This window comes from Dipodomys merriami, unplaced genomic scaffold, assembly GCF_024711535.1.
Source record: "Dipodomys merriami isolate MVZ:Mamm:240054 unplaced genomic scaffold, mDipMer1.0.p SCAF_384, whole genome shotgun sequence".
Lineage (NCBI taxonomy): Eukaryota > Metazoa > Chordata > Mammalia > Rodentia > Heteromyidae > Dipodomys > Dipodomys merriami.
In genome coordinates this window covers 7,503-78,632 of record NW_027205426.1, presented here as the reverse complement: position 1 = coordinate 78,632, position 71,130 = coordinate 7,503, and the positions used below count along the sequence as shown (strand labels likewise).

The 71,130-nt window shown below is 43.2% G+C and overlaps 4 protein-coding genes and 1 non-coding gene across 6 annotated transcripts; 4 read left to right on the top strand and 1 right to left on the bottom strand.

Annotated features, from left to right (window-relative positions):
- The first annotated feature begins 11,251 nt into the window (after positions 1-11,251).
- LOC138805090 (taste receptor type 2 member 8-like) lies at positions 11,252-12,148 on the top strand. The gene has a single exon (XM_069989673.1). The coding sequence runs from the start codon at positions 11,252-11,254 to the stop codon at positions 12,146-12,148; it is 897 nt and encodes a 298-aa protein (XP_069845774.1).
- A 2,050-nt stretch (positions 12,149-14,198) lies between these two features.
- LOC138805084 (taste receptor type 2 member 7-like) lies at positions 14,199-15,140 on the top strand. Its single transcript, XM_069989668.1, has one exon. It carries the CDS (start codon positions 14,199-14,201, stop codon positions 15,138-15,140), a length of 942 nt encoding a protein of 313 aa, XP_069845769.1.
- Positions 15,141-25,924: 10,784 nt separating this feature from the next.
- LOC138805058 (Y-box-binding protein 3-like) lies at positions 25,925-47,594 on the top strand. 2 transcript variants are annotated; one of them, XM_069989608.1, is made up of 10 exons: positions 25,925-26,430; positions 30,408-30,471; positions 31,358-31,391; positions 33,362-33,451; positions 35,790-35,912; positions 39,413-39,619; positions 43,867-43,964; positions 46,009-46,180; positions 46,696-46,794; positions 47,039-47,594. In XM_069989608.1, exons 1-9 carry the CDS (start codon positions 26,208-26,210, stop codon positions 46,759-46,761), a joined length of 1,077 nt encoding a protein of 358 aa, XP_069845709.1. In that variant the 5' UTR covers positions 25,925-26,207; the 3' UTR covers positions 46,762-46,794; positions 47,039-47,594. The 2 variants fall into 2 exon arrangements, with proteins under 2 accessions (XP_069845709.1, XP_069845711.1); XM_069989610.1 differs by lacking the exon at positions 39,413-39,619 and having other exon boundaries at positions 25,926-26,430.
- On the top strand, positions 34,194-34,329 carry LOC138805097 (small nucleolar RNA SNORA70). The gene has a single exon (XR_011365439.1). It is a non-coding gene; the product is annotated as a small nucleolar RNA SNORA70 (small nucleolar RNA).
- Positions 47,595-59,723: 12,129 nt separating the features above from the next.
- LOC138805083 (vomeronasal type-2 receptor 116-like) lies at positions 59,724-68,428 on the bottom strand (the record flags this gene model as incomplete). The annotated part of the gene is made up of 5 exons (XM_069989667.1): positions 59,724-60,646; positions 61,557-61,680; positions 65,117-65,344; positions 66,007-66,807; positions 68,146-68,428. Coding segments are annotated over 5 exons (2,359 nt in total), but the record flags the coding sequence as incomplete, so codon positions are not given.
- Positions 68,429-71,130: the final 2,702 nt, after the last annotated feature.

The window sequence follows — 71,130 nt, the reverse complement described above, 5'->3', positions numbered from 1 at the left end:
TTTCTTTCTTTCTTTCTTTCTTTCTTTCTTTCTTTCTTTCTTTCTTTCTTTCTTTCTTTCTTTCTTTCTTTCTTTCTTTCTGTCATGGGGCTTGAACTCAGGGCCTGGGCACTGTCCCTGAGCTCTTCAGCTCAAGCCTAGTACTCTACCACATGAGCCACAGTGCCACTTCCGGTTTTCTGGTGGTTTATTGGAGGTAAGAGTCTCACAGACTTTCCAGGATGGCTTTGAACTGTGATCCTCAAATCTCAGCCTCCTGAGTAGCTGGGATGCCAGGCGTGAGCCTCCGACTCCTGTCATTTCTTTGTGACCTGTTTTGCTTGTGTTTGCAAACACCTAGGTGGTATTTTTCTTTCATCATACATTATTCTCTTTCACACTTTGCTGACATTGGAGAAGGTCAGAGAAAGGCCCATGCTGTGATATTTGGCACAAGTGACTGCTCTAGTCAAGACTAAAGGGGGAGGCTGACTTCTCCTTTCTAAGCGCAGATTCAGCCTCACCCATGTTACATGGTCCAGGGAACCTGGGTGCCCCTCTGTCCCTCCCCTCTGTCCACCTTGCTGTCCACCCAACCACTGTGAGGCCCATTCTCCTCCAGGTCTTGACCACAGCCTCTCATAACCCTCTGGTTATGACAAGGCAGGAAGTGCCGGGACTTGCCAGGACCAAGCACCTGCTCTCTGCCTCCTGTAAATCCCACATGTCCAGAGAAGAGCCGGACAGCTTCTCACAGAACTGTCTGTTGATCTATGCCCCTCAGGGAGAAAACACACCAATCTGCTTACCCGACAATCCTCACACTATCCACAGCAAAGCCTGTTGCTTAGGCGGCCTTCCTGCAATAGTTTCTGCACCACTTCTGAAAGGAATGTCAGCTCCCTGCCCTGCACACGGTGCACACGGTTCACATGGAGATGTCATGCCTGGCGGAACTGAGTACAGTCGGCTGCACACCACCAGAATGTCAGCACCCCGTCCTGCACACCACACACATGGAGCACACAGCATCCTTGGTGGAGACCTCATAGGATCGTTGTGCGGCTCCACCCGGGGCAGCCCACAGTCAGACAGAAGCAGCCTTGCCAGTTAACTGCAGTTCAGATCCTGAGAGAATGTCCACCCCAGGATCTCCTGAGGCCTCGGGCAGCGGTCTTTCACTTAAAATAGTCTTTTAGAAATGACACATGGACCACTCCCTCCCCGCCTCATCCTGACAGGCTAAAATCTCAAGGAGGAACTAGGGACATAAGACATCGAGTGTGGCAGGTGTGAGGTCACCAGGTGAGCTCAAAGCTCCATTGTTCCGTCCTCCTCATAAAGCGAGCCACCTTGTTCCCCAGCACCGACTCCAGAGCCTGTCCAGAGTCTCCACAATGCTGCTGGTCCTGCTCACCGCGGCCCTGCTGGCCCTCAGCTCCGCTCAAAGCTCAAACAAAGGTACAAGAGAACAAGGTGGAGATGGGAAGGTGGCTCGGTGGTAGAGTGCTCGCCTAGCATGCATGAAGCCGTGAGTTCAATTCCTCAGTACCACGCACACAGAAAAAGCTGGAAGTGGTGCTGTAGCTCAAGTTGTAGAGTGCTAGCCTTGAGCAAAAGTAGCTGAGGGATAGCACCTAGGCCCTGAGTTCAAGCCCCAGGATTGGAGAGAGGGGGGGAGAAGAAGATGGGGTTTTCTAGCACCTGCAGAAAAGTAGGGGCAAGGAGGGAAAGGGGTGAGTAAAGAAGGCTTCAGAGTGCTTTTGACAAGGGCCAGGTAAATCTTCATTCCGCCACAAGGCCTTAATGACTTTTTAAGGCACATGGAAGTCCTTGGGATCCCACCATAGCAAGGTCAGGGAAGAGCAGTGTCAAAGATCTTTCTGTGCGGTGGAGGTGGCAAAGGATGTGGGAAAGCTGGTAGGGGGTGTCTGGTTAGGGAAACACTTCTGATGTTGAAGAAGAAGGCAGGTGCTGCAAGCCTTGATGTATAGTGACTGCAGCGTGATATACAGATACAGACACACAGACAGTGACCACAGTGTGATATACAGACACATAGGGAACGCAGTGATGTACAGACACACAGACAGTGACCGCAGTGTGATGTACAGACACACAGGGAATGCAGTGATGTACAGACACACAGACAGTGACCACAGAGTGATGTACAGACACACAAGGAATGCAGTGATGTACAGACACACAGACAGGGAATACAGAGCTGGTAAGGAAGAGAAGCATGATAGGACTGGATACATGAAATGGAAATATCGAGGCCCAAATTCTCATTTTCCTTTAACCCACATGTAGTGTTCAGTGTGCTATAATGTGTGTAACATTGTATCCAATGTGTGTAACATTGTATCTACATGAGGAAGCATGTTCATATTAGCGAGGAAATCCATGGAAGTAGGGGTAAAAGAACACCAAAAGCCAATACTGAGATACAAGATGACTTTAAAAGGTGTGAGGAATTCCACCAAAGACAAAAGGTGGGTGGTTGCTGTTTGTTGTTGTTAGTTGAGTAGATAGTAGAGACTCAGTATAGCACTCACAGAACTAGAAGAGACTCAGCATAGCATCCATCCACACCATGCTAGAAACCTCTCTTTCCAGAAACATAAATCCCAGGATGTGATGGACATCTCTTAGTGGGATCGAGCTTGGAAGAGCCTTTCCCTGTGTGACCCTGGAAGATGAAGCATGAACCTCAGACTTCATCCCAAGTGTTGTTTCCTAGAGACAATCAATGAAGATCTGTAAATTCAGTTCCTCTTCTACCAACCTTCCCTTCCTCTTTTCCTCAGAAAATTTTAGGGCAAAGGCTCATGTTCATCACTGTAATTTTAAGGACTTAATGAATGGTTGTTCTATAAAGATATAAATGGATCATTGCTAGCTGTGGCGCTTGAGGCCATGCGAGACCACTAATGTGAAACTCAGCGTGGCCTGGTTTTTCTAACAACCAGGCAGGAGTGCGTGCTGATTAGGACTCATGCATCTTGATTGTGAGGGTTGCAAGGTGCTCACGTTTGTGCCGGTGTTCCTCCTTTCTTGAGTTGTATGTCAGCAAGCTGAGACACAAATGGCATCCGGGTCCCTTTTCTTTGCCCAGCTCTCCTGTCATTTGACGAATATTCACTTTATCACTCTCTGCCTCTCTCTGCCTCTGTCTCTCATATATCTATATCTATATCTTTCCATACATATGAGAAACATTTTTCTCATCTCAATATGAGATATGAGGCCCTAACGTAGCACACACTTTACTTGGCTTCTTTATGATGTGGGAGACTTCTGGAGTTATGAAGTACCCATGACTTCCTGTGTGGGCAAAGTTCAACTTGAACCAGTATTTGCACTAACATCTATATGATCAGTGTAGAGAGGAGAAAATCTCCATCTTCTGGAAGAATCAATGGGCACAGAGCAGTGAACCGTGGAGAGGCGGAGTCTGAGAAAAAAGACTCGACTGCATCCCTTCTTGGCTGTCCCTATAGAGGCTGAGGACCAGAGCTCTGAGGAGGATCGTGGGGACAGCCAGAGCTCCGAGGAGGAGTCTCGGGGACCTGCTACCGATGAGGACAAGGACAAGGACACATTGGAGAGGCCACCACCAGAGGACCTTCCACCACACACTCGCTGGGCCTGTGCCGCTAATCAGCAAGGACCCCCACCACAGCGAAGCCGGCAGCGGCCGCCACGCCCACCTCCTCCAGAAAACCAAGAGCAGCAGCCACAGGGGGAAGGTGAGACCCAGGCGTGACTCCCAGGCCACCCGGGAAGTGTCCAGGAGCCCACCCCAGGGGTAGCTGTGGCCTGAACCCGGCCAGGGCCTGGATCACACACCCTGCAAACAGAGCCCGAGACATACCACGTTCAGGCAGACTGCTGCTGAGTATCCCATGCAGATGTTCTGAGAAAAGGCAGCAAGGAAAATTTCATGAAGCTCTCGAAGAGAGTTTGATTTTGAAGAGAACTTCCCTTCCCCAAACTTCCCTTTCCCGGGGATTGCCTTGTTCCTCCTTTCCCTGGATTGCCTCCTTTCCCTTTCCCGGGATTGCCTTGTTCTGCCATTCGCAGGCGAGTACCTCAGTGTCTTCTGCGCTCTTTCTCTGACTCAATGACTTCCAAGTTCACCCTCCTAAATTCTGTCCGTGCCCTGCTAAAAAGACGCTCATTTATGTTCCGAATCATCATCTAGCATTTCAAATGCTCACTTGCTAATTAATTCATGCTCAAGCTACAAGGGAATCTTTGTGAGGAGAAGGAAGTGGAGCCTAAATTGCAAAGTGTGCACTGCCGCCGTCTCTCCACAGCACCCCCTAAAACCTTAGCTATCCAATTATCCGGGGTACCCATGTAAGCCAGTCACTGTGTTTTCTGCAATGATACCACACATGCTATGCTTATTGGAAAACTTCTAAATCTGTTCACAGAGGTGCACAGTTGTTTTTCTTCTTTTCTTTCTTCCCTCTTTTCCTCCTTTTCTCCCTTCTTTCTTCCTTCTTTTCTCTTTCCTTCAACTATCCTTTCTTCTAGATTTGTTTCTCAATTGAATTGCCTAAATTCTAAATTTCTCATCTCTGTTGTGGTTTAATTGCACAATATACCATTGCTATTGCGCAACAATTTTTTAATCAAGCACCTGTTGATCTGGCTTCAATTTTGCCAGTCCATAGCAGTAATGGCTTTTGTAGGGACACTCGTGTTCACGAAGTTCCATGACTCCGGAAAGGGCTTAGAAACCTCCTCACAGCACTCTGCCCCAAACCTGCCTTGTCTGTTTCTTTCAGAAAATTATTAAGAAGATGATGCCCATCAGAAAGTCATGTCATTGAATAAAGTGGCCATAACTGTTTCTTCAGTGTCTCAATAAAATAATCAGCATGCAATCTCTGATGATCTTTCTTTTTGGGGGTGGGGGAGTCTGGAATTTGAGGACACCTTCTCATAGTTCCTCCCCACAAGCCTCTCTTCCTGTGCTCCACAAGCTTGCTCGTACATGAATCTCTGTTCTTCCAGTGGTCCCTGGGTGGTACAAGATGAATGCAATTGTTAAAACCATTCAAAATATTTAATAATATTAATATGATCTGGAGAAAATGAAACTGACACATTTCAGGAAGTTTAACAGGATGAAGATTCTTTAAAATTTTCAAAGCAATTGATCCCCGATCCTTAGGATATAAGTATGGTTGCAGGTTGCTTTTTCCTGAATCTTGTTGCTCTCTTTCCACTGATTTAATTTTGCTTCATTCTTTCTTTCACTCTATCCTCCATTATCCTTTATTTGCTAGAGGATACATTTCTGAGTGGCTTCTGTGGCTGAATTTTTATAGAAGAGGTGGAATAATGAATCTGGAGTCTTTAAACAAAACTAAAAGGTCTAGAAGCCAGATATAAGACTCATAGCATTATTCCAGGGAATACAGATTCATTACAAATTTCATGTAAAAATGTATTTACTATAGCTGCAGGGACAGTGAAAATGTCACAAAGGACTTAATGTTCTTTTATCGATTATCTAACTATCAGAGAAATAGTCTACTGAAAAGACATAGACCAACAACTTCCAAAGGTAGCAAAAAGATACAAATTTACAGACTCTAACGTTTTACAAACCCCTATTTCCTTAGTGAGTTTGAGTTTCTGTAAGAAAATGCCATGGAAAAGGTGGCTTGAAAACAATAGAGATGTGATTCTAAAGTTCTGGATGTACATCCCCTGGGCTGTCAGCAAGCCTGGGCTGTCCTCACGTACTCATGAAGGGGAAATTTGGTGAGAAACCCATGCCCTGCTTCCTCAGTGCAGAAATAATGTTGCAACCACACATCCTCATGATGTAATCTAAGCCCGAGGACCACCAAGGATTGCACCTCATGAGTTTTGGAAGGATGTATACAGTGTGTAAGATACACACTGTGAATTGATTCCCAGACCAGCCACAGTCCAACATCTGACAATGCATGCTGAGGAAAGATGTCATGGGAGTGCAGGGAGAATCAGCTTAACTGCAGGGAAGACAGGACGAAGGAAAGCAGAAAACACCAGCACTCACGCAAGGCACATGCATCAAGTGCTGAGATAAAGAAGTGTCTGTTGGGATTGTATTTGTCATATCTAGAAAAGTACTGCCAGTGACAAGCACCCTGCAGACTCAGTGCTGATGTGTAACAGTCATACAGAATAGATGGTAGTGCTGAAGGCAGGAAACATCTTAGACTTCAAGGGGAGAGGTTGTTATTAAGGAATTAAAATAAAAAACCAATGACTCACTCATGATATTGATAGTATTCTTAGTGGGAAAAATATTAGGAAGAAATATAGCCGAGGTGTGTTGTAAGCCAAAGTGTTTTTTTTTTTTTCTGGTTCCTGAGGTCTGGTTACCACGGAGGTTTTATGTATTTTCCATCACATTCTGGTTCCTGGTAAAATGGAAATTCTCTAGAGGCTAGCACACGACATTTGCATGTTAGTTTGGGTGGTAACACTACACCTGTGGGTTAGTTAGAATACACTGTCCTGGGGCTCATGGTAAATGTGTGGAAATGTATTAAGGAATCCCCTCTGCATAACTAAAGTAAACTCACGTAAAGCCCCTGGTACTAGAAAAATAATGAGGAATTTAAGTTAGAGAAATGTACGTTATTAAATCTGTTCAATTTGAGTCTTTTCCTGATTTCTTACATTGGAAAGCTCATGAGAAGTTAAGATTTAATGATTATTGCCAAATGATTAGAAGAGAATATTTTTTTTATCTTTACTAGCCTTATACACCAACATTTCTACAAATAATGATAATCACTTCGTTTACCTCTGATATTCACATGGTGACTTGAATTGTGATGTATTACAATGGAATTTTACACAGCCATAGAAAGAATAAGATGATGTCATTTACAGGAACATGGATGGACCTAGAACAAATCATGTCATGTGAGGTCAGCCAAACTCAGAGACACAACGGTGCATCTTTTCTCTCATAGGTGGAATCTAGATCTAAAGTACACTGGGACGTGATAATTGATACAGGACTCTAGGCATTTACACACAGTGAGACCAAAGAAGGCCATTCTTAGGGGAGGAACACAGGTGTAAGGCTTCTGTGGCTCTGATCATACAAAATAATATTTATCAGAATGAACTCCAGGAAATGAAAACAAGAAGTTTTTTTTTCTTGCTTGCTGTTTTTCTTTCCTTTTTGTTCTGTTTGTATATTTATCTATCTTTGGGAGAGCAAGGGGGGCACAGAAATGGAGGGACAAAGGGTGAACAAATGTAGCCATGATCCTCACTGGAAACTATGTAGAAAATGAACTACACAAGTTGTGGGCGGGGATGGGAGGGAAAAACAGAGAGAGCAAGGGAAGAGGAGACAATGTGCAAAAAGAAATGTACTTTTAACTTGACATATGTAACTGTGACCCCTCTGTACATCACCTTTATAATAAAAATTAGAGATTAAAAAAATTCAAACAGCAATGTGATGTATTGTGTGAAGCATTAACCTTTCCCTGCAAATTTATATCATTGGAGTGAAGGAGGAAGATTTTGACTGCAAACATAAGAAAGTATTGTCTGAAGCTGGTACAGACACTAAGGAAGATAGCATGAGTGGTGTCTCGGGGCAGAGCGCCACACCCACACACGGGGTATTTACATCTTGGCTAAATTCAGAATGGATATGACTTATTGAATTCAAAATAAAACGGATGGTACAAATACAAGAAATCAGATCCATTCTTATTTGCATCTCAGAACCTTTCAATCATCGCTACTTGAAAAGGAAGTTACTGGACTCATTCAGTAAATCCTGAGCAGAACTGGCAGTCTCCTTGGCTTGGGTCAGAGTTCACACACACACACACACACACACACACACACATGAAGGTAAAGGGTATTCTCTCGCTGCTCAGGTGAATTAATTCTTCATAGTGATAGTGATTTGACTGCGGTAAACGGACTGTGTCCAGAGGGCCTTGGGGAATGTACTCACTGTTTTGGCTAACCGCTCAAGGGCAGAGACACCGCCTTGGTGGGCACACTGATCCGCGTGGCCTTCTCCAGACCCCTGGGGCAGAGGTAAGCTAGCGAGCCTCCCGGACACGGTCTGCACACTTACCAGTAATCAGCCCATCTGACTTCCTTTTTCTTCAGCACTGGCTGTTCACTGAAGATAACTAACGCATCTGACCCCCCCAATCCTCAGCTCACACTAAGGATCAGCAGGATCTGCCTTGAGATTCTTCTGGGGTCCTTCTTCGTGATGAAATGCACCCTCACATCTTCATGGCCAATCCTGAAAATCACACCTCGTGAATTCAAAGTGAGTGAGACTTCAAATTCTGTCAAACAAATTAGTCTGCACCCAGGGTGGTCATTCTGGTAATTGTTTGACCAGTCTTTTGTTTCATTACTTTCTCTCTGTGTAGTCACACCAAGCAAAACAAGTGCATGTCACAGAGCTCAGAGACCCCACACTGAAGGACCCGTGAAGGGGAGGGAAGGGGCACTGAGGGGTCTCCCTGTGTCTCTTCCATCTTTTCTGTAATACCCTGCAGCTCTGGGGCTCCTCGAGGAAAGCTGGCCACGGTGGGTAGGGTGTGGTAATGGCCGTTTTCTCAGCCAGCACCATTCTTCTCAATAATGAGAAGTAAGTTGGGATGTCTTTCAAAGGATGAATAGAGGGTTTCTACAAAGGAAAAGGAGCTTTATGATCAGTAGAAAGTCCTAGAAAATAGTTTAGCTACAAGGAGGAGTTAACAGACTTTCATGTAAATATTTGCATGCAATTTTTTCTTAATATCTAACGTAGTTCCAGAGATTCCTTATGATGCTTCATAATTCTATCTTTTATTTTTTCTCAATTTTGTATTTAATGCTTTAATTTAATAGGAAATGTTTTGCTGGGGACTGGTGGCTCACACCTGTAATCCTAGCTATTTAAGAGGCTGAGATCTGAGGACGGGGAAAGTCCATAAGACTCCAATTAAGCACCAAAAAACAAAAACAAAAACCCGGCCAGCAGTGGAACTGTGGCTCAAGTGGTGGAGTGCTAGCCTGAGCAAAAAAACCAAGATGCTAAGCCGATGTCTTGAGTTTAAGCCCAGGACCAGTACATGGAAACAACAAAACAAGTGTTTTCTTTGTTTTCACAGGAACAATCAAACTAAAACCCCTGCTAATGTTTCAAGCAGTCCTTTCCCTGCTTGGACTGGTGCAGACTGAACTCGGTAAGTGGAAGAAGTTCAAGCAAACATGCTTTGAGGGAGAGACTGTAGGCCTCATCATCCCTTCCTATGAAGTCAGTTACATAAAAAACTATAAATGGAAAGACAGTCCTGGTCTTTTATTATTTTTGGTCGGTCGTGGGGCTTGAATTCTGGGCCTGGGTGCTGTCCCTGCGCTCTTCAGCTCAAGGTGAGTGCCCTACTGCTTGAGCCACAGTGCCACTTCTGGTTTTCTAGTGGTTTATTGGAGATAATAGTCTCACGGACTTTCTTGCATGGGCTGGCTTTGAACTGTGATCTTCAGATCTCAGCCTCCTGAGTAGCTAGGATTACAGGTATGAGCCACCAGCACCTGGCCAGTCCTGGTCTTTCTTGTCCTGACTTCCATATCTGGAAGGATTTTTCCTGATTAATGGTGGCAGGGGAGGCAAGGAATAATAGACTTTGATGGGATTTTTGCCTAGAATAATTCTTTCATGCTCAAGAGGTTAAGCTTTGGGGAAGGGGAGAAAGAGTTAAATCTTGCCCAGAAGAAAATGGTTAACTACAATTACAAATCTGTCAGAATCTTTTATAATTAGTTCTAGCTGACCATGACCATGTTAAGAGTCAGGTCCCAAAGATTGTTTAGGATATTCTCTTTAGCTTTCTAACTCAAGAATCTTTTATGTGTTTTCCCCTTAGCATCATTTTGCTTCTGTAGTCTTTTACAGGTAACTGAATTTCTTTTCTTCTTTCCTGTGGATTGAACCTCAGGGCCTTGGGCTTGAAGGACAGGCACACTACTATTTATCTATATCCCAGCCCCTAGGGTTGCTTCATGCTTTTAATACCAGAACAAAAACTATTTAAATGCAAGAACAAGAACCCTAGTTTATTGCACTATGGATTGTCTAGACTCCTATGTAGTGTGCATTAAGTCATACTTCCCAAGATAAAGTGATTAGTGAAATTAGTGGAATTAGTTCTATTCCTTGGAAATAATGTTGGGATTTTTATTAACTTGCTTTTTATAAGATTACCTATCTAGAGAGATAATTATAATCTGAGATCACAACCCTTATAAAAAGAAATTTACTGGAACTAGAATAACATGAAGAATAAACTTCCTTGACTTTAGTGGAAAATATTTATTATCCAAGAGAGAATGTTTCAAGATGTGAAAAACCTGTTTCTCATTTTAAATAAAATGACTAACAAGAATCTTTACTTGTAATAACCAGTTACACAGAGAACAAGTTTTTAGTACTTATTGCCTGTCCCTGCCAGCCTAGTCACAATGTCACTTCTAATTAGACTGTAACAAACTCTCCCTTAATAACATTTATATGAACACAAAACTACTTTTTCTCTGATTTAATTTTCTGTAATCTAATTGTGCTCCTTTTCTCTAAAATTAAGTTCTGCTTCCATCTAGGAGGCCTGCCTTACAGGTATTTTTATAACTTACAGAGATAAAAAATAAAGTTTGTGTCACTTAGCTATTTTGATTTTTACTAAGTACTCATATTTCATTTTCTTTGCATGGCTCCTTATTCAAAGCTAAATTTGACAGATCCAAATAAGCAGAACTTACACCAAGAAGTCTATTGCAAATTCATGAAATAAAATCCTTTGAATTTGCATGATGGCATTTTCAACCAAGCACGCCAGTTGTCACTCACCAAAGGTAAAATTGTAATTTCCCCGGTCTACAAAACAAACAAACAAAAAACAAACCATCAACCAAGCACACAAGCCATTTGGAGCAATTGTGGATAGTCTTTGTGGATGTAGAAATATTCCAAAGGGGGGCTGAACACCTTGCAGTTGCCACCAAAGTCAAAATGACAACAGACAAAAATGTGATAGAAAGATGTGAAGACCTCATTATGTGCCCACTGGTCTCTGTGCCCACTGATCTCCGTGCACACTGATCTCCATGCACACTGGTCTCCATGCCTGCTGGTCTTGTGCACGAGCCTGTCTGCAGTGACCTTTGAGACCAGGGAGCTCTGTCTACAAACATGGTCAGCACTGAAGATGTCTTTCTCATCATGATAACTGGAGAGCTCATAGCAGGCATACTGGGGAATGGATACATTGGCCTGGTCAACTGCATTGACTGGATGAAGAAGAGAAGGATCTCCTCACTTGATTACATTCTCACCACGTTAGCTATTTCCAGAATATTTTTAATTGGTTCAATGGCACTAAATGGCATTCTACTGGTTCTGAACCCAGATATTTATGCAAATCTCAAAGTCCAGATAGTTCTTTTTAGCTCCTGGACGCTCTTCAATTACTTCAGCATGTATTTGGCTACCTGCCTCAATGTCTTTTACTTCCTCAAGGTGGCCAGTTTCTCCCATCCCTTTTTCCTCTGGCTGAAGTGGAGAATTGACAGAATGATTCACCGGATTGTCTTGGGGTGCTTTGCCATTAGTTTGCTGGTTGGCTTTACAGTGGTGATAGTCCTGAGTTACAATGATAGGGCTTATGATGTGTCAAGTCAGAAACTGAGCAACCCTGAAATGTTCAATGTAAGTAAAAGTCAACGCTTTGAGCCAATAACTTTATTTAACCTGCTTGCAATGATTCCATTTACTGTGTCATTAATCTCAGTTTTCTGTTTTATAATATCCCTGTGGAGACATATTAAGCAAATGAAATGCAATGCTACAGGTTATAGAGATCCAGGCACAGAGGCTCATGTCAGAGCCATGAAAACGCTGACTTTATTTCTCTTTTTCTTTTTTATCTACTGCGTGTTTTCTCTTTTCATTACTTTCAGCTACCTTATACAAGAACAAAAATTAGCTATGTTGTTTGGTGAGATTGTAACAATTCTGTATCCTTTGGGTCACTCACTGATGTTAATTGTTGGAAATAATAAACTGAGACAGGCTCTTATCAGGATGCTGATGTGTAGAAAAATAGTGCGTGTGATGTAAAATGTGAGTTTTATGATTGGACTTAAATCTGACTTTCTAGTAACATAAAATGTTTTCTTTCAAGGAGGATCACTTGAGCCATGTTTATAGCCAGCTAGGGTAATATAGCAAGAGACAATCTCAAAGACACAACGCATGGACATGCACACACGCATGCATTGCACATACACATTTCTAGTAGCTTGGTTCTTAGTTTTCCACTTGATTAATTTATTTTAGATCTATATCTTTAAGCGTTACCAGGTCCTATTACCAAACTAGTAAACATGTGAATTCTCATTGCACTCAACATTTTTATTTGTATATTCCTTCTATTCTACTTTCAGAGAGCACATGTCTCTTCTTGTTTTCTTGGTACAAATATTAATCATGCACTGCTCATTAAATTCTTTTACAATTTCACTTTGCCATGAGGTACTGCACCTGTGCTACATTTAATGGTTTCCCATGTCTTCCTACATTTAATGGGTTCCCATATTTTCTTATGTTTAATGGGTTTCCATGTTTTCCTATCATGCACTCTGATTGCTGGCCCTTAACTGTATGGAGTCATCCCACAGGGGAATTATTTTTAAAGACTTAAAGATTTTTCTATAATAAAGTATGGTTTTGCTGTAAAAATATGTTTTTCAGTATTAGAATATTATGGAAACATTGCTTCTGTCATATCTGAGGTTGTGTCTGTTCTAATCTGGCTGTACTCCTACCATTTTCAAAGTCTAATTCTGGACTATTTCAACTACTGATTTCCTTGTATTATACCAAAATGTTTACAGTCTCAATATTTTTGCTTATTGTAGTGTAAAGTTCACTATAACCTCTTAGGAATGAAGGTTCTCCTTTAAGATGGGACGGGAAAATTGAGCATGGTGTTACACCACTTTTATCTCTGTGACTTGAGAGACTGAGGCAGGAGAAGCACAAGTTCAAAGCCAGCCTGGGGAAAGTTAGCAAGACCCTATCTCAAAACAAAATAAGAATGAAAGGTGTTATGGCTTAATTAGCAGAGCAAGCTCAAGTCCATGGGTTCAGACCCCAACATTGTCCTTTGAGAACATTTGTAATGAAAATGAAAAATATAAATGTAATCTTTTTTTTATCATGAATCCTTTATCTTATACCTAGCATCACAAGCTTAGTGATCCTAAATGTTACTTGGCCAATTAGATGACACATTATTTTAAGTGACATTTTTCATCTGAGCCAGCTAAACATTTTTAGGAGCAAAGAATGCATATTTAGGGTACTCTTTTAATACATCCCACAAGGTGGTTCAGAACCTTGTTTTTACTCGTAACTTGGCCATACAACACAATGAAGATTCTTCCACAAGTTTCCTTTTTGCCTTCCTAATTTCTAGTAAATTCTTGAGATTTACAGTTGTCTCATAAAATGCAGGATAATCAATTAAATTTAAATTCAAGACTTCATGAAAATTCTGTTCTTGTACAACTTAGAACATATGTTAGATAATTACTCATTACTTATCTAAAATTCTGGTTGTATGTTAGGAAACAATAGCTCAGACTAAATTAATGATATATGGGAAAGTACAATCTACTGAGAAGGCAAATGAACCTCTGGCACCCTGTCTGAGGATCGCCAAACATGTTGTTGAAATGAATTCAGGTTCTAGGAGATGCAGGCGGCTCACGCCTGCCATCCTAGCTACTCAGAAGGCTGAGCTCCAAGGGTCACAGTTCAAAACCAGCCCAGGCAGGAAAGTCTATGAGACATTTATCCACAATTAACCACTAAAAAGCTGAAAATGGAGCTGCAATTCAAGCGGTAGAGCATTAGCCTTCAATGAAAGTAATAGCTCAGGGACAGTACCCAGGCTCTGAGTTCAAGCCCCAGGACCAATACCAAAAAAAAAAAAAAAAGATTTAATGAAAATAGCTACAATCTTCATTTATTATTCCAGTTCTCATCACAAGACAGACTGCAGTTAAAGAGGCAAAGAAAATTACAGCAAAGTCTATGAAGGGGGTGTAGATGCCGAAGGACATCAGGCCAGCTAGAAGCCGGTTGGATATCTCTCTGCTCCGATATGCCGTACAAATTGGACGCTGCCTTAATGCTCTTAGCAGCTGGGGAGTTTTCAGTAGGCGTCTTGGGGAATGCGTTCATTGGACTGGTAAATATTGTGGACTGGATAAAGACTAGGAAGATGGCCCCCATTGACCTGATCCTCACAAGTCTGGCCATTTCCAGACTCTGTCTTCTATGCGCCATCCTGCTTGACTGTTGTCTTCTGATTGTACGCCCCGATCTCTACGAGCATGGCACTCGCCTCATGAAGATGAACAATTTCCTCTGGACCCTGACCAACCATTCCAGCGTCTGGCTGGCCGGCTGCCTCAGTGTCTTCTATTTTCTCAAGATAGCCAACTTCTCCCACCCCCTGTTCCTCTGGCTGAAGTGGAGAGTTGACCGGGCAGTGCTGGGGACTCTCCTGGGGTGTGTGCTGCTTTCGGTGTGTCTCACTCTCCCAGCCACTGAGAACTTGAATACGGATTTCAGACAATGTCTCAAGGCCAAGCGGAACACAAACATAACTCTGAAGTGCAGGGCAAATAAAATCGGGTACATTTCTTTGCACATTTATCTCAATCTGATAATGCTCTTCCCCTTTTCTGTGTCCCTGGTCTCCTTCCTCCTCCTGATCCTCTCCTTGTGGAGACACAAGAGAACCATGCAGCTCCATACCTCCGGGCATGGGGACCCCAGGACCCAGGCCCACGTGGGAGCCATGAAGGCCGTCATCTCCTTCCTCCTCCTCTTCCTTGCTTACTGCCTGTCCTTCCTCATAGCCACTTCTAGCTACTTTATGCCTGAGACTGAATTGGCTGTGATTTGGGGTGAGTTAATAGCTCTAATCTACCCTTCTAGCCATTCATATATCCTAATATTGGGGAATGGTAAATTAAGACAAACATCTAAAAGGGTGCTTTGGAAGGTAAATTATTGTCTCAAAAGAAGAATACCTTAGCCCAAGAAGACTTAGAAAGAAGCAATCATTTCTTAGGAGACATCAATGTCCCCAGTTTTTCCACTGATATTTGTGTCCTATGGTTAATTACTGTTAGAAACTATTCAGTAGATTCACTACTGTAACTCAGGAAATGCCTTGTACAGTAATTTTGCTTATCTCTGTCTCTTTCTTCCTCTCCTCAGAGTTGGTGTCTTAAAACACATTTCAGAACAAACTAGTTGACATCTTCACATTAATCATGAGAGAGGCAGGCATCTTCATAGTCAGTTCTAAATTGCTTCTCCAAATTCAAGCTGTGTGAAGAATTTGAAGCAATAGAAATAGCCTCTTGTGCCGGGTGCTGGTGGCTCACACCTGTCATCCTACTCAGGAGGCTAAGATCCAAGGATCATGGTTCAAAGTCTGCCCGGGCAGGAAAGTCCATGATACTCTTATCTCCAATAAACCACCAGAAAACTGGAAGTGGTGGGAGTGGCACTGTGGCTCCAGTGGTAGAGCGCTCCCCTTGAGCTGAAGAGCTCAGGGACAGTGCCCAGGCCTTGATTCAAGCCCCATGACCCACAAAAAAGAAACAAAGAAAAAGAAAAAAGAAAGAGCCTTTTGTTACATTTGTACCTCTCGGAGACCAACCAGTTCTTCCTCATGGTCTTTCTTCTCAATCATCCAGTGAAACTTCACGTTTGGAGCAGAGTTGATTGTAACAATTCCTCATAAGCACTACAGAATTATAGGTATATGACATAAATTGGTACTGATTACAAGCACTGTAAAGATACAAATTAAATATTGTATTTTAAAATTGTCTTTCAATGAATGAAATATATTCAAACAGTGAAGGAAGCAAAAATGAGGTAGAAACTTTTTGTAAAATAAAGAGCATACTGATGGCTCACTGAAATGAATGTCTCCATGAAAGAAATAGGTAATTTGATTGTAGTGAACTTGGATTGTACAAAGCAGTAATTATCAAGACAACATGTTGAGATGAGCTGTCAATCAAGAGCATCAACATGGAGATATTAAACAGTCAAAGAGCACTGGTTTGATAGCAGTGTTTGTGTTCTATTACCCTGTGGACACCTGCCAGGCATGGGGCTGAGAGGAACCTGGCATCAGCACTGGTGGGTGCTGAGGAGGACATAGCATCAGTACTGGTGGGTGCTGAGGACACAGCATCAGCACTGTTGGGTGCTGTGGGGGACACAGCATCAGCACTGTTGGGTGCTGTGGGGGACACGGCATCAGCACTGTTGGGTGCTGTGGGGGACATGGCATCAGCACTGTTGGGTGCTGTGGGGGACATGGCATCAGCACTGGTGGGTGCTGAGGGGGACATAGCATAAGCACTGGTGGGTGCTGAGGGGGACATAGCATCAGCACTGGTGGGTGCTGAGGAGGACATAGCATCAGCACTGGTGGGTGCTGAGGAGGACATAGCATCAGCACTGGTGGATACTGAGGAGGACATAGCATCAGCTCTGGTGGGTACTGTGGGGGACACGGCATCAGTGCTGGTGGGTACTGAGGGGGACACGGCATCAGTGCTGGTGGGTACTGAGGGGGACATAGCATCAGCACTGGTGGGTACTGAGGGGGACATAGCATCAGCACTGGTGGGTGCTGAGGTGGAACTAGCACCCTTCTTTCTCTTATCCGACAGCAGAGTCTACACAGAGAGAAAATGGCTGCCCTTGATGGGGTAAAGCACAAAAAGAGACAGGTGGCAGCAGTGGATACACTAGCCACACAGGAAAAAGAGCCCAAAAGAGAGGGTTCCGAGAGGGCCTCATCTACATCATCTGTTTTGGGCAATATGGACACAACACAGAGCACAGGAAGGACATGAGGTGTCATGGGATGGACACGAGGCAGGAGGCACCCACGCCTTACTTGTACCAGCTCACACAGCATTAGTGGAACTTCAAGGATGGATTGATGAGATATTCTCTGAACTACTGGGCGTAAGACTGACAGGGAGGCAATATTGTAAAGCAGGACTGAAAAAGAACCCACAGTAAACTGAACAGGAACAATCCAGCAGGCGAGAACAGATTTGGTGAGGAAAGTTACCAAACCCTAACAGGAAGGACTTTCCCAAATAGGAGGTTGACCAGCATTTTCAATGCAAGCTCATTTTGATGCTCACAGATTTCAGTGAATACGTGGGAAGTTGGCTTTAATAAAAATTGGCTGGAGCCGGGCACCAGTGGTTCACACTTGTAATTGCAGCTACTCAGGACTGGGCGCTGGGGACTCACGCCTGTCATCCCAGCTACTCAGGAGGCAGAGATCTGAGGGTCTCCGTTCAAAGCCAGCCTGGAAAGGAAAGTCTGTGAGACTCTGATCTCCAATGAACCACCAGAAAACAGGAAGTGGAGCTATGGTTCAAGTGGTTCAAGTGCTAAGCTCAGGGACAGCTCCCAGGACCTGAGTTCAAGCTCCAGCACCGGCACCAAAACAAAAGGGGTGGGAGTGGAGACCAAAGTACTGTTGGTTGAAGAGAAGTCACAAGCTATGTTCTACAAATGATGAACACTTTTCCAAGAACTTAAGTTGTGGGTTGATATATTGCTGGCTTGAGGACTAATTAGAAATCGTTGTTATAGAAGTAAGTTTATGGAGAAAAGAGATGGCAAGGAAGAGGTAAAAGTCGTTAGGAAAAATAAAACATATATGTGAGTAAGCATACTTACTACTTACACTTGGCTTTCTAGTTATCATTTGCTTTCAAGGAAGAGCTGTATTATTAGTTTTCATTAGATGATGCATTTAGATATAGTTTTATTTTCATGCATAATTCTAGGGTGCCACCTGGTGATAACTGCAAGTATAACTTTGAAATAACAGCATAGTATTTCTAGGTATCATAGCAACATGTTCATGATTTTTCAAGTGTATTCTTAATGTAGTTTTAAATTTTAACTATTTTTTGTCTGCCCTTGGGCTTGAATTCAGGGCCTGGATGCTTCCTTTGAGCTTTTTTGCTCAAAGTTAGCACTCTACTACTTGAGACACAGCTCCACTTCCTGCTTTTTGGTAGTTAATTAGAAATATATCTCACAGACTTTCCTGCCCATGCTGGCTTTGAACTGCAGTCTTCAGATCTTAGCCTCTCGAGTAGCTAGGACGACAGGCGTGAGCCACCGGCGCCCAGCTTTGAAGTTGTTTTGAGTGATATCTAATTGTAAGAAAAAAAAATTTTTTTGGTCGGTCATGAACTCTGGGCCTGGGCGCTGTCCCTGAGCTCTTCAGCTCAAAGCTAGTGCTCTACCACTTGAGCCACAGTGCCACTTCTGGGTTTTTCTGCTTATGTGGTGCTGAGGACTCGAAGCCAGGGCCTCATGCATGTGAGGCAAGCGCTCTACCACTGAGCCACCTGCCCAGTCCTGTAAATAAAATTCTGAGAGAAAACTACATAATACAAAATAAAGATAAAATTTTTGCAAGATAAAATTTTTGTAATTTTACAGACCAGGTGAAACCCAGAAATATTACATATTAGGTTTGTAAAAGAAACAACTGACCTCAACCCAGCCCTCTAGATAAGAGGACAAAAGAGAAATAACAGCCACCCCAACTCCAGTCGGCTATAAGCAAAAGGGAAAAAGTCTCCATGAGCTCGAGGAGTGCCTGGCATGCTGAAAAAATATAGCTTAGGACAGAAGATCTGAGGTTTGTGAAGCAAGAGGCTGCTAGAGAAGGTGGCCCTGGACTGGTGCTAAAGTGGGGAATCATCTCAGGAAAGCCTTCCATTCAATCTTTCCAGTCAGGGAGAGCAGTAGATCCAGCATTTACAGATCTGCTCCCCACCCTCCATTGCCTGAGAGAACGAAGGGCCCTGAGGCAGAGTAGACTCGGGATGTGTTAGATGAGCATGGATCTTGGAATCTATGCTTGGAACCAGATTTCTCAACACGTGGTTCCTTCAGTAGGAAGTTCAGAACATACGGCAGAATGAAGCAGAGGGTCATGGAGCTTGGGAGCTGCAGCCTAAGCTCTGGGAGGAGGAGAGAGAATAGCTGCGTGTGTTCCTTCCTTTCTTCTTTCTTCTCCTTTCTTTTCAGGATCTTGCCATCCGCCCCTGAGCTGGCCTCCATCTCAGTGACCCTTGCTCAGCTTCCTGGTACTGGGACAGCAGCTGTGTAAGCTGGTCTGGTCACTTTCCACACCTCTCCCCATCTCACAGATGCCCCTGGGAACGTCCCATACCATGCCTGCCCAGGCTGGGCACCTGTTGCTGTGAGGATAGATTCAACCAGGGGAGGTTCTTGGGCTCGGCCACTATATGTAGCTTGAGGAAGATTCCCAAGTTATGCATTTTAATGGGCTTGCTTGTGGGAAAATCACTAGCAAGAATTCATCTAGGAGCAGGGAGTACAGTGGAGACATCCAGGCAGAAAAGTCAGGGTGGGGGGGCCTTCAAACAGAACTTTCTGGACTGACCTGTTGGGGCATCAGAGAGAGCATAGCCAAGCACCTTGACACACACACACACACACACACACACACACACACACACACACACACACACACCTCAAACAAAATACACTAAGGCATGACGGGTCTCAGGGAAAAAAAGGAAGTGGTGCTGTGGCTCAAAGCAGTAGCATGCCAGTCTTGAGCAAAAGGGCTCAAGGACAGTGCCCAGGCCCTGAGTTCCAGCTCCATAGGGGGCAGTAATATAGAAGTAAAAATTCTAAGACAGTCCTTCAGCAGTGGGTGTTTATCAGTGTATATTTCTTGGTGAACAAGTTGCAGTGCCATTGGCCTAGCCAGTCAATCAAGGTCAGTGGTTGGACAAGGCCACAGGCGTGAGAGTGCAGGCAACAATCTGGGGGATGCCCACCACCGTCCCCTTGGCACCCTAGAGGGAGGGTTACCGTGTGCATCTCCATTCTACACCAGGAATCTGGGGCAGAATCATCGGCTCGTGACCTGAGGTGAGCAGTGTCAGTACCTGGACAGAACCACAGCCTGGGCCCCATTCCACAGCTCCTCACCACAGCAGGTGGAGATCTCTGAAAACTTGCTTGGCCTTCCTGAAGAGATCTGCCTTCCTGATCATCTTCATTAGTACAGAAGTAAGATTTTTCTAATCATTTTCTTCATAAGTCGAAGGAAACTTAGTTTTTCATATTTTTTTTTTTAGCACAAGGCGGTATGGATAATTTTCTTGGCACAGGTGGCCAGAACAGCAATTTCAGTTCTGGGATATCAGAGTTATTCAAGTTTGCTTGAAGCAAACTTGAAAGCAGAAGGTGTAGGTTAGTGGTAGAACACTGTCTAGCATATGTCATTCAGCCTATCAGGTTGAGTCGTAGGAGCAAAAAACGTATTTATTTATGTAGAGCCAGAAAAATTATTTCATTGACTGTAATCACAAGGAACTTTGAGTTAGAATTAACGGAATTACATTCTATTAGAGTAAAAAAAATGAAAAAGAGGTAACTTTTTCAGAACCAACCACTCAATTCAAGTGACACCTAATATTAGAATCAAGGCTCAGAAAACATCAAGGAATTATGGCATTGCTGATGTAGGCTAAGCCTCTTTAATAAAAAAAAAAAACCCAGAAATTTCACTTTGGTGGTTTTTCTATGCTTACAAATTTCCACATTTTAGATATTAGGGTCTTTCAGACATGTAGGTGGTAAAGATTGTCTTTCTCCCAGTCAGTAGGCTTTTTTTTTTAAGTTTAGGAACTATGCCCTTTGGTGTGCCAAAACTTTTTAATTTGATGCAAATCCCATTTTTCAAGTCTTTCTCCTGTTCTTTGAGCCCCTGCACCTCTCCTTGTTGAGTTCCTACTTACACCAAGAAGTCCCTGTGCTTCTTCTTGTGGTCATTTCAAGGTTTCAGGACTGAAACCTGAGCTGGCATTAGTATGTCACATTTTCTAGGACAATTCATTGTGAATAGTGTAGTAATGAACATGAGTGGCACTCAGGTCCCTTGGTTACATCCTGACTTGGATTCTTTCAAATTCCCAAGATTGGTATCACTGGATCATATCGTAGTTCTACTTTCCGTCATTTGAAGAATCGGTATGCTTGCTTCTATAGTGGTTATGACTCCCCGTGCACCCCAGTCAGCATCTTCTGTTCACATTCTTGATGGTGGCCGTTCGGATTGGCATGAGATACAATCTGAACACTATTTTTACTTGCATTTCCTTTATGGCCATAGATGTAGAGTGTTTCTTACTGTATTTATTGGCCATCTGTACTTCTGAGAAATGTCTGCTCAGTTCCTGTGTCCATGTATTACTTGGGTTATTAACTCTCTGGTGGTTTGGTTTCTGAAGCTGCTTGTATACAGTCTGGCTATTAGGCATAATTCTTGAAAACATGGTCTCCTTTTAGACCCTTGTAGATCTGAGTTTGAAGACCTAGTCTAGAATTATAAGCTTTGGAAGCCTTATAACCAGTCTGAGTTTTGGATTTATCATCTTTAAAATTAAGATAAGAATATTCACTTAGGAGAGCTGATGTAAATGTTGGAGATGATTGCTATAAAATCCCTTATTAAATATCTAGACTGTGGCAAGGAACAGATGCTTGGTGCCTCCTACTAATATCAGTTAACTTTGCATTTTCACTACTGTGAAAAGCAGCAGGCCTAAAAATGATGGATACAAAAGTGACCTGGGCTGAGAATTAAGGACAAATGAAAATACAAGAGTAAAAAATGGAAAGGGTCAACTGAGGAGAGCAGTAAGTCTCTGTTCAGGAGATATGCCTGTTGGTTTTTATCCAGCTTTTCCTTTGGAACAGATGGGAGGGATCCTCTGATTGCAAAGCTGAATGCCCATCTGAGTGCCCTCCACTCCTGGAGCAAAGGCATATAGATGCAGCCCCACATTTCCCTGATAGCCTTCTGCTTCCCACAACCCTGCGGCCTGTTTCTGTCAGCATGCACAGCTTGCTTAAGAGTTTCAGTCATAACAGAGGTGAGGAAAGAGCCAAATAATCCCGAGGAACTGGAATTCATTGAGACCAGAAACCAAGAGGAGGTGTGCCCAGTCACACCTGTTGGACAGTCACAGTGAACCCCATTTCCTAAGCCCTGAAGGAGGGGTGAGTGATTGGGTGAAGGAGACCCCTTCTAGACCAGATTCCTCCTATTAGACTTGGGTGATAGAACAGCAACATTCCACAGAGAGTCAGGGCTATGTGCAACCACCAATAGACCCTCTGTCTGGAGAGACTGTGGGCCTCTGCAGGCGGGTCTGGGTCATCTTCTCACCCCTCACCCTCTGCTTCTACTCAGTGAGAAACTTCTCCATACAACTTCATGTATATTCTCCCGCTTTTCTCTTATTAGGTGTAATGAAATAACAAGTTCGCACTTATATAGATTAGTTCAATTCTTTTTTTTTTTTTTTTTTTTTGCCAGTCTTGGGGCCTGAGGCCTGGGCACTACTATATCCCTGAACCTCTTTGTGCTCAAGGCTAGCCCTCTACCACTTGAGCTACAGCACTACTTCTGGCTTTTTCCGAGCAGTTTCCTGGAGATAAAAGTCTCTTGGACTTTCCTGCCTAGGCTGGCTTGGAGCCACAATCTACAGATCTCATCTTCCTGAGTAGCTGGAATTATAGGCATGAGCCACTGGTGCCTGGTTTTGTTCAATTCTTAAACAGGTATTATGTTATTGCAGGCCCTTTTACGAATAAGGGCTCTATCACTACACCATGTTTCACACAGTTAGGATTGGAGGATTATTTCATTTCATGTTATTGTAGGCTATTAATCTCTTTTTGTTTATTTGGGACAGAGTTATGCTATGTAGCCCAAACTATCCTCAAATTCGTGACCTTCTTCCTATCATCATCTTAATGCTGAAATTATAGCACCATTCTTGGCTTGGGTGCTGAATCTTGAAGCCACCTGCAAATACTATGATATAATAAATAAATAGATAAATATCTTTACTGTAACATTTTGCTTATATTGTCCATATTCAGATATACTAGTTTTTAGTTGTAACTTTAGCTACTCAGGAAGCTGAGATCTGAAGATCACGGATCAAAGTCACCGCAGGCAGAAAAGTCCCCATAAAAGTCTCATCTCTAATTAACCACTCAAAAACAAAAAGTGGAGCTGTAGCTGAAAGTGGTAGATCACTAGCCTTGAGCAAAAGAGCTCAGGGACAATACCCTGAGTTAGAGTCCCACAATTGACAAAAAAAAAAAGTTAAGATGCTGTAAGTTGCCCAGATAGTAAAAGCAAATAAATACAATGTTTTTTATTAAAATTATATTTTATTATATTTTATAATTTTATATTATTTTATATTTCATACCTCTATGTAAAATAACATTAAGTGGATATATTTGTGAAAATTTACAAGTCTAAATTTCCACTTGTAAATGATAGTTAAATGTAATTTTAATTACAAATATATTTTCATAATATATACTTTAATTATAAAAATTATATATTTTACTTTTAAATTATATTCTATTTTTAAAAAGAACACAGGTGTTAATACAATAAGGTGCTACTGGTGGCTCATGCCTGTAATCCTAGCTACTCAGAGAGATCTGAGGACTGTGGTTCAAAGCCAGCCAGGGCAGGAAAGTCAGCGAGACTTTTTTTTTCTTCTTTTTTTTAATTGTTAAAATACCATACAGAGGGGTTACAATTACATGAGCAAGGTAATGAATACATTTCTTATCAAGCATTGTTTTCTCCTCTTCTGTTCCCCCCCCCCCATCCCTTCTCCCCTTCCCCCCAGTGAGACTCTTATCTCCAGTGAATCATCACAAAGCCAGAAGTGGCACTGTGGCTCAAGTGGTAGAACACTAGTGTTGAGCAAAAAAGTTTAGGGACAGGCCCTGAGCTAGAGGCTTAGGACTGGCACAAAATAAATACATAAAAATTTAAAAGGTACTACAGGGTGTGATGGTTTGAATATCTGTGCTTGTCAGAATTCTTATGGGTGGGCAGTCTCCAGCATAAAGGCACTAGGAGACTTTCAGCAGGTGGTGTGGTTCACCATGGAACGCGTATAGCGGGGTTCTGTGGCTTCCACCACAAGAGGATAAGCTTTTTTTTTTTTTTTTGACCCATGCCCAATAATGGCATGGCAAGGTCCTGAGGAAGATGTAAACATGGTTTGTCAGGAAACTGTATATTGATTCACTGCTTCACATCCCCATGGATGGTGTGTGAAGGCTCCTTTTGCCTTGCATCCTTGCCTGCCTTTGTTGTTTTCTTGATGACTGCTTTTCTGACCAGAGGTGTGATTGAGTCTTATGTGGTTTTGATTTGCATCTCCCTTGTGGGTATGGCTGATGAACATTTATTTCTTCCTTCATGTAGCTATAAGCCATTTGTACTTGTGAAACCAATCTGTTCAGTTTACTTGACCATTTATTGATTATTCTCTTGCTGTTTAAGTTGTTCAGCTCTTCCTGCACAATGAATGCTGGTGAGGATGGGGGCTGGGGGGTTAGGAAACTATGGAAATCTGTATGGAGGTTCCTCAAAAACTAAGACCAGAACTACTGCCTAACTAACCCAGTGATACCACTCTTGGGTGTTTATCCAAAGGATTCTAAGTCAGGGTATAACAGAGCTACACATACACTCATACTTAGTGCACACTATTCACAACAGCCAAACTATGGAAACAGCCCTGGTGTCCCACGGCTGTTGAATGGATCAAGAAAATGGGGTATATATACACAACGGAACATTGCTCAACAATAAAGAAAAAGGAAATTATGTCATTTGAAGGAAAATAGGTGGACGTGGAAACCATCATGTTAAGTGATGTAAGCCAGTCTCAGGACAAAGGATACATGTTCCCTCCTATGTGGATGCTAGACCAAAAACACACAAGAGCACGTGGGTTTCATGTGTGCACAAGTGTTGCAAATATACGTGAGCACAAACAAAAGGATCGGGTGGGCATTTCATGTGTGTGTGTATACGTATTGTGTATGCATGCACATAAATGTGTCCATTTATTACCTGTGCTGTAGAACTAGTGCGACGAAATAGGGAGGAAGAGGAAGGGCGCATATAGGCAAAATCTTTGTATATGTGTGTGAAACAAGCCTGGTGTGGACAGGAAGAGTGTTAGGAGGGAGCGTCTGGCCGAGAAGCATTGCACAATGAAACCCCTTTGCACAACTGATTGATGTCCACAGAAGGAGGCTGTGTGTGGAGCTGTCTGAAGGCCTTACCCCCTCAGGAGTCTGCGATCCCAAGCTGAACGGTAAGCAGCAACGACGATCGTTCTGCGGGATCGGAAATGAGTGTGCAAGCGCGCTCCACCACGGTGGCCCGCGTGCTCCCCGTGCGTCTTCGAGGATGAAGCCGGGTGTGTTTGCACACCTTCACGGGGCGCTGTTGCATGTGTGCCTCAGGTCGGTGTTCCCCGGCGGCGCGCAGGGCACTGAAGAGGTGGGCGCGGCAGAGCCTCGCACTCCGGGTCTGCTGTCGGCCCTGCACGAGAGTTAACTGAGGATCGGCGGGCGCGGCCTGGTGTTCTCCTAAGTCAGGTTCAGGGGTCACCGGGGCAGGCGGTTCTCCCGGGCCCCGCCCCCTGCGCCCTCCCCTCCCTCCCTCCCTCCCTCTCCCGCTCAGGTCTGGAGGCTGTGGCGCTCCGCAGGGCTCTGGCGCCTTTAAATGCACTGTGGATCCCGGGCGGGCTCTCCAGTCTCCGCCCTCCCCACCCCTCCCTCTTTTTCCCTCTCCTCTCCTCCCATCAGATCCCCTCCCCTCCCCTCTCCTCCCCTCCCCACCCGTCGCCGCCGGGAGGAGCTCGCGCGGGGCCATTTTTGGGCCCGGACACCCAGCGCCGAGCCGCAGCCAGCGCCGCCCGAGCTTGAGCCGCCCGCCCCGTGAGCGCGCCCGGCCGCCGGCCAGGCCGCGAGATCCCCCCCGGACCCCGAGCGCGCCCGGCCGCCGGCCAGGCCGCGAGATCCCCCCCGGCCCCCGAGCGCGCCCGGCCGCCGGCCAGGCCGCGAGATTTCCCGGCTCCCGAGCGCGCCCGGCGCCGCGCCGCCGCCAACCGCCGCCAACCGCCAGGGGAGCAGAGAGCGGAGCAGCGGCATGAGCGAGGCGGGCGAGGCCCCCGCCGCCGCGGCCACCGCCGCCGCCGGCCTCCCGCCGGGCCCGGCCCCCGCCGCCGCCCCGGACCCCGCGCCCAAGAGCCCGGCGGCCGGCGGCGCGGCCCCGGCCCTGGCGGCCGGGAACCCGGGCGGGGACGCGGCCCCCGCCGCCCCGGGCCCCGCGGGCCCCGCCGCTGGCGAAGACGCGGAGAAGAAAGTTCTCGGTGAGTGCGGGTGGCCGGGCGGGCGGGGCCGCCGACCCACGTGTGCGCTGCGCGGGAGCCGCGCCGGGATTGCGGGATCCCCGCCCGTCACCCAGGAAGCGAGGGTCCCCGCCCCTGTCACCCAGGAAGCGGGGTCCCCGCCCCTGTCACCTAGGAAGCGGGGGTCCCTGCCACCCAGGAAGCGGGGGTCCCCACCCCTGTCACCCAGGAAGCGGGGATCCCCACCCCTGTCACCCAGAAAGCGGGGTCCCATCCCTGTCACCCAGAAAGCGGGGTCCCCATCCCTGCCACCCAGGAAGCAGGGGGGACCTTTGTACGTCATCTAGAAAACGGTGGGGTCTCTGCCCCTTTCACGTAAAAAGTGGAGTTTCCCCTTCACCCAGAAAGCGGGGGTGGGGGCGGCGGGCGGGGCTGGGGCCTCGGCCCCGGGTTGGATCCGGTCGGGACCGGGGGTCAGGTCCCCCATGTCCACGCGTCCGGTCCGGCGTCCGCCCCGCGTCCCGGAGCCCGCTCCCCCACCCCGCCTCCCCGTGACAGGAAGGCCTGGGCTCCGGTCGACCCCCCCCCCCCCGGGCCGGCCGCGCCCCGTCCTCCCCGGGACCGTGGGCACGCACGGGTGGGGCTGCTGGGAAAACTTGTTGGGAAGTGGGGGTGACGTTTGTCCACACGGGCGCCTGGGGGCGGGACGGGAGCCGGGGAGATGTCAGTGTGGTCCAGGATGCCGGGTCCGGAGGGAGAGGAGGCCGGTCAGGGGTAGAGGGGAGGGGAGAGGAGGCCGGCCTGGGCAGAGGGGAGGGGAGAGGAGGCCGCCCAGGCAGGGTGGAGGGGAGAGGAGGCCGCCCAGGCAGGGTGGAGGGGAGAGGAGGCCGCCCAGGCAGGGTGGAGGGGAGAGGAGGCCGCCCAGGCAGGGTGGAGGGGAGAGGAGGCCGCCCAGGCAGGGTGGAGGGGAGAGGAGGCCGCCCAGGGAGGGTGGAGGGGAGAGGAGGCCGGCCTGGGCAGAGGGAAGGGGAGAGGAGGCCGGCCTGGGCAGAGGGAAGGGGAGAGGAGGCCGGCCTGGGCAGAGGGAAGGGGAGAGGAGGCCGCCCAGGCAGGGTGGAGGGGAGAGGAGGCCGCCCAGGCAGGGTGGAGGGGAGAGGAGGCCGCCCAGGCAGGATGGAGGGGAGAGGAAGGGTGGCGGGGAGAGGAAGAGCGGAAGGGTGGCTGGGCAGGGTGGAGGGGAGGCGGGCGTGAGCATGCGCAGCTCCCCGGGTCTTGGACCAGAACAGGAAAGCGCGCGGGAACACGTGAGAACGCACGGGAATGCGTGGGAACGCGCGCGAACACACAGGAACCCGGGGAGAAACACGTGAGAACACGCGCGAACGCGTGGGAGCCCGTGAGAATATACAAGAACACGTGGGAACATGCGAGAACACATGGGAACGTGTGAGACTAGATGGGAACACATGAGAACATGCGAGAGCACACGGGAACGCGCGCGAGAAGCGTGGGTCTGAATCCCCAGGCCGCCGGCCCGGGCCCGCAGGGCTGCGTCCTGGTCCCGGTCCCAGTTCACATCCTGGTCCTCGTCCGGTTCGGAGCTCTGCAGCACCAGCCTCGCCCCAGCCTCCCGGGCGGCTCAACCCCGGGATGCCGCCAGTGGTCCAGCACCCACCTGGTGCTTCTTGGCCGCATCGAGCAGTGCTAAGACGCCTTGGGCGCCGCTTTGCTTTGTCCTGGATGGAACGCTGCTGCTGCTGCTGCTGCTCCCGCCGGTGTCACCGGTGTCACCGCCCGTGCGAGGCCCAGCAGTCCCACGCACGCCCCGAGTCTGCTAGACTTAGTGCTGACCGGAATGGAAGTTGATGTCGCTTCTTTGATCCCGTGTTGTAGATCCGCAAGCTGGCACCTCAGCCAGGGAGAGCAGTGTTCATGAAGACGCAGAAAGTTGCCTTTTCTTTCTTTCCTGTACTGGGCCTTGACCTCAGGGCCTCATGCTCTCAGTTGGTTTTTTTGCTCGACTGGCGCTCTACCACTTGAGCCACACCTCTGTCTGGCTTTCTTTGTTTCTGGCCTTTTTTCCCCCCCCTGACTGGAGATGTCTCCAGGACTTTGCTGCCCCTGCTGAGTAGCTAGGATTACTGGGCTGAGCCTCCACAGCCAAATAGCTTTCTTTTAAATGAATTAATTGTGGTCTTCATGTATTGCTCGTGTGTATTTGAGGTGGACTTGAATGGCTTTAAAAGAAAATATGAATTTATTTGGCTTTATGAAATCCTTGGACATATTTCTAGAATTCACTTTTTTTCTCACGTACATTGTGAAGGCAGTAACATTCAACCTGGATGGTGGTTGGGTTTTTAAATCATTTCCCACCCCCCCTTTTCCCCCAACCCCCCATCATTAGTAATACCTTTCTAATCAGTGTACTTTCATGGTGGCAAACATCGAAAACAGTCCCATGCTTCTATCTTGCAAGGTCATTAACTTTTAGGCAAATGAGAGGTGCATAATAAATGTATAATTTGAAATCATCTATAACCTAGATGTATATAATTTCTAAAAAAATCTAGCTTCTGTACACTTGCATCTGAAACATCAAATGTTTCTTCTTCCCTTGAGCTGGTGGTTCTGGATTATACACTAAATACTCATGGCTTTATGTTCACTGGAGAGGCATTACTTGGAACTAGAGCTGGAGAATGCTTAGTCGATGCAGGCTGAATGGAGTATCTTCTTTCTCAAAGATTGTTTCCCCAAGCTTATTATTCTAGTAAAAGTGAAAAATCACCATGCCAACAGCAGAGCAAGTCCCAAGGACAAGTTTGTTTTTTTTTTCTCTATGTATTATGTTTTTTTTTTTTTATTGTGAAAATACTGTACAGAGGGGTTACAATTACATGCGCAAGATAATGAGTACATTTCTTATCAAGCATTGTAGCCTCCTCCTTTGTTTCCCCTGCCCATCCTCCCCTCCCCAACCAAAGTTGTAAAGTTCATTTTCGACAGAATGCCTTGAACATCTCATTGTTGCAATGGCTTTGAAGAGGCGAAAGGAAACCTTAGCTGAATGCCTGTAGGGAGGCTGAGATTGACAGCCTGTGAGATGCTTATCTCCAATTAAGGACCAAGAAGCTAGAAGTTGAGCTGTGGCTTAAGTGGTAGATCTCCAGGCCATGAGTTCAAACCCCAGTACTAAGACCTATTTAAAAAAAAATAGTAGTCTTATTATTGTCTGTGCTGCCAACATTTCTGTTTCTTATAGGCGGCTTACTTACTTTCTGGATGTGTACATAGACATTTCCTAAAGGTTCTAAAGTTGATATTCACAATTGCTTCCAAGAATCATATTTGAAACAGTTAAGAGAAACATGTATTTACAAAATACAGATTGTGTGAAGCTAGAATTTGTTGATTTTTTTTTCCCCCTAAAGATTGTGGCATTGTGGAACAGTAGTACTTTGCTCATGAAGAAGGCAGAGAAACAATCTTATAGCAAATACCCAGTTTGATTCCCTTCAACAACAGACTGTAGGGCAAACAAACAGAGGCCAAAATTCATCATTGTTATTTGAATAAGGCCTGTCAGGTCATGTCTCAGGTTGGGGAGTGCAGACATGGGAGGGCTGTGTCTTTGTGCACTGGCCATGGACAAGGGGCTATCTGTGGCTGACTAAAGTATGCCTGATGTTTTACAATGTGGAAGTGATATGCTAGGATTGTTACTCTAAATTCTTCCACTGTGACTCCCCTTTTGCACTTGGAGTTTTTGTTGGTTAGTAAAATATTTCCTTACATTTTGACTTGCTCTGTTTTCTTTTCCTAATTTCTGCTGGAATCAAGCTATTAAGGGTTTACTCAAACATGCTTTCATATATATATATACACACACACACACACACACACACACATATATATAATATTATCCAAATCTTAGTAATACGAGCATTATCTCTTTTTAGGTCAGTTGCTAAATTATCTGCTTAATCTTATTTTAGCCACCAAAGTCCTTGGAACTGTGAAGTGGTTCAATGTCAGAAATGGATATGGATTTATAAATCGGTATGTATAGCTACATGTTTTAAGTTTATACCTATGTTTTGCCATACTTTATTAGTGGGTTGTATAAATTGGAAGGTAATCGATGAAATGTCATTTGTAAATTACTAGTCATTAAAACACATTTCTAGAATAATAATTGATAACTTCATACAATATTAATCATTAAAAGAAAAAAAAAGGATAGGAAATAAAATCAGAAATGGGAAGAGCTTCATATCCATAATGTTACTGATGGCAAAATAGACTCCGGACATGTTTGAACAGTTTCTCTAAGGCCACACACTAGTGAGTCTCTGAGCTGGACCTGGAACCTAGGTCTGATCCAGTTCCTGTGGGGAACTGTGTTTTCTAAAAATGATGATAACTTTAGAGCGTGTAGGACCTGGGGTGACTGCACGCTGTTTGGACATGAGCTGTTTTTATAGGATGTGTCCTTTGCTCCGCTTTGCTGCTCTTCCTTTTTTTTCTTGTTGGTTTCAGTTGTTGGGGGGTGGGGGTTAAGGGTGGTAGCAGATCTGTTTTAAATTTCAGTGTAAGGAGAGCCTAGTTCACAGCTGTGCCCTGTCCTTATAACTGTCTCGCTTTGCTTTTGGAGGGAGGAAAATCTAAGGCTCTGGTTACATACCGCGTGATTTAGGAAGAGGTGAGAGGAAAGGAATGTTTCTGAATGTTGAAAACTGCTTGGATGTCAGCTCTGGTAATGTGGAGGAAAGCTGGTATCTTGTCGAGTTGAAAATGTTTTAATGAGACTCTATCCCAGCTAGCTGTCTTGAGTTTAGAGGAAACAAAAAATTGTGGTTTTGATCTAATCATTTTTTAAAAAGTTTCTGCACATCCTCACTAGAAAAGTACTGAATTATGAGACTTTTTTTTTTTAAATTCACAGGAATGACACCAAAGAAGATGTATTTGTACATCAGGTAAGAAGGATTATAAATGTTAAGTTTTCCATATGGGTCTGGTCATGGGGCCTGAACTCTGGGCCTGGGCGCTATCCCTCAGCTCTTCAGCTCAAGGCTAGCGCTCTACCACTTGAGCCACAGCGCCACTTCCGGCTTTCTTTTTGCTTATGTGGTGCTGAGGAATCGAACCCAGGGCCTCATGCATGCAAGGCAAGTGTTCTACCACTGAGCCACCTTCCCAGCCCCAAGGAGGGAAATCTTAAATACATGTTTGTTCCTTTTCCAAAAGTGAGTTCTAAAAATCATACATAAACACTTCTGTGGTCCATTTCGGGATAAGAGCTCAGTTTCACATTTTTTAAGATTGGCAGATGCTTATACCATTGTATTAACTATTTTCAGCTTCATGTTTGCAGTTGAATGAAATAATGATCATTTAAACTAACAGTTTAAAGTTAAAAGACTGTCCTTGGTAAAACTTTCCTGTTCCCTGTCTTGGTGTGCATGTGACTCTGAGCTTCCTTCAGTGCTTGGTGAGCTGTAGAGGCCGGCAGCCCCTTTTGTTGGAATGTTTCCCCACAGGGAAGGGAAGGGTCAGAGTTTGTACATTTTGAACTACATTTATTTTTTGATGAGTTGTGTGGAATGAGTGTTTCTATTAGCACTGTTATGCTAGTGTATTCGTTCTGGAACTTTGTCTCAACGGTGTTTTTTTTTTTCTCCTGATTTTTATTTCCTCTGTTTTAGGTCTGTAAAGGTATTGGGATAGAATTTGACAGTTGGAGGGCTGGGAAGGTGGCTCAGTGGTAGAGCACTTGCCTTGCATGCATGAGGCCCTGGGTTCGATTCTTCAGCACCACATAAGCAAAAAGAAAAAAGCTGGAAGTGGTGCTGTGGCTCAAGTGGTAGAGCGCTAGCCTTGAGCTGAGGGACAGCACCCAGGCCCAGAGTTCAGGCCCCACGACCAGACCCCCCCCCCCAAAAAAAAAAGAATTTGACAGTTGGAGATAGTGGTGTCTAAAAAGCCCTCTGATTTCTATATTTATTCTTGAGCAGATGCATTGATACTGTACCTTGATGATTGTAGTTGATTTCTTTTTCATAAGATCAGATACTTTTAAAGTCATGACAGACTGAAAAGTGTTGTATGCTGTAGCTGCAGACTGGTAGGTGTTAGGGAGCTTCTCTGCTGTGGCCAGCATTGGCATCACAGCTTGCTGGAGCCTGTGACCTGGTTCTGGCCCCCTGAGGAGGTGTGGTGAGTCACCTCAGTGTGTTGAAGTCAGCCCAGTTTAACAGGAAAAGGGACTCAGCCTGCAGGGTGGGGCTGGCTTTGGAATGGCGGCAAGGGCTGTGCCTGCGCATGTATCCTGTCCTAAGCTGCCTTTTTCCTCTGTGGTGTGGGTGAGGTCTCTGCCCTATTGACTCACTGTGTTTTTTTCCCTTACCCCTCCTACTCAGAGAAGGGGAAGGGCTGGATTACACACACCTAATCCCTCTCTAAAAGTGAGGTTGACCTAATTTCATGGGAGCTCAGCCCCTTTAACTGTTTAGGGCATCAGCCAAAGATACAGAAGTTTGTTGCAACAATGATTTGCCCTTTTCTTTTGATTGAAAACTGTGAAAGTATGCCTGGTCCTGTCTATTCAGGAGGCTGAGATGTGAAGCCTGAGGTTGAAAGCCAGTCTGGGCAGAGAGCCTGTGAGACTCTTCAGTTAACCACCAAAAAAGACACAAGTAGCACTGTGCCTCCTCAGCAAGGCTGAAAAATAACTTCACATCTTACACAGAAACACAAGCATACATTTTAGGTGAAGATGTTTTGTAGACAAGAAAAACTGATGACTTCCAAAGAATTTATAAAATAAATGGTTTTATAGTTTATTTGGAGATCAAGTAAACTTGAAAGTGATAAAATTGTTTTGATAGTGTTGTGCAGTGTCATTGCAATATGCTGAAATAGAACCTTCTGTTTTCTTTCTTAACAGACAGCCATCAAGAAGAATAATCCACGGAAATACCTGCGCAGTGTAGGGGATGGAGAGACAGTTGAGTTTGATGTGGTTGAAGGAGAAAAGGTGAGCAGTAACCACGATGTAACAGTTTTTTGCATAGTCAAAGATTTTTCGCTCCTTTGAATTACCTGTATTTTAGGATTTTTTTTTTTTTAGGAAAGGAGAAAGTGATTTTGTATTTATCATTGTTTTGGTGAGGTGGTTGGAGCTTGAACTCGGGGCCTATTGCTCTTGCTCAGCAGAAATAGTTTTGATTATTGAATGCTATACTAAACATCTTCAGTATATGAAAACCTTTTTGATGGAACTGGGATTTTCACTCAAGGCCTCATAATGGTGTCCTATCATTTTGAGGCACACCCCAGCCCAAAATGCTTTTAACTTCTCATTTCATAAAATAACTTCATTACTGAAGAAAAATGCTAGTGTTTTCTGGCATTAAAAATGCATTAAAGCTATTTTGGGACAAAATATATTTTTTTATTTCTTCCTCTTTCCTTTCCTTTTTCATTTCCCCATCCCCTTTTTCCCTTTCCCTCTCTTCTTGGTTTTTTTAAGGCTCCTCCTGCTTGAGCCTTCCTAGTACCTGAGATGGAGGGCTGTACCACCATGCCAGGTGTCAACAGATTTCTTTTCATAAGAACGCTTCCTGCTGGGCATTGTGGTTCATGTTCTCCCAGCATTTGGGAGGCTGAAACAGGATTTGGAGTGCAAGGCTGTCCTGGGCTACACAGCAAGACTGACTCAAAAACAAACAAACAAACAAAACACAAACCCAAGAACAATAAAGCACAAGATTTTCTGTTTGTGGCCACTTAAGCTAACTGAGTTCCTGTGCTCATGGGGGTATGGTTTGTAGTGGCTATAAGCAACAGCTTTCCTGGGCAATGCATAGATCCTGTTACTTATGTAGCTTGTCCTAAGGGACCTTGGAGACTGGACACAAGGTGCCTCTGAACTGAACTCATGTGTTACATTCTAGACTCCAGGGTGCCTTTGGGAAGCCCCAGGGCTCTGTGGCCAGGGTTCACCTTGGCCAGGTCCTCTTGAGCCTCTGTATCAAGCTGCAGAACCAGACATATGTGACTGGAGCCAAGTTCAGCCCCTCCGGCCACCTCAAGTGCATATCTCAATGAGTAGAAAGGATACTCCCTGATCCCTGTGTGTTCACATGCCTCCCCGGTTATGTTCCCCTAGACATGCATCGGCCCTGTGCCCTGTAATATGGCCACTGTGCTGTTTCCCCCTTAACTATATTCACTAATAAATGCTAGATCTTGGCCCGCTACCAACCATATATAAAGGTTGTAAGCATTTCTGCTTACAAATAATAAAGACAATTTCAGTAGAAGAGAATTCATATTTGACCATTGCTTTCTATCTTGGGCCTGTTTTTAGAAATGGAATGTATCTAAATAAACTTGCAACTTTGATTCAGCCCTTGCGACAAGTGCCATGGCAGGAGCTTAGATTCTAAACTAATTCGATGGAGTGACTTCACCCCCATCTTCTCTCCCTGGCCCTTCCTTCACACTGTCCTGATTCCTATGGTTCGCAAACTCTTGAAAGACAAAATTGCTTTATTTTTTTTTAATGTACTTTGAAATTTAAGTGGTTGCCTTACCAGTATGATTGACAGAGTATCTGTCAAATTCCTTGGAATTTCACATCACTTTCCAGCAACTTTGTGGTGCAGTAATCTGTGGTAACCCATCCAGCTCTTAAAATATTTTTTCCAGGTTGTTTTTACTTTTGCTTGTTTTCAGAATTCAAACTTTTACAAATTGATCCATATTCTTTATGAATTCCCTGTCACAGTTAATAATATCACTGCAACATTACTTATTTGTCCCTGTACAAGGGTTCCTAAGTATGTATCAATAATAATAGGAAGGTCTAAAGATGGATTGCAAAGTAGTCCTTGTGTTTTTAAATTAAGGACTCTTGGCTGCCACTGCCAAGGTGAGAGAGGTTTCCTCCTCTGACATGGGAGGGGAGGCTGCCCTCCCCCCTCTGACATAGAGCTGGGCACCATAGGGGCTCATGGGGGGTACCTAGATAGCACAGATGTCAGCATATTCTATGAAGACTGACGTTGCCCTTGGTTCTGTCCCATCAAGGAACATTCTCCTAGGTCTTACATTGCTTCTACTTACGCAGTTGTGTTTTCTTTACTACTTGCTGTTCTTGAACTAGGTCACCCATGCAAGCAGGCTTAATTTAGCCAGCTGCGTACCTGTAAGTCAGGACATCAAGCACCTTCAGCATGTAGGTAAAATTGAACCTATATTTGAGATGACAATAAGAAGGAGTCACATTGTAACTGACCAAGGCTCTTGTGGAGGGAAGTTAGTTTGATTTCTTTACAATGTGGAGGTTCTGTGTTTGTTTTCTTTCTCAGGGTGCTGAAGCAGCCAATGTGACTGGCCCAGATGGAGTTCCAGTGGAAGGGAGTCGCTACGCTGCTGATCGGCGCCGTTACAGACGTGGCTACTATGGCAGACGCCGTGGTCCTCCCCGTAATGTAGGTTGTCTTTGTGCCTGACCAGTTATTGAAAGTTTTCTCTTGGTTAATATTAAGTATTAAGTATTAAATATTAAGTATTAATATTAAATATTAAGTATTAATAGGATCAGAGACATAAGCATACCTAGAGATACCCAATCTGACGACAGGATAAGAGATTTTTCTTTTTTTGTGGGGTGTGGGTCAGGCAACATTTAGTGCCAGAATTTATCCATAGCTATCAGTCTCATTGGAAACTTGCCAGTCAAGTTGTATCCATTGAATGCCCTTTCTGCAAGTCACAGAAGTGTAGTTATCTTGTAATGAGGAGATTACAGGTAGGCAGTGCCAAGATTTTCCAAAGCTTTTCCTTTTCTTGGTACTTTTGTTTGGCCAGAATGTGGCCCTGTGGCACTCACTGGCAGAGGGGATTCGGGTTCTCACTGTTAGGTTAAGTCAGGTTTTTGGTTTTTTTGTTGTTACTGACACAGCTGACCTAAGAAAATCATTCTTTGGTGACAAAAAAAATAAGGATAAAGCTTGAGAATAGGTAGTACAGCTACCAGTCATAAAAGTAGTAAATAGCTGTGCGCCGGTGGCTCACGCCTGTAATCCTAGCTACTCAGGAGGCTGAGATCTGAGGATCGCGGTTCAAAGCCAGCCCGGGCAGGAAAAGTCCGTGAGACTCTTATCTCCAATAAACCACTAGAAAATTGGAAGTGGCGCCATGGCTTAAGCTGTAGAGCGCCCTCCTTGAGCTGAAGAGCTGAGGGACAGTGCCCAGGCCCAGAGTTCAAGCCCCACGACCAACAACAACAACAACAAAAAGTAAATAATGTAGCTGTTTTATGTAGCATAACATTTTGCTGTTATTTCTAAATAAAAAAGCAGCAAATAAGTTAGAGATCTTTTGTTCTTTAGTTTGGTCACAGATCAAAGAAAGAGAATTGTAGAAACCCATCTAGTTAGAACTTAGGAGACTCAGTTTAAAGAAATCTAAAGGCTTTTGCAAATAGAAGTAGGGACCAATGCCATAGAATATGACACCATAGAGTTTTGAGAGCACAGATAACTGACATGCAAAGAAAAACTTGAGACTCGACATCTTAGTGGAATGAAATACCTGCAGTCATTCCTTCCAGTGGTCTCTGTTTTGGTAACATATCTCTCTCTCCTTACTAAGGTGTTTTCCTCTTTATTCTCTCATCTTTACATCCTGTCCAGAGTGACTTTATCATATTTCTTAGTGCATCTCATCTGCTTCTGTATTTTTCTCACTCTTGTTTTAATTGCCATATTTGTTTTTTTAATTAATAAGCCATGAGGGGTAGAGATTAGGAATGAGCTACTATAGCAATTTACTACATTATCTTATTTAATAAATTTCATTGTCATTTCATTAACTTTTAGGTTCATACTCATTCTCAGAGATCTAGCTGTGATCACTTTGAATTCTTGGCCAATTCAGAAGTAAAAGTGATAGAAAAATCTTTGAATTTTTCTAGGAGATGTTTTCCTCCAGAAACGGAAACAGGACGTAAGGAAAAAATGGCACAAGTCTGGAAGTGTACATAAGTGGATGTCTTCTACTGTTTCCAGTAAGCACCACCGGTGCTGCCATTATAATTGTCTTACAGAGTTTTTCATGAAGGATTTGGCTGTATAAAACTGATAGAGGCATTCCTTCAAAATGCTTATTCTTAAGAGTTAATATTGTGATGAATATTTCCTGTAGAAATATATTTTTTGTAATTATGAATTGTTTCTTGATCCTTATTTTACATAGAGTAGAATGGCTTGATATTTCTGAAATTTGAATAGTTGAGCCTATAGGTGAGTCTGTTTCTACTGGGGAATGTAGTTTTTTTGTTTGTTTTTTTGTCGGTAGTAGGACTTGAACTCTGTGCCTAGGCACTGTCCCTGAGCTCAAGGCGAGTGCTCTACCATTTGAGTCACAGCGCCACTTCTGGTTTTCTAATGGTCCATTGGAGATAAGAATCTCACAGATTTTCCTGCCCCGGCTGGCTTTGAACTGTGATCCTCAGATCTCAGCCTCCTGAGTAGCTAGGATGACAGGTGTGAGCCACCAGCACCTGGTGGGAATATAGTTTTGCATGTGGGTTTTTATTCCCCATAAGAAATGAGTCCACAGGGGCTTTTGGTAGTTCCTAATGTATTCCTTGAAAACTTAACTTTTCATAAATAATAGTACTGTTTACTTATCCCTCTATGAAGTGGGTTTTCAAATCACAAAGCCCTTGAGTGGTTGTTGGTGGCCACATTTGTTAAAATATAAAATGATAGTATGTGAAGTAGTAGGAAATTATAGAAAATGTGCCATTAATTTTCGTTGTTAGTATGGTCTCTTTTTAGAAATGGTTAACATTAGGACATATTACTGCTAAAGCCCAATCAAAATTTTATTAAGTTAGTGGTTCTCTTAAGTTTTTGGTTTTGACCTCATTTATCTGTGTAGATGCTAGTGTGGATCTAGAATTTTTATTTATGTATGTTAATACTTACTATTGTATGAGAAATTAGCTCATTATTTGTTTATTTAAACAACATCAAGATTTTTACCTTGAGTGAGAAGAGTGGCATTGCATTATACTTTCATAGATTTCTCTGGTGTGTGGTGTCATGGACAATGCAGAATTCTCTGATTCATGGTTTCATAGATGATGGCTGGATTCTCTGAAGTGTGGTAGCACAGGCGATGGTTTGGATCTCCTCTGGTTCTGGTGCGTGGTTTCACAGGCGATGGCTGGATTCTCCGATGTGTAGTTTCATAGATGATGGCTGGATCTCCTCTGGTTCTGGTACATGGTTTCACAGGCGATGACTGGATTCTCTGGTGCATGGTTTTCATCGGCGATGGCTGGATTCTTCTTTGGTTCTGGTGTGTGGTTTCATTGACAGTGCTGGATTGTATTACAGTTTTGCGTGTAGACCGTGTGTCATTGTCCCCAGACCTCACGCTCACCAGGGATGATGAGGAAGAAGGCCAACACCACTCAGTAGCATCCTGAGACAACTGACTTTGTGGTGGCCCTGGAGACTCAGTGCTACAGGCAGAAACCATTTAGGCTCCCTTATGCTCATAATGTCATGAAGTACATCCTTTTCTTGGTAGTGTCCTGGCTTTGTCCCAATGGGCAAAGGCTGGGAGACACATTGGAGGAAAATATAAGTCGTGTAGTTAGTTCTCCTTTGGGTTAGTCAAGTCATATTACTAGTTCTAATTAGATGAGACTTAAATCTGTTAATAGGTAGATTGCGCTTGCTTTTCTGCTTCTTGATATTTTATCTGCATAGATCTAATTTAATCACAGTGTACTTTATCCCAGGTAATCTGGGGTAAATGCATTTTGTCTGTAAATAACTGATTGTTCTGGGAAGTTTTTTTTTTTTTTTTTTTTAATTTTGGTTTTCTTTTGGCGACTTTCCTCCTAAGTGGTTTTCTTTGGTTCTGTCCTTGCTGAAACTTTCTCTGAATCTCTGTTTGTTTGCTTCGCTAGTACGCTGGGGAGGAGGAGGAGGAAGGGAGCGGCAGCAGTGAAGGATTTGAGCCCCCAGCCACCGAAGGGCAGTTCCCAGGGGCGCGGAGTCAGCTGCGCCGCCCCCAGTACCGCCCCCAGTACCGGCAGCGGCGGTTCCCGCCATACCACGTGGGACAGGCCTTTGACCGGCGCTCGCGGGTCTTTCCCCATCCCAACAGAATGCAGGTAATGCAGAATGCACCAGGACTTCCATCCTTCTCTGCCTCCTCCTCCTCCATCTCCTCTTCCTTCTCTTCCTCCTCTTCCTCCTCCTCCAACTCCAGCTGCTGGAAATAACACCTGGCTTGCGGCTTGTCCATGCTGCAGAAGCGGATGCAAGGCCTTCAGTCGGTCTTTCCAGAGAAATCATTCTAGAAACGTTTGTAGAAGCACCAGCACATGGTCATACCCATGATAGGAGGGGACCCAATTTTATAGAACAGTAAGAAAAATGGAGGCAGGTGGTATGTGTAAAAGTGTGGATAAGATCTGGACTTAAATCTCATCTCTGAGAGTTATCTATGAAGTTTTGTGAGATGAATATAGGTATTTAATACCTATACCAAAGGGTGAGGACTTTCAAGTTAAATAAAAAGAGTATAACAACAAAATGCCTGCAACATAGAAAACACGTTTAAAGTACCAAATTAGATGAGGGTGCTGACTTTTCAGGAAAACTACAGAGAATGTAGATGGTTGTTGAGCCTCATGCATGGGAAAATATTACTAGTAGAGCTTTTGTGAATTTATTCTGTTATTAATGAGCCTTGTACCAACTTTTTAGTTTGCAGTTAACTTGGAAAGTGAGGAAGGCGTCCACTATCTGCAGTAGCCAAAGGTTTTATCCTCCTCTGTGTCCCTTCTACCACCTGCCCCACCCCATGTAATGTGGCAACTGAGCATTATGTCCAGCCTGTTGTTTGTGACACTTCTGTCCCATCATGCATGGCTGTGTTCTTTCGGCATTGCTTCTTGTTTTCTCCTTGGACACAACAGCTGCCCCTGACAAATGTACTAAGAATAGCAAGTTGAGTTCACATGTATGGAGCCATTGGGTATGGAACACTTGGAAGGAAGTCTGGACGTGAAAAAGTCGTGGGATTGTAATGCATATTTATGTTTAATGCCTTTCTTTGATAACCACTCTCAGGATTTAATTTTTTATATGTTCTATTTTCTGAGAAGAGTGTATTTCACCTTCGGAGTTTCAGGTCATGGTGCTGTGTGGTGTATCGTGCAGAAACTAAAACTAAAAATAATTTTGAACATGTGTGTTCTATTCACATAACTGCATGTGCTATTGTTTTTTTTAAAAATTCAGGCTGACCTTTGCCCTATTCAGTGTTAGAAATTAAAAAACTGATTGCAGATTGCTTCAACTTTCCCTTAGAATTTTCTAAAACACACTGTCATATTTTTATGTATCTACTGATTTAAAATCTCCTTTAAAGCAAATGTTAAAATTTCTTAAAAGTGTCTTCCTTATAATAAGGTAGCTTGAAGGTCCAGTGTGTTGTCTTTGGAAAGTATATGTAGACTCTATGAAGGGTAAAAGCTATTAAGGTAAAGTAGGAAAGTTATATTTTCTTCTGTGTGTATTGTTCTTTAAGACAAAGTAGCAAGATATGTCCAGGACAGAATGATTTTCATTGTTAAATGTGTGTGTGTAGCTACTACTGAGCTGCTAGCAATCATTTATAATCTTTGAGAAGAGAATTATTTAATAGAGCAACAATGTTTAACACCAAGTGGCAGATGTCTGAAATTAATGTTACTCCATTCTTTCTACAGCCTTTGAAATGAGCAGTGATTTCCATATTTTTTTAAAGTAACTTTTACCTACATGAAAATGGACAAAAAGTGGCAGAATGTGATTTACATTGTTTATCCTTTTTCTCTCCGAGTAGCAGAGGTTGGAAGGGTCTGAAGGTGTACCTGGGCGGGGGTTGGGGTGGGCTGGAGGGGTCATGAATGCTTGTGAAAGTAGGGAAGACCTTAGTTTTGCTCTAGGTGTGATTGGAGGGAACACGTTTAGAAGGTCACTGTCTCAGGGACAACAGTAGGGTGGGGAGAGGTGCCTCAGGCTGCTTCCAGTGGGCAGATGATCGTCCCTGGCTTGTGCTAGCAGCGGGAGGTGAGAGCCAGCAGTCAGGACAGGAAGAGATTTTAAACACAGAAGTAACAGCTCTGAATATGTGGTGTATGGAGTAAGCAACACATTTGTGGTTGCTGACTTAAAAAACTATGAGCACAACAATGAAAGATTGGGTTTGGGAAACAATTTTTTGAGTTGTGTGTATTTTCCTGTATTAAACAGTAGCCAAAACAAACAAAGCAGAGGTAAAAAGTTGCAAGATGAAGTAGCAAGATATGGTTCATTTAAGTGAAACTGAGAAGAGACCGAAAGGTGCAGAGGTGCAGGTTTTTTAAGTACCATCTTGCAGGAAGGTTGAAGACGAGACTTGGAGCTGCAGTACAACCTTGCATTTATAAGACACCCTCCTGAAAGCCATAGGGTGGGGTGAGATAAACTGTCAGTTGAGTGAGTGTAAGTAATAAAATTATAGAACTCACTTCTGGGACATAAACGTTTTAAAGACCGAGAAGACAGGTGCCAGCAGGAGACTGTGAAACAGGACAGGCTGGGAGGGTGTATTTCAGGAAGGAGTTCTGTCCAGTGCTGCCAGTCGCTAGAGGAAATGAAGCTGAGGAGTGGTTATTAGGTTTGATCTAGGAGGTTAGTGATGTGGTGAGGACAAAAGTGGGAGGGATTGCATAGACAAAGATTGAGAGGGTTTCTTTGTGATGTGATGAAAATGGCTTTCTTTGGCTTTCTCTGTTGAAGATGAATGAACCAAATGGACTCACTAGAAATCCACCAAATGACCCAAATTGTGGAACACTGTATAGGCAGTGAAACCCCAGTGTAGTCTGAGGGTTGGACTCTGAATCTACAACTTTTCTGTAAGTTTTTCTAAGTAGAGAAAACTGTGGATGCTCTCTGGTCGTGTTTACAGGTCTTGATAGAGATTTGGAATAAACAAGTTAAGATGTATAGTGAAAGAGAGAAGGAGGGGACAAATTGGGTTAGAATGGGGAGTAGGTAGCAAGAAAGAATAGAAACATTTTTGGTTATGAGCATGAGCTGAGAAGAGATTAGAAAGTAAATAGACAATCAGGTAGGTTGATAAGCTTGATGGATTGTCTTCATGACTCTTTTGATTGTCTTCATGACTCTCTCTTCTGATTGTCTTCTGACTCTTTTCTTACTGAAATACAAAATTGTAATGAAATCCTTCATTGGGAAGAATTTAATGATTTATTTTCAAGAAAGAGGTTGGGATATATTTATACCGTGATGTCTCTCAGGTGTTAGTGGTGGGCTTATTTTTAGTTCTTTCTAGGGCCTGGTGTGCTGACATGCAGTCTGCCCCTGAGTTACATCACCAACCCATGGTTCAGATTTGAATAAGTGCTGGTGAGCACTTAGTGAGGTGGAGGTGGAGTCAGGTTGTAAAGTTGTTGTGTTGGAATGTGTTGAAAATGTCCCAGTGGTCACACGTACTGCATTCTTTTATATGAAATAGATTGTCTTCCAAGAGGAGAAAATGTTGGCTCTTAAAATGTTGTAACATGTTGTGCTCTGGGGAAAAGGTGAAAGACTGAATTCTCTTCTTCCCTTTCCTGTCATTTGTAAACATCTATCAACTCACTAGTTCACTGTTATAACTGAAAGAGTTCAACTTATAGTGGAGCACTATTTTACTTTGCAAAAAGGAGTTCTAAGGTGGTCTCTGGTGGCTCAAGCCTACTATAATTGTAGCTACTCAGGAGGCTGAGTTCTGAGGATCGGAGTTTGATGCTAGCCCAGATAGGAAAGTTTGTGAAACGTTTTTCCAAGTAAACAGGAACAGCCTGGAAATGGAAATGTGTGGTACAAGTGGTAGAGCACCAACCTCGAATGAAAAGCTAAGCAAGAGCACCGAGGCCTTGAGTGCAAGCCTCAGTACTGGCATCAAAAAAATTAAACAGAAAAAAGCAGTTCTAGAGGCCAGGCATGGTGCCTTGTATCTGTAATCTCAGATACTTGGGAGTCTGAGATCCAAAGTATTGTAATTAAAGGTCGGGTTAGGCAAAATAAAAACAAAAACCAAAACACATTTCAGTCAATAGCTGGGTCTAGTGGCATACATTTGTCAGGTAGGTAGGAACATTATTGTCCAGGCTAGCCTGTACGGAAACATGAAACCGTAGTGGTAGAACACTTGCCTAACAAGCTTGAGGTCTGAGTGTAAACCTCAGTACTGGTTTGTGTGTGTGTGTGTGTGTGTGTGTGTGTGTGTGTGTGGAAATCCACAGCTGTGTGTTCTCTGACCCTGTTACGTACCAGGCCATGACCCTCATTTTCCTTCTGCTCTCATTGCCCCATCTAGGCTGGTGAGATTGGAGAGATGAAGGATGGAGTCCCTGAGGGAGCTCAGCTCCCAGGACCAGTTCATCGAAATCCCACATACCGCCCAAGGTACCGTAGGTATGTAACTTTTCTACGTAGGTAATGACGAATGGAAGCCTTGAGCTATTGTAGAATGGATATGTGTCTGTTTTGTTGATCTATATATGTAATTGGAAGATGTGCCTGCTCTGACCATGCCTTCAATATTTGCCTATTCTGTATTGTCAGATATTGTTGTAACAGTTTCTTGTTTTTGACAACTGGACTATTGCATTATACCTGTATCAAACCATTATTTATATTCTGCAGCTTGTGTGTGATGTTAATTAATACGTAACTCTTTTACCTTTTTTTTTTGGTTGGTCGTGGAGCTTGAACTCTGAGCCTGGGTGCTGTCCCTTAGGTCTTCAGCTCAAGGCTAGCCCTCTACCACTTGAGCCACAGTGCCACTTCCTTTTTTTTTTTTTTCTTTTTTGAAGACAAGGCCTTGCTATGCTGCCCATACTGACTTCAGACTTGAGATGCTGCTTCAGCCTACTAAGTGCAAGGGTTATAATCATGCTTTATTTTTATTAAAGAGACAAACTGATGTTAATTGGTGGGCAGTTCAATGGTAGTGCTAGTAATGGAAGAAGAATTGCATGTCAGTATTTGGGATGCTAAATATTTTTAAACTGAAGTTTTCTAATGTATGGATTAAATGAGGCTCTTGATCACATTGTCTTCTTTAAGTTCTAGTCTGTAGTTTAATAACTATATGTTCTCATGCAAGTTTGTGGACTGAAGCTGCAGCCAACAGGTCCAGAAATTGGACATCAAGAAATCTACAATGGCAGGACTGAATGTGCTAATGCATCTAAGATCTTGACTTTAATGTTTGTAGTGATGTTAAACATCACGTGTTCCTCTTGCTGTTAAAATTACTATTGGCATCAGTGTCACAGCAGGTTATTTTCTTGTGTCTGATGTTTTGAAAAGACCCTTCTGACTTTTTTTTTTGGTCCATCGTGGGTCTTGAACTCAGGGCCTGGGTGTTGTCCCTCAGCCCTTCAGCTCAAGGCGAGCGTTCTACCACTTGACCCACAGCGCCACTTCCGGTTTTCTAGTGGTTTATTGGGGATAAGAGTTTCATGGACTTTCCTGCCCAGACTGGCTTTGAACTGAGATCCTCAGATCTTAGGCTCCTGAGTGGCTGGAATGACAGGTGTGAGCCACAAGTGCTGGCTCTCACTGTTTTTTTATACTGTAAGCTTTAGACCTTTCATCTAACCCTGAGGTGAGTAGAAGTAGAACTTCCTGAATGACGTTTCATTCTACCGGTCAGTAGCTTCCTAACTAAAATGCTGGGAACCAGAATCATAAAACATTCCATTGTTTTTTAGATTTTGGAATATTTACTGGTTCAACATAGTCATTGGATTTTTAGATGAGAGAAGATCAATCTAACCTGCACATTGAAATTTCCCTGTTTAGATGTATTGAAAGAATAAATATATGCGTGGAGAAGGATTGTAATTCTTCCTTAAAAGATTCAGTCTATTTGTAGACAATCACTCATGATGATAAGTCACTAGGTTTTAGCTCTCACTGCTTAACCATTTACCTTGGGAAGTCACCTCTGACCTTCTTGCACTGTGACAAGAGTAGCACTGTCCTGGTTATAGATTAGTGCAACCCCATGTTTGTCACCTCTACCTCTGATGTTTGTCACCTCTTTTCCTCTGAAGTTTGTCATCTCTACCCTTTTTTTCTGTCATCTATACTCCTGATGTTTGCCACCTAAAATAGGCTTTTGTTTTTCCCCATGTTTAGTCCTCTTAGTCTCCACTGGACTGCATGGGGACAGATCCGGGATAATACTGTGTTTCTTGTTTTCTTACTCTTCTGTCTCAAAGTTCCTGTCAGGGTCATAATATATGTTCAGTGTATACAAATATGTGTGCAAATAAAAAGAAAATGATGGTGAAATTAGGCTTTTGTTTTAGACAAAAAATTTTAATTTAAACAATTTTTTCCATTCCCAGTACTGCCCTGTACTTGACTCTCACTTGACTCTAACAACAAGCCTTGAGAACCCTGTCACTGTATTTGTATTTGTTCTTGTTCTATGTACATGCTGTAGGGGGCCTCCTCGCCCACGGCCTGCACCAGTTGTTGGAGAGGCTGAAGATAAAGAGAACCAACAAGCGGCCAGTGGTCCAAACCAGCCATCTGCTCGCCATGGATACCGGCGTCCCTACAACTATCGTCGTCGTCCTCGTCCTCCTAATGCTCCTTCACAGGATGGCAAAGAGGTAAAGCCATCTGGTCCAGGTGGGTGAGGTTGGGTCAGTCTCTACTAGGAAGGCAGTCGAATCAGAAGACTGAGGTTTGGTCAGTCTTTATTAGGGCACACTTTAGAGGTCTTATTATATGATAACCTGACACATAGGAAATATAGCACTTCTCTTTGTATCAAAATTTAGTGAATGGCTTGATTATAGCAAGCTAAAATGTTTAATTCCATTAATTGACATTCCCTGAAAAAATTACTCATGTTAATTGGGACTCAGAGCTAAACATTTGGGTGTCTCTTGGTGAGGATAATATTCCAGAGAGAGAGAGAGTTTCCTCCAAGCCTGAGTTGAAAGTAGTATACATTGGAGACTGTATGGTGGGTGGTGGTCTTTGGCAAGTCATTTGGAAGTTCTCTTCTGTGGCTTATACATGTAAAAAAAGTGAAAATGTTGCATGGCCATTTTCCTTCAGAGGTATGAAAATATACCTTTCAGTAAACTTCCCACAATCACTGTTTGGTTCTGTGTTTTAGACCAAGGCAGGTGAAGCACCAGCCGAGAACCCTGCTCTGGCCACCGAGCAGAGCGGTGCTGAGTGACCCCGCTCCCCAGGCCCCTCCACCACCCACAGGGTAAGAGCCCAAGTCTGCACTCGATGTGTTCAGTACTGCTGACCTGTCAACGGTAGCCCAGTTGCTGTTCTTGTGATGCATCCATGCACATGCAAATCCCTTGTATCCATTATGGTTCTGGGGGACATTTTTAGTGGTTAATTATCTGATGGAATTGCCTCGAGTCAATTTTGGGTTGTGAACTTGCGGAACATCATTGATGATGGCAGACTCTCTTAAAAAAGTTTGATTTAATTTTTCCCAGGTGACCTAAAGAATTAATGACCATTCAAAAATAAAGCACACCTACGACCTTACCAACACCAAAGAAACAGCTAAGCAATAAAGTCGACGACTAACCAAGATGTGGACATTAGAATGTTTGCTATTATTCTTTGTGAAACTAACAGCTACAAAATGAAAATGTCAGCAATTTTTCCTGCAATCTGCAGTCCAGGAAAACCCGCACAGAACGCAAGAGAGAACCCTCCCCAGTTTCAGCCACCACTAGGTTTCTAGTTTTTCCTGGTTTTTACTGTTTTGGTACTATGAATTGAAAGAAGAAATATTAATACCATATGGGAAGAACCCCTACCAAAGAAATCCGAAATATATAGTAAATGCTTTTTTTTTTTTCCTTTTTTGTTCATTTTGGATGCTGGTGCTAAACTTCCAAGTGTCATGATTTAAAAAGAAATTTTATGCCCTTATTTATTTCTAGAATGAGGGGAGGATCACAATTTTTGATTTCTTACATGACTCTCTTTTAAAATGTGCAGTAAGAAGTTCCTCAAAAATAAAATTGTTACCCTTCAAAGGAACAGGCGTCTCACTTGCGTATGTTTTCCCATGTTTGTGTGTTCCCCTCCCCCACTGTATTCTCTTGATTAGTCATATGGGTTCCAGATAACAGTAAGCGGGTTTTGTTTTGAAATGTGCAGTTGGGAATTAGCAGTTTGTCTGAGTTGAGTTGTTTGCTGTTTTGTGTCTGGTAATCTTCATTGAGGCTCGTTGAGGTCCTTTGAGTCATATCTATCCGACTCACCAGTAGTTTCCTCAGGCTGATGACGGAGTCAAGTAGTTGTCTTTAGGTACCCATGGGGGGCTGGGCTCCAGGACCTCCTGTGCCTCCACCCCAAACACCACAACCTGATGCTGCCCATCCTGTGTGTACCCTGGATGCTGCACTGCAGACTGGGCTCCCCGCCTCCCCCATTAGGGTTAGGCCGTCACACTGCTCACCCATGTCCAGCACACCCCGACAGTCCTTGGGAACCTGGGAGGCCGTCACACTGCTCTCCTGTGGTCAGCACACCCCGACAGTCCTCGGGAACCTGGGAGGTCATCACACTGCTCTCCTGTGGTCAGTGCACCCCGAGAGTCCTCAGGAACCTGGGAGGCCGTCACACTGCTCACCTGTGGCCAGCACACCCCAACAGTCCTCAGGAACCTGGGAGGCCGTCACACTGCTCACCTGTGGCCAGCACACCCCGAGAGTCCTCAGGAACCTGGGAGGCCGTCACACTGCTCACCTGTGTCCAGCGCACCCCGACAGTCCTCAGGAACCTGGGAGGCCGTCACACTGCTCTCCTGTGGTCAGCACACCCCGACAGTCCTCAGGAACCTGGGAGGCCGTCACACTGCTCACCTGTGGCCAGCACACCCCGAGAGTCCTCAGGAACCTGGGAGGCCGTCACACTGCTCACCTGTGGTCAGCGCACCCCGACAGTCCTCAGGAACCTGGGAAGCTGTCACACTGCTCACCTGTGGCCAGCGCACCCCGACAGTCCTGGGAAACCTGGGAGGTCGTCACACTGCTCACCTGTGGCCAGCACACCCCGAGAGTCCTCAGGAACCTGGGAGGCCGTCACACTGCTCACCTGTGGTCAGCGCACCCCGAGAGTCCTCAGGAACCTGGGAGGCCGTCACACTGCTCACCTGTGTCCAGCGCACCCTGGTGGTTTTTGGGCCTGGATGAGGAGGAGGAAGACACTGGGCCTGGTGCTAGGGCTCCTGAGCTCAGAGGATGTGTCAGGCGGCAGGGTGGACAGCTGTCTGTCTGCTTACCCCAGGTGGACTGGATCCCTTTCTCCCACCAGGCCAAGTCCTCCAGAGCCAGAGGGAGTCAGCGGTGACTGGTGCCTTAGGCTGCTGTAGTGCGTGCCATCCCTCTGTTCTCCAGAAACATGCAGAACCCCAGGCTCATTCCAGGAGTATGCCTAGCAGAGCCCAGACACCCTGCAAAGGGCTACTTGTGAGGAAGCTGGCCACAGTGAACCACTTGAGCACTCTCAGGGCATTTGGCTTTCTCCCATTCTGAGTAGGCAGCAGGCTGTCCTGAAAGTTCTAGAACTCTGATTTGGGCAGCTGCTTCATGTGCACATTGAGAGAAGTGGATGGGAGCCCCTGTTGCTGACTATTGTTGGGCCTGCGCCTCCCGAGAAAGGTCACTTCACAGTGTTCAGAGGCCCACATGTTGATGGAGCGGGAGGCCCCTCATCGGCCTTCAGGCCCGTGGGGAGGAGTCCCTTCCCTTAGCATCCTGACACCCAGCCTCTTTCTTCCCTTTCCCTCTTCTGGTTTTCCCAGGCCTCTCTGAGAAGAAGGGTGTGGATACACAGCCTGTTCCACCCTCCCCCCTTTAAAGGGCCAGCCTGGCCTCAGTGGACACAGGCAGGATGCCATGACCAGCTGGAAGAGCCTCTTCATGTACCTTCCTGAGTCACTTTCCCTACTGAGTTTACAAGGGACGTCTTGGGTGTTCCAAAGTACAGATGACCTAAGCGCTGGGATCCTGCTGATGCAGCATCAGCAGGGTAGAGGCTCACCAACTTCAGAAAGTTATACTTCTGTTTCTTGTTGTAATTTTCCCACTGGTCCCCAGGTTGAGAGCTGAGGCCAGGGATGCCAGACAGACTCAAGTGACCACCTGGCTGTAGCTATGGCCTGCGAAGGACCCTGCTTTCCATAACTTGTTGGGCGACCTTTGGGGGAGACACTGTGGAGAGTGTGTAGAAAGAGCAGCACATTTATGTTATTTCCCTAGGGTAGCTGACACGCCCTCAGGGGTGGAGTGAGTGTTGGTTCCCACCAGAGGGTGCTCTATGTGCATGCACCATCTTCCCCTCAGGACCTGGGGTGCAGTGAATGCTGATTCCCGCCAGAGGGTTGCTAGGTACGTGCATAGCATAGTCCAATCCTCAGCTCCCAGGGTGCAGTGAGCATTGATTCTCAGAAGAGGGCGCTCTGGGCATGCACACCATCTGCCTCTCCTCAGGTTTCATGGTGCAGTGAATACTGATTCCCACCAGAGGGCACTCTTATGTGCGTGTACCATCTTCCCCTCCTCAGGACTTGGGGTGCAGAGTGCTGCTTCCCACCAGAGGGCGCTCTAGGCTTGCACACCATCCACCTCGCCTCAGGTCCTAGGGTGCAGTGAGCGTTGATTCCCATCAGAGGGTGCTCTAGGTGTGCACACTGCCTCTCCTCAGGACCCAGGGTGCAGTGAGCACAGATTCCCACTAGAGGGCGCTCTAGACATGCCCACAGTCGTCATCCAAGGCGGTAGTGAGCACTGAATTTCACCTCTGGGCAGTCTAGGCATGCTCATAGGCCTCTTCTCCTCAGGTCCCAGGGTGCAGTGAGCACTGATTCCCACCAGAGGGCGCTCTAGGTGTGCCCACTGGCCTCAGGACCCATGGTGTAATGAGCACTGATTCCCACCACATGAACTCTAGATGTGTGCACCATCCTCCTCTGGACCCGGGATTCAGTTTGCCCTGATTCTCCTCAGGCATTGCTCAAGGCATGGGCTCTATCCTCCTCGGGACCTGGGGTACAGTGAGCACTGCTGGGGTGCAGTGAGTGCTGACTCCCACCCAGATGGTGCTCTAGGTGAGCACACCATCCTCCTCAGACTCAGGTGCACTGGACGCTGATTCCCACTAGAAGACATGGTAGGCACGTGTGCACTGTCCTCACCTCAGGACCTGTGGAATAGAAGACATGCGGAGACCATCGCATCCTGAAGCTGAGAAAGTGCACAGGTTAACTTGTTCTGCCTAACTCCATTCTTGGGAAATGATTATTAGAGTTGGAATTAGGGTTGCTTCAGATAAAGTGTAGCCGGGTGCCATGGCTCATGCCTGTAATCCTAGCTACTCAGGAGGCTGAGAGCTGAGAATCATGGTTCAAAGCCAGCCCAGGCAGGAAAGTCGCTGAGACCTTATCTCCAATAAATGACTCAGAAACCTGGAAGAGGCTTTTAGCTCAAGTGGTAGAGTGCTAGCCTTGAGCTGAAGAGCTGAGGGACAGCGCCCAGGCCCAGAGTTCAAGACCCACGACTGACAAAAAAATATATAAATAAATTGCGATTTGAGAGACAGTAAAATGTGTTCAAGATTATTAGAGTGAGGGTAGCAGAGAGGAAGGATAGGAGACTGGAAAATTAAGATGCCACAATCACAATATGTAGAGTTAATAGTTTAGCACACATTGGTGGTTACAAAACACAATTTGTGAGTCTGTTATGTGCTGTCCTGGATTGGGGGGGCCAGGGCAGGGTGTTTACCTGCATTCCCAACTCTGGGCACTAGGTGTCAGCAGTGCCTGCCCAGGAATGTCTTAACTAAATTGCCAGTATATCAACTGGAGAGCAAACCTCCCTGCTTGAAAACCATTCATGACTCTGATGGCTTTGTACAACTTGGACAAATCCTGCCAGGGGCTTCTGATTGTGTGCAGGCCCTCCATTGCCCTTCCTTAAGGAAGTCACTACCTGGCAGGACCCTATCCCGTTCTCATCAGGTAACAGGCCCTGTAAGAACCAAGCACCTTGGAGTCACATACAGCCAATCAGGTCCCCTGGCTGCCTACTGTCTGCCAGAGCTCAGAGGACTCATCCACAGGATGGTCAAGCTCTGGAGGACGGCTGCCTTTTGTGTGACCTTACAGTGTAGCTCATTGCTATCTGGTGTTTGGAGCTGAGGAGGGCCCTCCACATAGACTCCTCCCAGCCTGAAATGATAAACCAATCCAGGAACAGATTCCAGGGCTGCCTGTACCCAGGACTGCTGGGTAATATGGCTGTCTGAGTGTCAATAGCTCCTGAGGAAAGCAAGCAAGCACGACTCTAGATACCCGAGAGGCATCTCCAGGGAAGAAGAGAAAAGAGAGTGTGGACAGAGCAGAACATTTATGTGTTATTTCCCTAGTGTGGCTCTGACACACCACTGAAGACTGGCTGGTTTAGAGAGCTGTTTGCACAGCTCTGAAGTCCAGCGGCTTGGAAGCAGTGTCTTCTGGGCCACATTCCCACAGGAGGTACAAGGCACAGTGTGTTCTAGGTCTTTGCTTCTAAACCTGTGGGATCAGAGTGAAGTCTCTACAGAGTATCATCTCTGTGTGCATTTCTGTAACCCAATTTCCCCCTTTAACGGGCAAAATAATAGTGGGTTAGGGGTGATCCTCAACAACAGGGACTGAAATTGATCACCTGCCAAGAGCCCATTTCCATATAAGGTCACATTCATAGGTACCGGGTGATGAGAGCATTCATATATGAACTTTGGGAACACAACCCATTACAATGTTCCTGATCTGCCAGCAGCCTCGACTTCCCTATGGACCTCACGGCTCCTCTGGGGCTCCAGCTCCTTCCTGGGCACCCAGCAGATCACTGTTGGCCCGGCCTGCTGGGCCTGAACAGACGCTGTGGTAATTCAGTGAGAGCTGGGACAAGACTGCTCTGGGATTCCAGGCAGTCAAGTTTGGAGCAGGACACTATTCTATCTCAGGGCACTGAGGCATTGGGACACTTCCTCAGGGCTTCAAGTTTTCCTGTGTCCTGGGAAGAAGAGCTTGTGGAAAAGCAGAGCTCAGGAGGGGTGTGGCAAGGGAGCAGAAGTGAGCAGTGCAGGGGGCGGGGCTTGTGGGGGGTCCCCGGGGTCCTGAAGAGGACGGTGCACACACCTAGAGCACCATCTGGTGGGAATCAGTGGTCACTGCACCCCTGGCCTGGAGGATAGGAGCACAGTGTGCACACCTAGAGAACCCTCTGGCAGGAATTAGTGCTCACTGAACCCTCTGGTTTTGTGGGAGGAACAGAGCATGAGAGGAGTGGGGAAGAACAGGGAAGTGAGCAGTGCAGGGGCCGGGTTTGTGGGGCTGTGATCTGAGAATGGTCCTGAGTCCTGCAGAGCACCAGTCACTGCCAGTGTCTGCACCACCCCCCTTAAAGACCACTTAAGGCCCAACTCCCGCCTTTCTCCCAGTGCAGATCTGGGCAGGGCCAATGGCAGCACGTCCGTTCTGTGATGGACCTTGGTCACTGCCAGCTCCGCATCTCAACGGGGCTTGGGGGTCTGGGTCTGCTCCGAGTCGGGCCCTGCTCTGAGTCAGGGCTTGCTCCAGGTCTGGCCTGCTCCAGGTCCAGGCCTGTTCCTGGACCTCTTTGGAGTCAAAGTCCCGATCCATTGCTTTTCCGGGGCTGGGAAGGTGACTCAGTGGTAGAGCGCTTGCCTTGCATGCCTGAGGCCCTGGGTTCGATTCCTCAGCACCACATAAGCAAAAAGAAAAAAGCCGGAAGTGGCGCTGTGGCTCCAGTGGTAGAGTGCTAGCCTTGAGCTGAAGACCTGAGGGACAGCGCCCAGGTCCATAGTTCAGGCCCCATCACCGGACTCCCCTCCCCCCCCCCCCAAATTGCCAATTCTACTATCAAGAACTTCCATGATGGAGTAAAAGTTTCTTTCCTATCTGGAGTTTTATTCCTTCAGATTTTTTGCATCCATTAAGAAAAGTGTGTGTGTGTGTGTGTGTGTGTGTGTGTGTGAATATGTGTGTGTGTGTGTGTGTATGTGTGTGTGTACCTATAGGTTACAATGAGAGTTATAGCTTAACAATCTTTTTTGAACTAACCTAAAACAGAACTCAGTTCATCTTTAGTAATTTTAATGAGAACCATGCAAATTAAATCTTACCACTCTTACTTTATAGAGAAGAGGATCAGTGACCTAACTAAGTTCATTTGACATGTAGCCAAGCTGGGTCTGTATTTCAGTGAGCATAGAATAACTCTATGCATGCCTGAATGCCTACCCTCTACTCAACTCATAAATGTGTGAATGCAACGGCAAATTCAGTAGGAGAAAGCAAATTGCTGTCACATGAAATTGAGTATTAGTGCAGACATGACCCATTGGCTCACATATGTAGTCCAAATTAATTGACAGGTTGAGATATGAAGCTTGACCTTCAAAGACAAACCTGGGCAGAAAAATCTGAGATTTTCGTCACCAGTTAATTACAAAAAAGGCAGAATTGTATGTATACCTCAAGGGAGTACTATATCAGTCTTGAGCATAAATGCTATGCAAGGACATGAAGCCCTTTCATATCTCAGAACAATCACAAAAGAAGAAGAAAAAATCACTGCAAATTGCTACCTCTTTTTTAAATTCACTGTATCTATCCATCAGCATGTTAGAAATCCTATAATAATAAAACTTATATAATTTAAAACTTCTCTCATTTAGGATCTTTCACAATTATCAAAACCTTCTCTCCAGGATAGCCCTCGCTAGCCATAAAAAAATGCATATCAAAACAACATTGAGATACCACCTCACCCCAGTTAGAATGGCTAAAATCAAGACACTAATAACAACAGATGCTGGAGGGGATGTGGACAGAAGGGAACCTTACTGCATTGTTGGTGGGAATGTAAACTTGTTCAACCACTTTGGAAAGCAGTATGGAGGTTCCTCAAAAGACTCCACATAGAACTCTCCTATGACCCAGCAATCCCACTTTTGGGCATTTACCCAAATGTTCACAAACAAGACCACACTAAAGCTACCAGCACGACTATGTTTATTGCAGCATTACTTCCTATAGCTAAGATATGGCACCAACTCAGATGCACCTCAGTAGATGAATGGATCAAGAAAATGTGGTATATATACACAACAGAATTCTATGCCTCCATCAGGAAGAATAACATTGCCCCATTTGTTAGGAAATGGAAAGACTTGGAAAAATTATATTAAATGAAGTAAGCCAGGCCCAAAGAAACATAGGTCCCATGGATTCCCTTATTTGCAATAACTAGTATATGTCTGAGTCAAGCAGAAAAGGTCAGATAAATTAATGTTAGGGAAATGAGCCCTAAGATATGTATTCAATGTTTTTCTTTCATGCAATTGTTTCTAACAGATTTATAAGATTATTTCTTTGTTGGTTTGTATGTCCCTCCCCCACGGTATAACCTCTTCTTTCACTGTATTTGATGTCGGTATAATTTGTGGAGGGGAAGGGAAAAAACGAATTGTTTAAATAGAGATATAGATGTACCCATTGCAACAATGAGATGTACAAGTCGTTATGTTGAAAACAAACTTTACAACTTGGTGTGGGGGGGGGAGGATGGGAAGGGATGGGAACGGGAAACAAAGGAGGAGGCTACAATGCTTGATAAAAAATGTACTCATTATCTTGCCCATGTAATTGTAACCCCTCTGTACAGTATTTTCACAATAAAAAAATGCATGGGAAAAAAAACCCCTTCTCTCCTTCACGACCTGGGAGGGAAAAGCTGATTCCAGTACAGGATTTCAGACAAAAATCTCCTGGGACTTCACAGAATTGGTGTTATGTGGAGCAAATTTATGCCCAAGCTACCACTACCTGGAGCAAATTTATGGCCAAGCTACCACTACCTTAGTCTGTTCCCAAGATTTTGCTTTTTATGACACCTTAATAGCTTTCCAAAGCATTTTGCAATAGTCTATAGCATTGTTTTATTAATTATGTTCCATACTGATGCTTTTACATCTGTCCCTATACTTCCAAAACGTTGTATTACACATGCAGCTGTAAACACTAGGTGGAGTGCTGCAGGGAAAAGGAATTTACACATTCTCTATTTTATTTACTATATCATTGATTTCAATGGCAAAGTTTTACGCTCCTCTTTAAAGAGTAATTTATTTAAACAAAAAAACATTTGCAGGCAATAATAGGGGATCTGATTTCCCCTGCAACTTACCCCGTGTTCTTAAATATCTGAAAGCAGGGAAGCAGCTGAAAGCACAGTGGAGATGAAAGCTGGTACTCCACAATGGGAAGCATCTGAAAGCAAAGTGGAAATGAAGGCCTTTGCTACACCTAGGACAGAAAGAGAAATGCCATAGCATAGCTCACTCACATTCTCTCTTCTTCTGAATCTCCGTGTCTGTGTGGCTAAGACTATGACCAGACACACTTGTGAAACTGTGGCCCCTCTGCTATATATCCACCTTGTTCTTGATTTCTCTCTTTCACTGCTCTCTTATTGTTTCCTCTGTCTTGCTGTCCTGAGATCAAGAATAGCAGTGGTAAACTTTTCTTATGTCCATATTTCCAAAATGAGGGCAAAGACATGATAGGTTACCTATGCTTCTTAAATGTTGATATTTGTTTATAAATTGTTATTTAGCTTGAAAATCAAAATGATTGAAGTTTGGAACTTAATGTATGTTTTGGGAATGATAAAGATTGCTTGTGTGTGAAATAAGAAAATATAGGTTAGGAAGGAAAAAAATACTTTTATTTTGTATGGTCCTGGGGCCTGTTTTCTAAACCTGGACTCTGAACTTCATTTGCCCAAAGGAAGCACTGTACCACTTGAGCCATAGCACCACTTCTGGATTTTTCTGAATAGTGTATTGGAGATAATAGTCTCATGGACTTTTCTGTCTGGGCCTACTTTGAACCACAATCCTCAGATCTCAGCTTCTAGAGTAGCCAAGCTTACAGGTGTGAACACTTGTTCCTAACAGAACATGATTTTAATTACAAAAATAAAGAAGTAATGGGATATTTATGGAGTATAGTTGACTGGTATTTGTTAATTCTATTATTTTGTGTTTCACTCAAGTCCTTTGAACTAATACTTTGTTCTGTCTCAATGAAAAGAAATATTTGGTATTTTGAACAAGAATTAATTCATAGCCACAATAAAATATAAATATCATATATTGAAATAAAGGTATGTATGAATAATAATGAGGAGTGAGTGCTAGTGTAATCCCTGTAATCTTAACTACTCAGGAAGCGCTGATCTGAAGTGTCAAGATCTAAGTCAGGTCTCTGAGGTGCAGATTCAGTTGCTCAGGTTTGTCAATCCATTGGCCAGGGATGGGAACAGTTTTTGTAGCCAATCACGAAGGCCATTTGTTGGCTCCAAAGTTGTCCAATAAGGATTGCTGGTGAAAGGTGGGGGTTGGTGAGGGAACACATGGGACCTTCATGTGAGTTGCCAGTGTTTGTTCCACATGTCTAAGAGTCAGTGAGACCTAAAGGGGCACAGCCTGGAAATTCTGTTTCTGCTATGATTTTTGGGAACCTTCAGCAGAGACACATCAACAAGTGAAAAGACAATGGTACATGTGAGTGGAAACATGGGCTAGCGGACAGGCTTTGGGAACCAGAAATAGTTGTGGTGCTATGAAATCTCAGTGGGCTGCAGGGGCAGTAGGCTGTACCCTCAGTTGCTCCATGGGACCCTGGATCCCCTAGCCTGTTGGATGGAGGCTGGAAACACAACTGAGAACCCTGTGCCATGTCTAGTGTCTTTTTTTTTTTTTTTTGGTGGTCGTGGGGATTGAACTCTGGGCCTGGGCGCTGCCCCTCAGCTCTTCAGCTCATGGCGAGTGCTCTACCACTTGAGCCACAATGCCACTTCCAAGGTCTAGTGTTCTTGCATGCCTCTGTAGGTCTGTCCAAGATAACACCCCTTTGCCCCTTCCTCTTTTTTTGCTTTACACTCTTGGCCATGTAGAAAGTTAAGGAGTTAGCCTCACATGATCCTCAGGTTTCCACCAAGCTGACAGCTCCACCCATTCAGAAAGTATTCAAAGATAATTCATATGCTAATGTGGCTTGCTAACAAAGTTGCCACCTCTCTTCCCAGGCCTAGAACCAGGCCTGCCCATCTAATGTGCTTTGCTAGAAAAGATATTTAGACTTGTTCTGTTCTTAGCTATCTAGGTCTTGGTTATCTGTAAGAAATTCTGTTACACTCGGACTACCCACACCACTACCTCTGTCAGTAAATACTCATTATGTATACATATAAAATATTATGTGTATTTAATATGTACGTCCCAGGGATACTTACTAAAAGTTTGAGTGGCATGCTCATCTCATTACCCTTCATCTAAGTGAGTATATGTCTTTGAATGTCCTCTTATTTTTTGATGTCCTATTATCACCAATGTTAGTATGAGAACTTCATCTCTACAATGACTATAACATTTGCACATCCTTGACAGGATATCCCAATGACCTCTTGTCTCTTTTTCCTTGTTCATACTTGCTTATCTGCTAATCTGGTCTCCTTCCTGCCAACATGCACTCTGACTTCTGCATAGTAGACATTGGGGATCTCATACGTTGTGACAAGTGTTTATTATTGCCACTCAATGGGCAAGTAAGAATCCAACAATATTGATGAAATTATTAAAATAAAGAAGAAAGACACAAAATGAATGTAATAGCTGAAATATTGTAAACATTTCTTGATAAAAGGACTAATAATTTAGGTATATTAGCTAAGTAATATGCCATTTAAAGGAACATAAACACATTAAAAAAATAAATACGTTGTTCTATTTCCAATTTAAAATGAAAGCAAGGTATTTCTACTATCAGTATATAATTGCTCACCTATTAGAAATACATATGTGAGTAGAAAGGTGTAATGAGCAGTAGAAGAGAGCAAGAAGACCTGCCATTATGTGATCATATGTGTTAAATAGTTGTGTGTTTCTTTAAACTGGCACAAGATACAAAAATTCAGTTTTTTAAAATAATAATGGATTTCTCATAAAGTATTGGAAATGCAATGTTTTCTTGTTATCTACAGACATAACAACGTCAACTGATAACATAAAAAGAAAACAAGTGCATATGTATCCAATGTATATAATTTTGTATGGATAATATTTCTAAAGTGATTAAATAAAAATAATTTGAAAAGTATTTACAGCCATGCATCAACAAGCTATTGTGAATCTATACTTTCTTCATGTATTACTCCATAAATCCAATACACTATAATATACAATTTAAGTGTATTTTTGTAGTATATACAACCCAATTGTTGAAATTCTAAATCTATATAGACAGAGTAGAGGGGGAGGAGGAGGAAGAAAGATGGTGAAAGGAAAAAAGGGAGGGAAAGGAAATGGAGAGGTTTGGGGATATTGGCTCGGGCAAGTAGCTTGAAGAATACTGAAAAAGTTAGATGTTTGAATAGAAATACACAACTATTAAAAAAGTGTACCTTAATAATCATATGAAAACATGGAACATTATTAAGAGGAAAATATTAATGAAATGTATTTGAGGATTAAGCAGCATAGTGATATGCAGGCAGGAAGTTACTCTACTTTAAAATTTAGAAAAATGTCCATACTACTCAGGTAGCTTGATTTGGTGATTCTGGTTTGAAGTCAACTTGGACAGGAAAGTGCAAGAGTATCTTATGTCCAGTTAACCACCAAAGATCCAAAAGTGATGCTGTGGCTGAACTTGTAAACCACTAGCTTTCAGTAGAAAACTCAGTGATGATACCCAACCTTTAAGTTCAAGAACCAGGAGTGGCACCAAAGAAGAAAATTTAGGCAAAAGATTTAGAAGGAAAAATTACAACGTTAAGTCAACATTGAACATAATCTAGTGGTGATTATGGGATAATTGCATAACAAATAGAGCCAGAAATATACCAAATAAAATTCAAATTTAGCTGGCTCTAGCTACAATTTTTGAGTGTATCATTACTAGAGAAATGAGTAAGAGTCACTAATTTAATGAAGTGATTCCAACAATATAAATTAATATCTGATGGAATAAAAGGATAGTAGATTTAGTCTACACCTTTTATATGTTTAGTCAGTCAGGTAAGTTTTATCTTAAGAGGGCTTATTTCTTGAAGTCCATGTTTTGTCCTGGAATCCATGCAGAAGATTTTTATCTGGCCTTATCAAGATGATGTAGCACTTGGGGGCAAAAATGCAGACCAAGAGACCTGTACTGGAGGCCAAGATTGAGAAGACCTCTACAGCCACCATGACTTTCCCCTTACTGCTGTGGTAGACAGGCAGAAAAGTGAGCCAGACACTGCAGAACACCAGCATGCTGAAAGTCAAGAACTTGGCTTCATTGAAGGTGTCAGGCAGGTTCCTGGCCAGGAAAGCCACAGTGAAGCTGGCCAGAGCCAGGGAACCCAGGTATCCCAAAACACAGTAGAAAGCAGTGAGGGAGCCCTTGTTACACAGGATGATGAGGTGACCATGTTCAGAGTGTGCATCTGTGTCAATGAAGGGAGGAGAGGTTCCCAGCCAGAGTCCACACAAAGTGACCTGGATCAGGGTACAGATGGGAATGATGAAGTTAGGAGCCCCTGATAGCAGCAGCCACCTCATCCTTCTCCCTGGAGAAGTGGCCTTGAAGGCCAAAACCACAGTCACAGTTTTGGCCAAGATAGTGGAAAGAGCTACAGTGAACACAACTCCAAATGTGGTTTGCTGTAGAAAGCAGGTGACTGTGTTGGGAGGGCCAATAAAGAGCAAGGAACAGAGAAAACAGAAGATGAGGGAAATGAGCAGAATGTAGCTGAGAGCCTGGTTATTAGCCTTGACAATGGGGGTGTTGTGATGTTTCACAAAGACCCCAAGAACAACTGCTGTGAGTGTAGATAAGGAAAGAGCCATGAAGACCAAGGCCATCCCCAAAGGCTCCCCATAATCCAGAAAATTTGCAGCTCTTGGGAGGCACTGGTTTCTCTCTGTGTTGGAGTACTGATGATCTGGACACTTTAGACACTGCTGCATATCTGGTGAGGATTAAAAGAATCATTAGTCCTTTTTCACTACCTAAAAGAAATGATGAAATCTCTATTTAGAGAAAGTTCTGGTATTGAATACTTACTAGAATACAGTTAATATTACTAAAATTATTAGAAATGCTCAATATGTTTTACATCTTCATCATGTTCCTGCACGAATTCCAACAGGTGTAGTTGGGACTATTTACTTGCAATGACTATCACACATATTATTTCTTGCCATATCTAATGTCCTAACAATAATTTTCTGCATCTCTTGTTCTGTCATAATAATTTTCAGTATTTTGTGCACAAGTCAATCGCCTCATTCAAACTGGTGAATAGAGAAGCTTGTACTTTCCTGTATATAAATATAAATAGGAGCATCGTGGCACTTCCTTGAAGTTGTAATATTTGTCCCTCCTACTCACTTGTCTTTACAAGTAGGGACCAGAGAATCAAATCATTTTTGAAGCCATAAAGTCATAATAGACAACACTTTTACCTGCATTTTACACCAAATCCAACCCAGAACACTTGCTCTGTTTTAGAAACAGTTCTGGTCAATTGAAATCAAAGGTTTGAGTTTTGTTTATAATGTAAAAATAAATTTGAAAAAGATTGAGACTTTGTCCTTAAAAGGGATTTTGTCTTTAATATGGTAGAAATTAAACTTATATTACTGAGTAGTTGAATAAATGTGCTTACAACAGACTAGAAAAAAGTTAATCCTATATATAATCAAAATCCATGATTTGATTTTTTTTAAGAATCAGTATCATCCATTTTTTCAATTAAATTACTACGTGAATGAAGGAAGACTTTGATTCTGCAATCCTAATATACAGTTTTTGCACTGATTTCTATGGACTCTGGGGCACTAGGAGAGTATGAATTTTTCCCACAGCCAGGAATTTACCTGTATCATTAGCAATCTCATTCTCTGAGCAAGGGGTACAATCAAAACAACAGACAGCCTTTTCCTCTTGAGGGGATTTTCTGAATCCAGGACCACAACTCTCACTGCAGACAGAGTGAGCCGGCTGAGGAAAATCAGATAGGTGTAAGTAACTCTTTAGAATTTCCCTAACATTACAAAAGTTCCATTCTTTCAAAGAATGGGATTATTAATCAGTGTTTCTTTGAAGTTAATTGAATGCTGTTATAGATTCCATATCATGTGACCAGAAAACATTTATCTGCTACAGGCTTGTTGTTTAGCCTCTTGTACTACAGAGAGGTGTAAAAAGTTAAAAAGTAGAGATTAATGGTGAGAAGTTAAATCCCAGTGGCCAGAAATGTGGAGATTCCTTGAATTCATATCATTACAAGTTGTCTCCTATTCATCTGTGAAATAGTGAAGAGTAAGGATGAAGAATTCTCTTTGAAACTTCAAAAATGCTGTAAGGTAAGACACAGACCTCACTTTTATAGGGTTATGTGAATCCCAAGCTCATCATCTTACTTTTGCAATGGCCATGTGGTGAAAATCTTCTTTCAATGTTTGTTCTCATGAAGGATACCCAAATACCAGGCCAACTAACCCTTAAATGAAACCTCCACAGGTGAGATCAAAGTAAGCCTTTCAAACCACATAAAGGGATCAATTCCTCAGGTACATGTCAGTGTTAGAACCCTGCTAGGAAATATGCAATTTATATTTTATGACAATATTCTAAATGAACATTGAGAATCTTGGAGGGGTGCTGATCTTGGATCTTGAACTCAGGGTCTTAGACACTCTCATTGAGTCTTCTTTGCTTGAGGTTAGCATTCTACCACTTAATTCATACTGGTTGCTTGGATTTTGGGTAGTTTACAGAGATAGAGGCTCACAAATTTTTTTTGCCAGGTTGGCCTTTAAATTGACATAAAGTGTTAGATCTGAGAATGCCAACCTCCAGAGTAGATAGGATTAAAGGGATCAACCCCAGTATCCAGATCTGATCTTTGGGAGATTAAATGAAGATAAGAATCTCATAGGGTGCCTAGCTACAGCAATAAGACAAGATGCAGACATAAAGGGGATCCAAATAGGGAAAGAAGAAATAAAACTCTCCCTCTTTGCAGATGACATGATCTTGTATTTAAAGAATCCCATAGACTCCACTCCCAAATTACTCAAGCTGATTCAAAACTTTGGCAAAGTAGCAGGTTATAAAATTAACCCCCCAAAATCAATGGCTTTTCTATATGCCAACAATGAGAAAAGTGTGGCTGAAATTAGGAAAGGAACTCCATTTGTAATAGCCCCACAAAAAATAAAATACCTAGGAATTAACTTAACCAAAGAAGTGAAGGACCTCTATGATGAAAACTTTAAAATCTTGAAAAAGGAAATCAACACAGAACTTAAAAAATGGCAAAACCTCCCATGCTCCTGGATTGGCAAGATTAACATCGTGAAAATGGCAATACTTCCCAAGGCTATCTACAAATTCAACGCGATACCTATCAAAATTCCACCCTCATTCTTCAAGGAAATAGAAGAGGCAATCTAAAAATTCATATGGAACAATAAAAGACCCCGAATAGCAAAAACGCTCCTCAACGGAAAGAACACTGCTGGAGGAATATCAATACCAAACTTCAAACTCTACTATAAAGCCATAGTAATCAAAACAGCTTGGTATTGGCATAAGAACAGACCTCAGGACCAATGGAATAGAATTGAAAACCCAGAAATGAACCTACAGACCTATAGCCATCTAATCTTCGATAAGGAAGCTAAAACAATAGAATGGAAGAAAGACAGCCTCTTCAGTAAATGGTGCTGGCAAAATTGGTTAACTACTTGTAGAAAACTAAAGCTATATCCTTATATATCACCCTGCACCAGAATCAACTCCAAATGGATCAAAGACCTTGGAGTTAAAGCAGACACTCTGAAAACATTACAGGATGGAATAGGAGAAACCCTAGGTCTCCTTGGCTCAGGCCGAAATTTTCTAAATAGAGACCCGGAAGCACAACAAATCAAAGAAAGGTTGGACAAATGGGATTGCATAAGATTGCAGAGCTTCTGCAGGGCAAATGACATAGCTGGCAAGATCAATAGAAAGCCCATGAATTGGGAGAAGATCTTTACTAGCCATACAACGGACAAGGGTCTCATATCTAAAATATACTTGGAACTCAAAAAATTAAACCATCCAACAACAAATCCTCAAAGAAACAACTGCCCAATAAATAAGTGGGCGAAAGACTTAAAGAGAAGCTTCTCTGAAGAAGAAAGAAGGATGGCCAATAGACACATGAAGAAATGTTCAACATCCCTAGCCATAAAAGAAATGCAAATCAAAACAACATTGAGATATCACCTCACTCCAGTTAGAACAGCAAAAATCAAGAACTCTAACAACAACAGATGCTGGAGGGGATGTGGACAGAAGGGAACCTTACTTCATTGTTGGTGGGAATGTAAACTTGTTCAACCACTTTGGAAAGCAGTATGGAGGTTCCTCAAAAGACTTCACATAGATCTCCCCTATGATCCAGCAATCCCACTTTTGGGCATTTACCCAAATGTTTACAAACAAGACCACACTAAAGCTACCAGCACAGCTATGTTTATTGCAGCATTATTTACCATAGCTAAGATATGGAACCAACCCAGATGCCCCTCAGTAGATGAATGGATCAAGAAAATGTGGTATATATACACAATGGAATTCTATGCCTCCATCAGAAAGAATGACATTTCCCCATTTGTTAGGAAATGGAAAGGCTTGGAAAAAATTATATTAAGTGAAGTAAGCCAGGCCCAAAGAAACATAGGTCCCATGGTTTCCCTTATTTGCAATATCTAGTATAGGTATGAGTCAAGCGGAAAAGGTCAGATAATGTGATGTTAGGAAAATGAACCCTTAAATATGTATTTTAATGTTTTCGTTTCTTTCATGCATGTGTTTCTAACGCATTTATAAGATTATTTCTTTGTTGCTTTGTATGTCCCTCCCCCACAGTGTAACCCCCGCTTTCACTATATTTGATGTCAGTATAACATGTGGAGGAGATGGGGACAAACAAGTCGTTTAAGGATTCAGGTGGACCTGTGGCAACAATGAGAAGTACAAAATGTCATGTCAAAACCAGCTTTACAATGTCGGTGTGGGGGGGGAGGGGGGTATAATTGGGTGGGGGGAGGGGGGTATAATTGGGTGGGGGGAGGGGGAGGATGGGAAGGGAGGTGAAGGGTAAACAAAGGAGGAGGCTGCAATGCTTGGTAAGAAATGTATGCATTATCCTGCCCATGTAATTGTAGCCCCTCTGTACAGTATGTTCTCAAATAAAATAAAATTAAATTAAAAAAAAATCTCATAGGGATTCCTGGTTAGACTGCATTCTCACCATGGTATGCAGACCTCAGTAGCTAGTATTACTGGAGTCAGTTGCTGGTAACTAATTATTGCTATATCTTAAGGATGAATTTTACTTATTTATATGTCCTTAAAATCATTACAATTAAATCCAACACACCTCTGTAGTTTCTATGGCCCACTCTACCATATTTTCAGATAAAGACAGTTGATGACCATGTGGAGCATATGGAGAAAACTTTCCAATTTGCACCTCAAGATCAAGACCTTCTGGAAAAGTCCAAATGTTCACAATGTCATACTGTGCCTCCAATTTTCTTTTGTCATCTAAAATCACCTGATCTCCAGCAGGATTTTGAAACTGGATGTTCTTCAGAAAAGGGTGCAGCTAGAAGAGATATATCATCTTACATTGAAGTACATCCCAATGTTAAAACAGAAAATCTGAGCAAAGGAATGCTCTAGATTGCCTTTAATCTTGGATTCGGAATTCAAGAATAACAGAGGCACCTACAGAAATCTTTAGCGGAAACAAATTAATCTTTCTGAATCCTGGTCACTCAGCAAAGGAGTAGCAGGCCTTAGTTCAAGAGAGGCCTATTTTATGTATATAATCATAAATGAGACAATTCTCATATGGCTATTTAAAGTTTTTACAAAACGAATACTCTCAGTGTCTATAGTTTGATATTAATAAAATTTTAATACCTAGATTAGTATGAAACTAGGTCACATAAAAATATGAATACCTTTGTTCATCAGGTCATCCTTAGAAACTCATAGGGAAAGGTGCATTTACAGTTTTCAAACTGAGGTTATTTGGAATCAGAAGAATTTTTCAAAACATGCAATGCAACACAGTTCTGTAACTGGCATGCCTTTCCTTAAAAGCACATGAGCACAGGTTTAGAGTACATCACAGACTTTTACAAAAGTATAATTTCTTGAGTTTTTGGAAAATACATAAAATACTATATTTCATATTGTTAGAAATCCCTCTAGGAAGTGAATTCATTCATTGTGTGTGCCATCAAAAACAGAATATCTTACCTCTACAGGGGAAGACATTGTTTGTTTTCCATTTCCCATTGTTTGTGCTTCTGTTTGATGAAGAAGTATTTCATGGAGAGCCTGGGCCACAGCATACACAGCGTTATATATATTGTAACTGTGTCCAGACATAGTCATGTCAAAAATGTGCCCAGGCAACCAATCCAAGGAAGCATCATGAGGACACTTCTCCCATATTATACAGTCAGACTCAGAATCTGAGCAATTAAAAGAGAGAAACCAAAGCCTAGCAAGGAAAAAGTCTTCTGGGTGTTTGGAAGGGTTAACTGCCTTGAGAAAATCTGTGAATCCAGAAACATCTGGATGATGGTGTGAAAAAATTAATGGTACAAGGGATGAACCTAACATGAAATATGTCCTCTTTGTGGTTAAATCCCACTGTGAGTTCATGATACAAACTTTTCCTTTTATTAGATACTGCTCAATACATATCATTAAATCTAGTAGGGATTCATTATCACCATATATGATGAGGACATTTGCTGAAGATTTGTTAATTTGGTTATAAAGTGCCATGACTTTTAATGACAGGCTATAGTTTGGGATTGCTAGCTCAAAGGCTACACAAACTCTGTTTTTGGCCATCTCTTCTTTCAATTCATGAAGAATCCACAAACCATTGTCATCTTGTAATGTTAACAGTCCCACCCAGTTCCAGCTGAAATGAAGCAGTAAGGAGACCATGGCAGTGGCTATCGATGTGTCCTTTGAGGCCATCTGATAGAGAGCAGGAAACTTGTTATGGTCACTGAGTGCATGATCAAAAGGTCCAAAGGTGAGCTAAAGGAAATGAAAATTGGATGCTCCATTAATTTTCTTTTTAGTGGTTCATAGGTCTTGAACTCTGGGCCTAAGTTCTGTCTCTGAGCTCTTCAGTTAAAGGTGAGAGTCTACCACTTGAGCCACAGTGCCACTTCTGGGTTTCTGGTGGTTATCTGGAGATAAGAGTCTCATGGAATTTCCTGCCCAGATGGGTTTTGAACCATGATCCTCAGATTTCAGTCTCCTAAGTAGCTAGGCTTACAGGCATGAGCCACTAATGCCGGGCCATGAATATCTATCAATCACAATCTCAGTCATGATATATATTAAATAACCACTAGAAGTAGATAAAAAGTAGTCTTTTCTTAAAGTTTAAAAAAAATGTTTCATAGATGTACAAAATATCAATTTGTTTGTAAATTGTCTTTTGATCTTTGTCACTACTTCCAAACACCCCTGATTTCTATACCAACTCCATCCATTCCCTGACTTTCCTACTTTTATTTGCACATACATACCTTGAATATTATGTTGATTTTCCCAGTTGTCTATTCCCTGCTCCTCTGCCTCTTTGCACATCCCCTAATCACCTACTCCACTCAGACAGGATACACTTTATTTGTCTGATGTTCATTTTTATACTGTGTGTTATTTGATTAGAGAGATTATGCCATGGAATTCCACCCCTATGTGTACCATACATTACATATTAATTATAGATTGATACATATATATGGAAATGGTGTGTCTATATCCATGTCATATTTCATTTTTACATTTTTGATTTGATATTTACATATGAGAGAATGCACGCCCTCTTTTTCTTTGGGAGCCTGATTTTACTTCATTCACCATAATATCTTGCACTTGTGCCTGTGTGTGTATGTGTGTGTGTGTGTGTGTGTGTGTGTGTGTGTGTGTGTGTGTGTGTGTGTGTGTGTTTGCTTGCTTGCTAGTACAGGGGTATTACTTCTTAGGACCTCATGCACTTCCTGGGATTTTTCCCTAAAGGCTTGCACTCTGGCTATGGAACCACACATTACTTCCTGCTTTTTGTTGGTTAATTAGAGATTGATTTCCCTAGAAACTAGGACTACAGGAGTGAGACACTAGCATTTTCCATTTCCTGATTTTTAAAAGAAAATTATTTATAAGACTTAAGACTGCAAATAATCACTTTGTCTGCTCTAAATTTACCGTCCTTTTCAAACAATGGGACTATACATAGCCTATTTCCTTGAATACTTACTCATTGATATCACAAAATTTGATAGATTCATTCTCATTCTCTTCTAACACCTCAAATGGCAACAATTTCTACATTTTAAAATATTCCTCAACTCCACACACCCTCACCTGTGGAAACATGTAGAGGTCCAGCAATGTACCTATCTGGGCAGATGTTAATCCTGATGGTCCTGTCAGTACTGCTATAGACTTGCTATTGCTCATACAGGAATAGTTAGGAATCTTCCCAAAAAGGCAAATGAAGGGATTTTTAAATGCTTCTGAAATTCCAAATTGAACATTACAGATATCAAATCCCAGAGTCAAGTTTTGTAAAAGATCATGGGTTTTGTTGATCTCTTCAATAGCAAAAATCAAGGCCAAAACAAACTGGTAGTTCTTGAAGATACACCTGTGTAATGAGCATAAAATTTTATTCAATGATTTAACATTTTATTGCTATTGTATAGTTGATATACAGAGGGATTACAGTTAAATGAATCAGGTAATGAATAATGAGTACAGCTCTTTTTGAACCCTGTCTGATAGTCCTTCACTGTCTCACATTTTCCCTCCCATTCCTACCTACAAGACATAGTTTATTTTCCACATAGTGTCTAGTGAGTACCATTGTTGTACTTGTTCACCCTTGTTCTGCTTTTATTTCAAAACTAATGATTTTAATGTATTGAATACTTGCTTCTCTGGCAAGGAGTATTAAGACATTACCCCCAATTGAGATCAAATGCAAATGTAGTGTCTTATGATTATACATATGATTAGATTAGGACATGAAGGGAATTTGTCATGAATGAGATTCAGAAATTTAACTTAAGTGGACAAAGAGAGCTTGCTCATTCCTTGCTACCTCATTCACCACAGCAAAAAACCTGTTGTGCAATAAACATGTAATAGGTTTTCATGAAACATGAAATTTGTTTTTCCTGACAGGTAATGCATTTTTATTTATTCAATGATTTCACATTTTATTGCTATTGTGGAATTAATGTACAGAGAGTTTACAGTTAGATGAATTAAGTAATGAATATTGAGTACAGTTCTTTTCAAACCATGTCTCACCTTCCCTTATTGCCTCCTGGTTCTTCCCTCCCATTCCCACCCAGAAAACATACAGTTGTTCATTTTCCACATATTGACTAGTGTTTACCTCTGTCATACTTTGTTCACCCCTTTTCTGCATTTATGTACCCTCCTTGTTTCTACAAACAAGACAAAAGGAAAAAAAACAAAAACAGCAACATGACAACTAAAATTTCTCTTGTCTCCTTTTCTTGGAATTGTTCTCATAGAATATTATTTTATATTATCATCTGAGCATAGCTATTAAGTCTTTGTCAACCACTCCTCTGAGTATGATCCTTTGGCCTCAGTGTGTGAATGTCTACAGTCGTATATAATTAATCAGAGAAAGCACATATTTTCTTGTCTTCCTCTTGGAGTAAGTAGCTCCACCTGTGTGAAAGCTCTAGTTTTGAGTCACACAGTTTATATTGTGTGCTTACATGACAGGTCAAGGTAGCTAACAAATCTTCAGTTTAAGAGTATCTTTCAAAAGCAAAGTACATTTAAGCAAGATTCTATTGTTAGCTCTGCTCACAGACCCACCATATTAAACAGCTCTTTCTGCATCATCAATCAGAACAAGAACTCAAACATCAGGTGAGTGAATTTTATTTGTATTTACCTAACAAAACATGAATTCATCCATCTTTGTGTATCTCAGTATTGAGAAAGGAGCCTCCAATATGAGGGATGAGGAGAGAACTGTAAGCAAGCTTTACAGTTCCAAGTCCATCATGGTGGGGATCACTACTATGTTCCTAATATATTTATAGACTGAGAAACTGGAAATGAAAGAATACAGAGGAGTAAGGAGGATCAAAGTATCTTTCTCTCTCTGTGTCATGTCTCTGTGTTTAAGGGTATGTATGCACAACATTCTGAGGTAATATGAAATCAACACACTTTTTTTAAGAATAGGAAACAATGGAGGCAAATGACAAGATGAACTTGTTCTAAACAAAGTGCACACATATGTCAAATTTCACAATGGACACTAGTCATATTAGTGATATCTTTCTAAGGAGAAGAAAACAGTCAGCTTGAAGAAAATCTAATTGAACACACACACATATATGGAATAATAACCTGAAAGCAAGAATTAAGATATGCGAAAAATGTTTTGTCAAAAGTTGAAACATTTCAAAAAGTAAGTGTTAGTGTTTGGGGGATTCAGTAAATGGTTATGAAAGCCAAAATGTAGAAATGCTAGTTCTTTTTTTCTGTTTTGGTCCGGTCCTGGGGCCTGAACTCTGGGCCTGGGAGCTGTCCCTCAGCTCTTCAGCTCAAGGCTAGGGCTCTACTACTTGAGCCACAGATCCACTTCCGGCTTTTTTCTTTTTGCTTATGTGGTGCTGGGGTCTCGAACCCAGGGCCTCATGCATGCAAGGCAAATGCTCTACCACTGAGCCACCTTCCCATCCCCTAGAAATGCTAGTTCTTATAAGTAATAACAGAATTTGAAATTCATAATGTAGGCTACGATGCAAATATAAGATATCTAAAGGTGAAAGGTTAATCAAGTATTTGACCATGACATCTAACCATCTACAGAAAGCTGTCTTATGTTCAAGCTCTTATAAGTAAAATTTATAAATGAAAGTTTCTCTAGACTAGAAGAGAAAAGGAAGCCATAACACAAACGGGTGCCTGTGTCCCTAAATAACTGACTCCTCAGTAGAATCCATAGAAGCAGTAGAGCATTGCAAGTGATTTTTTTCATTAAGAAGATAAAAATATATCCATCAAAATACTGTACTTAGCAATAATATCCTTTAGAAGTGAAGGGCTAAAGATATTAGCAGACATGCACAGTTAAGAGAATGTGTTTCACCAGACCTGTTCTACAAGAAATACTACTCTATCCAAAAGGCAGAACCATTAATAAACAAGAAAAATATACAAGAATGTATAAAACTTATTAGTAAGAATGAGTATACAAGCTAGCTGAGAACGTTCTAACATTATAAATACACAATTCTTAGGCAGAAGGAAAAGTTAATAATATAGCCATATCTAGTAATTACTGTAGAA

Excerpts from the sequence above, each read along its gene's own strand:
- LOC138805090 (XM_069989673.1), top strand. The coding sequence starts at position 11,252 with ATGATAACTGGAGAGCTCATAGCAGGCATACTGGGGAATGGATACATT.
- LOC138805084 (XM_069989668.1), top strand. The coding sequence starts at position 14,199 with ATGCCGTACAAATTGGACGCTGCCTTAATGCTCTTAGCAGCTGGGGAG.
- LOC138805058 (XM_069989608.1), top strand. The coding sequence starts at position 26,208 with ATGAGCGAGGCGGGCGAGGCCCCCGCCGCCGCGGCCACCGCCGCCGCC. Across the intron at positions 33,452-35,789 it reads ATGTGGTTGAAGGAGAAAAG|GGTGCTGAAGCAGCCAATGT; the intron begins GTGAGCAGTAAC and ends TTTCTTTCTCAG. Across the intron at positions 35,913-39,412 it reads GCCGTGGTCCTCCCCGTAAT|TACGCTGGGGAGGAGGAGGA; the intron begins GTAGGTTGTCTT and ends TTGCTTCGCTAG.